Below are 72,089 nucleotides of genomic sequence, written 5' to 3'. Positions count from 1 at the left end.
GTGTATTTACTGCATCAAAGCATTCTTGGTCGACTGAGGCTTGTTTATTTGATAAGGTTGTGATTTATCTTACATATCTACATTGCCTATCATTTTGTTTTATTCTAAGATGGTCGGCTCTGTACACAAGTGTGGACAGCCATATTGCTTATTCCCCGTGGAAGAAGGGATGCAATGTGACGATTGTAAGAAGTGGTTTCATAAAATGTGCACCCGCTTAAGCCCTGCTGCCTATAAAAGGTGCTCGAAACCAAATTCTCATTGGCTCTGTATGTTTTGTTGCTCAAGTAAGACATTACTCATTCAGGAAGCCATCAGCCTTCTAGCGTTAGCTAAAAAGGTCGAAGTAGGCCGTGCAGGCAACATAGATACTGATAATGAAGATTGTATCAGTGTCGTAAATGCTGCCATGGCAGGTACCAGACACCCAATTTCGCAACATGAAGCAAAAATTTGTACTCCGATACAACCAATGAAAGCCATGCCATTAAGTACTGAGGGACCAGTCGCTTTAGCAGCGACTGAGGACCCGGCTAGAACCACTATCGTCCATAATAGTTCCAATCTGGATGCTGAGAATAGTGGCAAATGGATTACGCGGAAACGCAAAAGAGACGGAAAAACATCCAAAGAAAGCGCGCGTATAGTCGGTAAGTCATCGTTGGACTCACGTCCTGAGCATCAGGCAACTCCGCTCAAGTCCAAATGTAAGGAAATAATTAATACTGTTGTGGATGGAAATAGTCTAACTTCACCAAATGTTGTTGGGAGTAACTCGCTTGACCCACATGACACTGTCATAAAGAAAGCTAATAGCAAGAAGCCGGTAGCTAACCGGCAGGATCTGACATCACGGTCAAAGGCCGTGAACACGACGTTTAAGGCAGTTAAACAGGTGCCTAGTGTAATCATCTGGAACTTGGCAGAATCGAAAGACACTGATCCCGCTAAGAGACATGCCCACGACCTGCAGTTAGTGGGATCTCTCATCAGAAATATACTGCCAGAGGAGGTCCCAGGGGTACATATCTCGAAAGTCATCAGACTTGGTAAGTATGTTGGAGGTGAAACCCAACAGAGAAGGATCCTCAAATTAGTACTCGGTAATTTTGAGGAACGGGACGTATTACTAAATAACTCACGCAAAACTCGTGACTCAAACATTCGTATTCGACCTGACTGGCCACTTGAGGATCGGATCAAGTGGAAGAATGCCCTAACAGAGTTAAAAACTCGAAGGCTAAACGGTGAAGCGAACCTTACGATTAAGGGTTTTCGGGTAGTCAGGTCTTGGAAGCCAATGCTTCCGAGACCTGTGTGGGTAGAACGCATGTCTCCAAAAACACCCTAAATGTGTGTTATACGAATGCTCGTAGTCTTCGGAATAAGATGTCTGAACTAAGTTTGATGGTAGACGACTTAAATCCGGATATAATTGTTATCACCGAAACTTGGCTCACTGTAGATATAGATATATAAACTGGATAGAGCTCAGAGCTCCATGTGGGGGTTTCGATAGCGTCCTTCTGTCATCAATTATTCAATGTGCACTTGTACAATGTATCGTTAAGCCGACGCATATAGACTTGGAACATAATCCGTCATTGATAGACCTTGTCCTCACACACCACTGTGATGATATCGTTGACATTCAACATCTTCCCCCACTGGTGAATAGTGACCATGTCGTACTTTCCTTTAAGTTCCGGATACATGGTATAGAATTTGCATCAGCTCCACCCCGTCCTAATATCTGGAGAGCTAATATTCCGGCAATCAGGGACTATGCTATCTCAATTGACTGGTCGGTCGATGCTGATGGATCGATTGATGATGCATGGAATAGGTTTAAGTCTACGTTCGAATCCGTAACTCAACCGTTTATCCCATGGTCAGCACGTAAGTTATCATATTGCCCTCCATGGATTAATAAGGAAACCCGGAAGCTGTTAAAGCGTAGGAAACACTTCTGGGACTTATTCTTGTCAACAGGTCAGGCATCATTTAAGTGCGAATATAAAAAAATCCGGAATATATGTAAAAAGACCATAGCTAAATCCCGCACGGCTTACGAACGACAGTTGGCATACGATAGCCGTACCTGTCCGAAGCGACTGTTTTCGTACGTTAAAAGGCGGACGAAACGTAGTGATGGTATCCCCTCATTACTGTTAAGCGAAAATTCAGCTTTATTGGCTGAATCTGATCTGGCGAAAGCGGAGTTATTTGCTAACTATTTCAGTGAAGTCTACTCTACGTGTAATGTTACAACTACTTGTCCCGTTGACAATGAGATACCAGCCATAGGACCTTTACACGTGACAGAGGATATTGTTCTTCCTTTGATAACTAACCTAAAACCTTGTAAGATACCGGGCCCCGATGGGTTACACCCACGTTTGCTGTCGTCGCTTGCGGACATTATCTCAAGACCGCTCACGATGCTCTTCAACATGTCCCTTTCACAGGCTCAACTACCTAGAGACTGGAAAGACGCCATAGTTAGTCCTATATTTAAGGATGGTCAGAGACGGATAGTATCTAACTACCGGCCTGTTAGCCTGACCAGTATAGTAGTTAAGTTACTTGAAAAATTAATTCGGGCTAAGCTACTGAGCCACATAGATTCGTACAATCTGTTAACTCCCGAGCAACATGGGTTTCGTAACAAGCATTCATGCTTGACTAACTTACTCATTGCGAGAGAGGATTGGACAGCTGCACTAGACAACGGCCAGTCTGTGATATTTATAGATTTTAGCAAAGCGTTTGATAAGGTTTCACACTTAGGTCTTATGCAAAAGCTCTCGAGCTTTGGAATAACAGGTGCTATACAGGAATGGATAGGAAGCTTCTTATGTGACCGCAGACAGAGAGTGAGAATCAATGGAACTCTATCCGAATGGAAACCGGTCAAAAGTGGTGTACCCCAAGGCACCATCTTGGGCCCTTTACTTTTCCTTCTGTATATTAATGAACTACCTTTATTACTTAAGTCGTCGACGTTATTGTTTGCGGATGATGTTAAAATCTGGAGAACAATAAGAAATGAGACTGATCGTTGTTATCTACAAGCAGATTTAGACGAATTAGTTAGGTGGGCTCATGATTGGGGCCTGGAAGTTAATTCTAGGAAGAGCGTGTTCATGCACATCGGGCACGATATTAGTTACCACTATACCATTAATGGTACATCTCTGCCACGCGTTCATGCGCATAAAGACTTAGGAGTAATTATAAGTCACGACTTAAAAACTACAACGCACTGCAGTGCGGTTGCTTCCAAAGGCTATCGCGCGCTATGGTCGCTTCGCAGAGCATTTAAATGCTTTGACGAGGATATTTTTCGAATTTTATATCCCACCTATGTAAGGCCACACTTAGAATACTGTATCCAAGCAGCTAGCCCTTGTCTGATAAAGGATACTAAATCGCTTGAGCGTGTCCAGCGTGTAGGGACAAAATTAGTAAAGGGTCTTTCTAAACTCCCTTACGATGAGCGTTTAAAACGTCTAAATCTTTTCCCCTTATCTTATCGTAGGACGCGAGGTGACCTTATACTGGCATTTCGTATCTTTAATTATGATCTGGGTGTTAATATGTCTTACCTTTTTGCTCCCTCCAGCACTAATAATCTCCGGGGTCATAGCAAGAAGGTTCTGAAACCGCGATCTAATAAATTAAAGGTGGGGTCCCGTTTTTCTCATCGAGTGGTCAATGACTGGAACGCTTTACCAGAACAAGTGGTATCAGCACCATCAGTGAACATTTTCAAAAAGAAGCTGGACCTTCACTGGAAGGAAATCTGTCAGGATTAACACAGGTTCATCAACCTACTATCCTTATTACTGAAGACTGAAGACTGATGTAGTCCACTAGGCATGTATCACATGATCTGGACCTAAGAAATCCATGTTGGGAGACCGAGATGAGATTATTAGTAATTACATGTTGGACTAAAGCCGCCTTAACTACTTTCTCCATCACTCTAGACACCACTGAAGTTATCTTTATGGGTCGGTAATTTTCAACATTTGCTTCAGGTCCTGTTTTAATTTTGGAAATGATGTGTGTAGTTTTCCAGGCAGTAGGGTAATGCGCTGTAGAGAGTGATATCGCAAATAGTTTGAGTAATAAAACACACATATCATCGCCTCCACGTTTTAGCATGCTAGCCGGAATACCATCTGGTCCATCAGTGTAGGAGTGTTTCAGTGTACTAATTGCCTTAGAGATATTCTGTACATTGAAGTCTACGTTAGTAATCTCAGAGGCGGATGCTGTGATAAGTTCTGAATCATTAAGTGGTTTTTCATCGGTTAATGAGGAACAAAAGTGTTCATTAAATAGTTCCGTAACAAGTTTAGGATCTTCGTATACTTGTTTGTCTTTAATAAATATGTTTCCTCTCGACTTAGAACGTTTAAGTTTATTTTGAAAGAGTGTGGTGAGTGCTGAGGAGTTATTACTAAGTTCGACAGCACGTTTTTCCTGTTCGATTGCTTTTTGCGTACTTATTGCGTCTGTCTGGACAAGTATTTCTGTCATCGTTACTAAAGAGGAGAAGTCATTGGAGTTGTGGAAGCGAGTACAATGTCTCTGCAGACGTCTTCGTGTACCGACCGGTATAAACAGATCTTTAGAAAACTTAGGTCTCCAGTACTCTAAAGGTGCGATTTTGTTCATGATACTTTCGATGTTGTGATAAAATATATTGGTTAGTGTGTCGGTATTGTTTGCAGTAAAGAATGTTCCCCAGTCAGTACTTCTTATGTAATTGTGAAAATTATTCCAATCTATCTTGCGATAGTTTCTACGAAGGGTTACATTTTTACGTCTACCGTTTGTGTTTTTTATATTAAGGCTACATACGACAGTGTTATGATCACTACCTGGGAACTTTTTTCCAATATACACAGTATTGGGGGTGAGGCCACTGGTAAAGACTAAGTCCAAGATATTTTGATGTCTGGTAGGGCTACTAACATATTGAGTCCACTGTCCTAGTTCTAGACATTCAATAAATGATTCATAACGTTTCGGAGCTTTGACTGGAAACCAAGAAATTTCAGGCATGTTGAAGTCACCACAATTGAGCTTGCCTGTGAATGGAAGGGATGATGCTAGTGTGAATACCTCTGATAATACTGCTATTTCACCTATTGCCAAGTTAGGTTGCTGGTAGATACAGCCGAACAGTAAGGTAATGGAATTTGATGGCTTTAAAACAATCCACGCCGAGTCCTTCAGTTTGTTTAGTTCAGGTATATCGCATAGTAGTGAGTTTAAGCTAGAGTGAGCATAAATAAGGCATCCTCCGCCTCGTCCTTTCAATCTATCGCTTCTATATAGGAGGTGGTTATCAAGAGATATACTTAGATCGGAAATATTACTGTTAGTCCAAGCTTCAGATATCATTATAAGTGATGGTTGATATATGGAAGCAAACAGAGCTAAATCAGTCTTTTTATTGCAGATCGACCTAGCGTTGATAAGACACATATTAAACAAGTGGCCTACTAAGTTAAAGTGAGTGAGAGTATCTCGATTAAAGATGTCATGATCCTCGCGTGAGTGATGTATGTTTGAAGTAATGGATTGAGCGTTTTTCAATAGCTCTGTATTTTGATAGCTAGAGTTACTGGGGCATGTATCAAATGAGCTAGTGAAGTTGCTTGGGGAGTTTATCCAGGAGGAAGAGGTGGGAGTACTTTCTGATGCGAACTGTACGGGGGAAGCGAGTTTATGTTCCGCACTTGGTTTGAAATGACTAGGGCTATATACTTCAACAGGGGTGCAACTAGGGGCCTTATTCCAAAAAAATCTGGTACATGTTGACTGTAAAGTGTACTGTTATTTGCAAGACAGTTTTGATGGTTAAGCTCGTAGCCTCTGTTATAACTATTTGCGCTAGTGCGAGCATGAGGGGGGTCTGATGCTCGTAACTGGAAGTGGTTACGACTGTTGTTATATATGGAGGCCGTCTTCATGTGGTGGGTTGATACTGGAAAGTTCTCATTCTGAGAGTAATTACAATTGTGATTCTGGGGAATGTACATAGGGTGTGGGGTGAGGAACCTGTAATTACCATGCTTATTAACGGTTTTAGGCTTGAGAAGGTGAGTGGAGTGATCAGTATTCTGATAGTTTTTGTGAGTGTGCGTGTAAAAAGGTTTGTTACGCTCAAGCGTACTACCCATTGTGCGAGGTGCTGATGGCAAGTTACATGATATCAGCGGGTATAACCTATTCACTGTTGTTGGGATACCCACAGAACAGTTGGCCTCAATCTTACGTGTCCCTCTATTTCGTATTTTGGATTTTATCTCCCCAGTCTTTTTTGTCAGAGATGAAGGGTTTCTTTGTCTCTGTGAGATGAGCTTAGGTTCATTCGAATCCTCTTGTGGAGTATCTCTTGGGGAACCAATTTTTACATGAATATGTTTAGTTGGGTGTGTTTCGTTACACGGCCCACATTTTGGTATTATACTGAGCGAACACCCGGGATCAGAGATGCCGTCACGCCTTTTAGTGACAGATGGGGACCGTATCTTATTCAAAGATTTCAGATCTGCAGACTCATCTAGATCTACGGATGGACCAGTCGTTTGTGGTATAACATCATGCTTGTTATCCATGCGCTTTATATCAATCATTTTGTTGCATACTGTCTTTAGCTGGTTTTTTACTATAACTCTGTCATACGATTCTATTGCTTCACGTCTTCTTATACGACGTTGACACGGTGTTAGGTCAGGAGTGACTTTAATGCTTTTGTATGGAACTAAAGAGCTTATTTTTTGCTCAAATCAATAAACTGTTTAGCATCGTTACAACAGCCAAACTTAAATAGTAGAGGGCAAGTAAATCTATCCGACTTTTTTCTAAGGCGGATGACTTGGCAGTTGACCTTCAGCATATCGCATGCTTTAAGGCAGATGTCCCTCAACTTATTTGGGTGTATGCGATCAGGGAGATTGTAAACTACTGCATTGTGGGAAGACATCATTCTTTTCGTCACTTCTTCAGCCACAAAATCTAAAATACACTCAGCTTTAGTGAGTTGTTCGAGATTTTTATCGGTATTAATACCCCATATGTGTGTGAGGGGTGCTAGTTCGTTAAGTCTACTGTAAATTTCGGCTAGGGAGTTTTGTAACTGACGAATGTCAGTACTATATCGATCAGCATTCTCGTATACGTGAGATACACTGTTAGACTCCTTGGTTTTTGGTATATTGGACCTAGGCCTAAGCAAAGCATGCGGTTTGGTGGACTGTGTTGACCTTTTGATGCACGTGGGCATTTCGCTTTTTATGTCAACTAGTCTTACTGTTGGCATACTGCACGAAGAAATAGAGGGGTTGTTACTTGGAGAATCAGGTAGTGTTAGTGATACTTGTGGGTAGGTAGAATGGGGTTCAAAGGATAAATGCTTATCATTTTCAGGTACTGAGTCATCAGTCTTAGGAGTTACGGACTTTGACCTTTTAGTAGACTTGAAAGCTGGTGAAATCTCTCTTTTACCCGAGTTACTTGACATATTTTGAAGCTGTATGAGTTAAAAACCTGTCTAACAGATATATATGAGTATATAAATATTTCTACGTATTAACCGGGTTAATACTAGGATCAGAGACTATTGGTATATAACGTGTAGTGGATGTCGAGTCGTGGACGGACTATGATCACCACTACTATTCGATTACGCGTCCAAAAACGACTTGGTTCCCTTGATAGCCCGTAAATCAGAAGGCTTTACTAGTCCAGATCAAGTATATTTATTGGCGATCTCGTGGTATCGAAATAATACCGAGACGTGCCAAAGAGTACAAGCGAACAAGCAGTGCGTGAGCAAGCTCGAACCAAACAAGGCGGATAGCGGAACAAGAAGTGAAACTGATACAGTTAAACAAATACAGTAAAACAATCTCTGGTACAATTGGTTACAATAATAATAATTGTTTCCGTTATTCCAATCGTGTTCTTATCGAGACTGGCCGGTCACTACAGGAGCCCCCCGCTAGAAAGGGTTTACACTTTCGATACGTAGCGGTTTCGTTCGTGGGACTGATCGCGAAACGTGCAATTGTAGGACGAAGGCGTTGGCAGAACAGGAAGTGATCGTTGATCCTCGAGTTGCCACCAAAAGTCTTTGACGTAGAACGGTACCAGAAGGAACGTACTGTGTTGATTGTTTGGATTAGCATGCTACACCAGAGTGGTTTGTATCCAGAATCTGAAGGTTGCGTTCGTAGAGGTCCGGACCAGAAACGCTGCAGACGTAGGACGAAACCAGATTGAGCCAAGGAACCAGATGCGACCAGGATAACCATGTTCGGGACCAAATGTATATCATACGTATTTGGAGTCAGAGAGATCGACTGAGTGCGTTGACTATAGCGTGGGTGATCAGGCCAGCTTTCGCCAAGATTGACTAAAGTCGACGATACCAGAACAGCGATGGTCAGAGGCGTAGGCTCGGGGTAAACAAAAAAATGAAAGAAAAAGAGAAAAGTGTAGCTTTCGTGTAGTATGGTGGTAGATTCCTATGCTGTATCCGTAGTTGGTTATGAAGTTAGTCGAGAAAGCGTACGGGTAAGCGTACTCGGCGACCAGAACGTGAGACGGTAGTCTCGTTCGAACCTCGTGAGCCTGCAATCTCATCCGCAGTCAAGGGCGGTGTGGTCTGCAGGTCTGGACGTGAGACGGAAGTCTCGTCCGTAGACGGGGCAGATGACACGTGCTGTTGACTGGGACGTGAGAATGAGGTCTCAGGTGCATCTAGCGTGGGATCCGAAGTAGATGTAGAGATCCCGCTAGAAGCTCTGATGGGTCTAACATTGGGTCTCGGCCTATCAGGTATAGCACAGTCATCGACGTGTGCTGGCTTGAGACGATCAATGCTGACTGTTTCGATGCGGCCACGTCGATCAACCTTGAAGGTCTTTTCGTGACGGGAAATCACGTGAAAAGGTCCTTCGTAAGGCTGTTGTAGAGGTTTGCGTACCGAATCTACTCGTATGAAAACATGTGAACAGGTAGATAACTCTCGAGGGAGAGCGACCTGTCGATGTTGTATACGAGTTGACACCGGAGTCAGTGTTCGCATGAATGCAGACAGTCGTTGGACGTAGTCTGATTCGCCGAACGTAGTGCTGCTCCGTGGTGTGAAAAATTCCCCAGGCAGACGCAATGTCGTGCCGTAAACAAGTTTAGCGGCGGAACATTGAATATCTGCCTTTAGACTCGTTCTGATTCCCAGGAGGACGAGCGGAAGGGTTTCGTACCAATTGTTGTTTTCGTGTGCTCGAAGAGCACTTTTAAGTTGGCGATGAAACCGTTCAACTAAACCGTTTGATGCTGGATGGTAAGCGGTAGTGCGTATGCGTTCCGTACCAAGCAGCCGTGTTAGTGAGGAGAATAATGCGGACTCAAATTGCTGTCCTCGGTCAGTCGTGACAGTCGAGGGACAACCGTACATAGCTATCCATCGTTCTACGAAGCGGTGAGCGACTGTCTCCGCCGTAATAGACGTGATGGGAATAGCTTCGGGCCATCTTGTGAAACGATCAATGCATGTGAGTATGTGATCATACCCGTGCGATGGTGGTAATGGTCCTACAATGTCTATGTGAACGTGATCGAAGCGAGCATCAGGCGTAGCGAAAGTGCCAATAGGGGCAGCTACGTGCCTGTGCACTTTTGATCGTTGACATTGTAAACATTGTAAACATTACAGATAAAAAGTGCTCAGTTATAATATAGGGAAGTACTGATCAGTGAAATCTCTATTAACTGGGCAAGTGTCGGTTAAAATTTATTAACCTAGAGCAAAGTGTGAGCGATAAACGCGATAGGATGATAATCTAAGGACAATACAGCCTACAAAAGAACAAGTCTAAGAATTTCTAAACCACGTGAAAAAATGTTACCACTTTCAAATTTCGCGCTGGAAAGGCATACTAACAGTGTTAATTACGTTTTAGAAACGGATAAAATTTATCGAGCCGTCTTTAAAAAAATATATGATCTCCCTGTATGATCCAAACCTAAATTCCAATCGGTCTGGATGCGGTTGAATAGCTATAGTAAAAGTTTAATACTCGTTTCAATAGAAATCAGAACAAGGTGTTTTGGAGTAATAACGGTTCTAAATTTCATCATACATACAAATGTACAAATTCACCTAAACAAATATTACTACCCAGTTATTCAACCGACAATTGATACCAAAATATTCAATCTAAATTACAATGAATAGCAAAGTGGTAAGAAATATATGAAAATTACCGAAAACACCAAAAGGTGAGTGTTATTCTCTCCCTTCTGGATAGATCAAGGGAGATTCCGTTTGAGCGGCTGTTTTATAACACAAAGTGTTTCAATTTCTGGGAAAGTGCTCCAAATTACAACCAAAAATGCACGATCCCAGTCAAAATCAAACCGCACAATCAAAGAGCGAGCAGTCAATATGGCAGCCGCCAGAATAATAGCAATTAAAACAAACTAGGTACAGTTCAGTAAGGAGCATAGAGACTCAATAAAAAACAATAGTAAAACCAAGAAAATTAAACGTTACAGTCTTAATTAGCATCAAAAAAGTTAACAACATACGCAAATAAAGAAAACGTAAGGAAGAAATCACAAATGTATGCATGGAGGGATTTTCACTTTCAAAATGGATCCAACACTCCCTGATTAAACTAACTCGATAAAAAGAACGCTGATCTTGATGCTCATAGCATCTGCAAAAGATCTAACTCCATCACTTAGGCTACATAAACACGCCTACTATTCTGCATAGTGCGCTGATCTTTTCACTGCTTCATCAGAAATGCACCATGTGCTTGGTGAGGAAACCTCACTCCTATGTATCTCGCTCACAGATATAGATAAAACCAACCTAAAACTGTTTGAAGCGACATCATTTAGTACTTCTTTTAGTCTACCCAAAGGAGTTACTTCTTTTGAGCTACTTTTGGAAAGTGAGTCTGGCCTCAAACACACAGTAAACCCACAATCGGACGCCTTGTATAGCGACCTACAGATTGCGAATAAGCCTGCCTGCAATAAAGGGCTCACTGAAGTGGACCCAGACTACTCACCCAAACATATACTCCGCCCCTCAGCTGTGTATACATGGGTTGATCACCCGATTGACATTTGCAAAAAGGTGTGTACAACCATGTTGACCACAACAATTTCAATATTAACTCCAATACTGGTAATTGTGAGAGTAGTCAAATGGAACCTAACCTCACCCAAACTACTCACGATTTATTATCACATCAATATATAACCAGTGCCCCAAGAAACCCTGATCTCGAAATTATAGAACACACTGAAAAGTCAACTTGCCATATACACTCAGAAGTATTGAAAAGACTTCAGTGTATTCAGAATGTAATTGCGTATCATAAACTTGATAGTGTGAACTTTAAGTTCGGTAAAAGTGCTCTTGGTGTGTTACAGGAAGTTTACATTAAGCACAGACTGAGGTTTCTTATCTCGTCCTCTTTCATTAAGGTAGTATCTCAAAAGCCAATCACCTCCTTACCAATCAGTCATTGCTTAGGCGTTTTTCGAGACTAAAAAATCAAAATCACCGATGACAGGACTACTATCAAACGTCAAATCATCAATGAACTGCAAACTAATCAAACCAGTCTACTCACTCACAACAGTCACAAGGTTGGCGACTTCACAAACAACTAGGCATCATTTCCCATACTTCTGATAAACGATGGCACATCAAGCAACGCTTTTGGTCCTAATCCGACATAGGCATACTATTTTCTTTAATCATTCATTCTGACCCAAACACCTAACTGTTACTGAATCTCAAGTCAGTAGCACCTCTATGGTGTTCTAGGATTACCCATGTGGCTCCAATAAAAGCCTAGAACAGCGTAGATGTAACCTGTCTTAAAATTGCACTGGAAGCCATAACCTCTTGCCCATCTGAATACGAGATGTCACTAAACCCGCTAAAGAAACTCAAAATAATTCCAGCACCCTGTCACTCACAACATGCACCTTTGCAGAGAAATAGAAGACCCAACAACACACTGTGGACTGACAGTTCTTGAATCATCTGAACATGAGACTACGCCTGTATAACACCACACCTACTGACGACACCAATATGCTTTTTAGAATGAAGCTCTAAGACTGTCACCCTGCACTTCGTCTGCAGAATTATTTGTGGTGATTTCAACCTCCGAAGCATCAGCTGGAATACAAACGTTAGTCGCTGTACTTTGAAAGCGTATTTAGTTCCTTAAGCATACATAGTTGACAGTAACATGAACACCTGCCTACATGGAACCAGAACATTTTGGACTTGATATTCTGTCACAATATCTCTATAAGATCGGTAGCGGTCGGCGAAAGTTTTCACAACAACGATCACAAGACAGTCCTATATACTCTGCCACTTCTAGCCATATGCAAGAACTTCAGGACAAAAACTACGCGTTTTCAATAAAGAGATTATGCACACCCTATTTCCTCCCAAATGGCTGTTAAAACAACAACGCCTTATTTCGATCAAAAAACTGAGGCTAAGCTGAGAAAACTGAAAGGAATGTATTGTAAATGAGAAGACATCAGTGCCTCGCACCAAATATATTCTGTGTTCGAGGGAGTGTAAAGTTAGCGTTAGAAACAGAAGCAAGCAGAGAAACGTGGTGGACTTCATGAAGCGCGCCAGCCGTGATATTGACAATGCGTTTCTTACTAGAACCACCTACATTCATATCTTATAAAATATCAACCTATGTGAGTGACTTACTACGGTGAAAAATTGTAAGTTTTGTAACAATTTGATCTTGCCTGTAAACTGGCATGCCTCATGTAACAAACAGTTGTTTGAGAATAAATTATCATTATAATCACATTTAAATCCAGAAACCTATGTCGTCCCCTATAAAACGTACAAGAAACAGTGAAGATCACATCTTTCATTCCTTACTGTACGATGGGCGTAGGTAAGTAACTATTAACTTTGGTCATTGCTAAGTAAATGGCCTTTCCGCAGTGGGAATAAGTCTCATGGTTCAGACATAAACATCAAGTGCATCAGCAAAAATAATCTTAGTTCCATTAACCATGATGTTAGTGGTATACACGTAGCCATTAAAACAACTGATGCAAACTCAAGTCGTGAAGCCGATAGCATCCCATCGATCCCGTACGAATATTCATACCAAATTGAGTGCCTCTCATGAGACCTTAACATACCATCTCCTTGGAAACGCGAAACTCATCAACTCGGACAGCAATGAGATGAAAGCACACTTCTGAGTTAGAGAAGTCATTACAAAAGCAACCATGCTTAAACAATAGGATACGAAAGCAGCCAATAATATCACAGTAGCTTCGAAAACAACTTATCGGTTCGTTAAACATACGTAAGCGTTTGACTGTGGTCGGTTACGAATCAGCCAGAATGGCCACCGTTTTGCTTTTCAGGAGGTGAATACCTCGAGTGTTAACAGCATGCTCGAGAAAGTCAAGGGAGTCAGTTCCAATCTGAAATTTCCGAATGTTTGCAGTAATGCTATGTTTTTACAGTCTTTCGAAAACAAAGTCCAGATACTAGAGATGAGATTCTCAATCGAGACTTACTATCAAGCAGTCATCTACATACACGTAAACGTAACTAAACCCCTGAACACGTCATTGGTGAATTTCTGGGGGGTTGGTGCATAATATGTATTTCCGACGGGACAGGTACACGCCAGTCTTAGAGGCACGATCAATGTTATTCGACATTGGTTGGTAGATTAGATGCTTCCCAAGTGAAGTTTATGGTTGTTTCAATGTAAACTCTGAAGGCGTTTACTATCAGCTGTGACCTTGAAAAAAGCATACGTCAAGTTTATTTGAAGCGTCAAGAGCTTCATGGCTGTGCCTTGAGAGCGCGATGATGAAAAAAGGTGAAACTAGGTAGCAGCAAGGCTCTTCGATACATACGTTTAACAATGTTCAACATTTATTAGCTCACAGTATGTTTCCCAAGAAGGGTCGTTAAATGAATATCGTCGAGAAAAGTGAATAACCCTTCATTCGTGCAGATGCCTTTGAGCGTTAATGATAAGGTTTACGCTGAAAACAATCTTCAAAATATTTTCCACAGCGGCATTGCGTCAACGTTACACACCAGATCAAATATCGGCATAATTGTGTTATAATTTTGGTCGAGTAAAGTATTTATGCAATACAATTTTTTAAGTTTATATTTGTTATAAAGTAGACTTGTGGAGCGCTTGTTGCGAACTATGACTTTGGGAAAACGCGTACGTCGAGTTTGTCCCAGACGTCAGAAGTTCCAAAGCTGTGCTCTCAGAGAAAGATTCTGAATAAAGGAGAAACAGAGGACCAGCAAGAATAGGACTGCCGAACAATGCTTGACATTTTGTAGTGGAACAGATAGATGTACGACAAATTAGGTTAGATTTATATTAGCTCTTGTTTCTAGAATGAAATTTGATCAGAGACTCCAGTTATGAGAACGCAGTAACAAAGAACAATGAGTTGTGATATTTAACAAGATGGATTGGCTTCACATGATGGTAAGAAAGTCGAAGTTGGAATAAGGAAGATTGTTAATTAGAATAGAAGGTGCATCAAGAGAGTGAAGTGTTAAGAAACACTAATAACCGTGTCTTCTATTGTCTGCCATTTTTCAATTATTTTCATCTGACACCAGCCGCAAGGTTCTAATGTAAAAGTCCAAGTTAGCTTATTATAGGTTGTCTTAGTAGGACAGCTAATCCAGCATGAAATCGGAAACATGAATTTGAATGGTGAGCGTGGGAGAATAACCTCGATACCACCGACTGATTGACATTTTCTCAATCACGAGCCTGATACAAACAAAATGTTCTGCCCCACAAACATGAGTGAAATGAAGTCATCGCCCTCACCATCAACGCTTGCTGGTCAGTAACCTCATCCTTCCTCCTTTTGTGATGTTATGATCATTCAAGCTTATTTCTATATTACACCTCATACGGTACTCTGTGCATCACATGTGTTCGGAAGACACTATTTCTATAAGTACCATTTTGCAAGCTTATCAGGCAGTCACAAATCATGAACTATGGTTAAGGCACCAATGCAATTCTTTAAATGACTCTGATTATGAACACGATGTGGAATTTCAGAGCATGCCTATTCGGCGCTTATAAAGTTTCTGATGTATGTAAGAACCTTAGTTTCATGAGAATCACAAGAGCACTTTCATATAGTTAGCCGACAAGCTACAACTTTGTGAGCACTGTGTGGGAATTCGAGAAGCAACAAGTGTTCCTTATGTTCCTTCGCAAATCCTGACGCTCTTTTTGTTTTTGTTCATGTTCATTTGTTAGGAGCCTCTCAGATTTAAATGGAAACTTTCATCTTGACGTGTGTAGACCGTTTCATATGTTGGACAAAACACAAACCATTAAGAAAATTCTGGCTGAAACAATCGCCAACACCTTCGTCGTACCATAAGTAGAAAACTTTGAGTGGCATTCGACTGCTACTATAGACTGTGGATGCTAGTTGGAATCTGGACTTCACTGTTGTCCTAGTATATTACTAGAAATCACTTGTTTCTGAGCGACCGCCTAACATGTACAAGCTAACAAGTTAGCAAAACGATGGAATCAACATATGAAAGCTTCAGCTGATTTTATCGATCTTCCTTTCTTGCGACGTAGAGCACATGTTTTTGGACATCCTGAACGACTACGCCGACCCTTAAAACTTCATACAGAAGACTCTTCAAAGTCCCTCATTGTAGACGTGAATACTATTTCATCGATAAAACGGAACTACTGATGACGTCAACATTGACCGTCTTAAATCCTTCCAAATATATCTTCTAACTCACTCATTCCTGACTTTCGATTTGTCCGGGTTGATGTCGTTCTTTTAAAAAGATGTTACGGAAAAGGTCGTTGTTAAACTCCGAATATCTGTGGCATCTTTGTCAGAGAGCAACTTTGTATGGATGTGGGTTGACAACAATCCAGATAGGCTTTGACAAGATGTCTTGTTTTTAAGTCTTTGGAACGTCATACAAATGCGGTCGACTCAATCTCCGAGATCTTAGATAATTTTGTTCGGGGCTATCAAAAAGTCTCTTCAATGACTCGATAGGTGTGCTGACGACTTGTGTTTTTGTTGAATCGGTAAAGTTTTTGTTCCGCTTATCGTCTTTGAACCTTATACTGTGTTTTAGAATGAAATTTGTGTAATTCAACAGTATCAAAGAGATTAGATCTTTCAAACTGGTGATTCCCAGATATGATCAAAACCTAATAAATGATTGACAGTGAAACTGCACGTAGGATTAAGAAAACGTATCAAATATTCTAAAATACTTCTGTTCAAGAGTTAAGAAAAATTAGTTACCAGATAAAAAATCGGCCGCCTACTGCGTACTTTGTTTCAGATAACGTACTACAGGTCATTAGCACTTTAGACATGGAAAACTCAATAGAACCGGATTAGCTACAACTTAAAATCTTGAGACAAATTTCGCGGTGTATTGTTGTCCCATTGACTACGAAATTCAGTATATCATCTCGTCGAGGTGAGTTACCTACAGACCGGATGTACGTGATTAAAACCTCAACACATAAAACAGGATCAAAGCAAAACCTATCAGATTACAGACCTGTCAGCCTCATCAGCGCCGTAGTTGAAATAATGGCAAGTATATTCAACAAGGCCGTAATAACATCCGAAGAAACCAATAACTTGTTAAACAGCGAGCAATATTGTTTCAGGAATCGATTATCTTGCTTAAGAAACCTTCCTATAGAAAGAGACCAATGGACAGAGGCCCTAGATGATGTAAAATCAATTGATTCTTTCTACACAGTTTTTAGTAAAGCATCACGTGCTGTATAATAGACTCCTCCTTAAGCTGAAAGTTCTAAGAATTGCCGTACCTCTCCCAAAAATGGATCAGGCATTCCTTGGAAGATCGTTGATAGAAGGTTACGATAGATTCTAAGTGCTCTGCCTATGAACCAGTACTTTGTGGAGTACTGCAAGTCTCTGTCCTTGGTCCTCTACTTTTTATACCGTATGTAGGTGAACTCCTAAGTATTGTCGAGTCCCCAATGCTACTAACTGCACTCTGACGCTGTGAAAATCTGGTGAGAAATAACAGGAGACTCAGATGAATGCTCGCTTCAGGAGGACTTCTGGATGGCTAGTTTAAAAATAGGCTGATGCATATCAACTGAGCCAAGTGTTTCTAGATGCACATTGGGGATCCAAAAGTAAAGGGGTACAGCATATGAGAAGATTCAGTGCCCCTAGTTAGGTCTCACAGAGACCTTGAGGTAACAGTGGGTCATGATCTTAAAGCAACGGCTGACTCATGTGTGGTCACAGAGAAGAACTCCATGACCTTCAAGACGGATATTAACCGAGTTAGAAACCAATATGTTCATCACAATATACATAACATTAGTGAAGTCTAAGCTTAAAAACCAAGATCAAGCTGATAGACCCTGTATTAAGGGGTGATTCGGATATCTCGGTAAAAGTACAGAGGGCAGCTATTTGTACGATTCCAGAACTGTGGGATTTTAACACAGTCACCAAATCTTGGAACCAGTTACTCAAAAAAGTTGTATCCGCTCCTTCATTTGAACCTTTCCAGAGAAAACTAGCAATTCACGGAAGCTTAATAAAGAAGGACCAAGACAGGCCGAAGACCATCTATCTTTACTACACAAATCTCAATATGATGCCTGGAACATTCCTTTGTAAGCCTTCAAAGTCCATTGGGTTTAAGTTGATAAAGCAAAGAATCAGCTAGGTCTATTCAAGACAGCAGATTACACAAATTGCTAGTTAACTCTTGAGTCATCGTGTGCCAGTTTTTTCTAATTTATACCGATTCAAACCCCTATAAACTTTGACCTTGAGATAATTAAACTTATTCAAGAGTCGCACATGAGTTCGTGGTCAGTTGGCATTATCCTTCTCTTCTTATATTGTTTTGAATATATGAACGAACCAAAGGTCAAAGGTTAATTAAGACACATTTCATATTGTTGTTAATCCAAAATTTCCATTGAAATAAGTTATTTAAATAACTCATCAAATATTTATTTAATAAGTCAGCAACGACTGTCAATATGACGATTGTGAAGTGTAAGAAATATAAGAATCAATAACAGATGATCATGGAGAGATAATTTGCTCAACTAATAAGTCATTTTTAGCTTCTTTTCAGGATAGTGTTGTTTTCGATACTCAGATTTTAAATACTTCTTGATCAGTGGCGTTGTCTATCTTCGGCTCTTTTTTATTTCGGTTGAGGATGCCACAGGTATTTAGAGTTTGACAACGCCTTAACCAGTAACATCTACCATAAATCTTACCCACCTAGTAAAGTCAGAAGTCGAGGGGGTTCGGAGATATATTTGATAGGCTATCAATATATCGAGGATCGTCTGCTCTAGGCTGACTAGTGGTTGCAGGAGAAGTTGAACACGGCGTTCCCATCCGTGATCTGGTGCGGATGCATGACCGAGAGCCTTTAGCTAGGTGAGTCCATTAAAATTAATGTGGTCAGCATCCAATATCGAGACCTTACAGAGCTATTGATTTCGGGGATTTATTTACTATTACACGGTCTTTGAGTATACTGAAAAGTAAAACAGATTAGTGGTCTGTGTTAACACTTTTAGTTGGAGTGTCTAAGAAGGTAGTTTTCTTCAAATTAGATTCAATACTAGCCAAGTTTGTTCTTATTGATGGTTTGGTTTTCAAACTGTCTGTTGCAGCCTTCCAAACGTTCATACTTTGAGGTGATGAGAAGATAAGATGCAAGGCGTTTAGTACCTGATATGCATATTGTCTTGACCCATGAACACACTAGTCTGAAATTGTTACAGTAATTAGACACCATACACTCCTGATCAACCCATAGTTGGATTGTGTCAGGTGAAGGAACTAACACGATGTTCGGAAAATTTCATGTTGCGTTGTTGGTTATGATCTAAATGATCAAGGACATATAATTATACTTATATACTTAAGGGGCGACTCTTGAAATAGTTGAATGTATGTTAGTTACAATGCATCTGGTATTTTTGGAGCATAGATGCTACGCATCATATCTGTTTTCAAAAGCTGCAAATTGTTTGACAAATAAGCATTCACAACGTGCAGAATTCAAACAGTGTTTTTGCTTAAATCTGATCAAGGTGAACGAAAAGACGTTTAATCAGCAGAGCAAGCAAAAATGCATTTTATCGATTGCTATATCTGAAGTGAAATTCGCTGTATGGTTAAAATGCTCGGACGTAACCACAGAATAACTATCAAACGTTACTAGTTAAGAGGCAAGATTTTTTCAGGCTATCTTGGTCTAATATCGCCGATACAAAGCTCTCAAAACTTCTCATCCTTAAGATGACTGTGTACCCAATCATTTGATCGTATAAATTAAAGATAGTATTATTCAAGGTGATATAAGATACCTACCCACTAATTAAATTAAAAGAAGGCGATAATTCCTAAATGGACAAAGTCAGTGTGTGAAAAACCACTCATGTGGACAGGTGGTCACCAAAATTTCGTAAATCACTAACTATTTACCTCAGCTAGTTATGTTCTCCCCAATTAAGAGAGCCAGGATTATGTCTTGGATCAAGCTGTATTTTAAGGAGTACTAGAGATTACCATGTGATGTTAGCATAATTTCAAGATGTCAGACGTACAATAACATTTTGCATATCTTTTACAATTATTAATGATGCTTACTTGGTGCTGCTCAAACATTAGCTTTGCAGTCAAATTCCAGGGTTTACTTGTTATGTTGTTTGTATCTTAGAATTCCTCTTGTTGAACAGTTATTTTATTTCGCGTTTATGGATATTATTTACCAGCATCTAAGCATCCGAGTCCTGTTCAATTTCGTTATCATCAGTAAGGGATTTTTGAAATCCTAATGTATCTGTTTCTTCTTGAAGGTATTTGGCCTGGGTTACTAATAACGAGTGAAAGTGAATTGACTCTATGAAGACAGTTTCATGTTCCATGATAAATTCAGGCAGCCGATTGACTTACGTGTTCGGAAATTTTACAACACGTACTAATTTGTAGGCAAATACCTGTTGTAACTCATTGAAAAACCTAAGTTGTCGTACCTCCATATAGTTTTAATGTAAGTATTCATTGTAATTAATCGTGCAGTTGTTGTGAGTTTAAATATGATCTTTACCAAAAATAAATTTTTGAAAATGAGGGGTACTTGACTGACGGTCGTTTCTACTTTCCTACTATTCAGTGAATTTGAACGATGAAACCGTTCGGATGTATTGATAAATTCTGCAATACATGTTTACGTGTATAATGCTTGGCTAAAATCATAATTCATTTATTGCTAAGCTTCCTCAAATCATACACTTGAGGATTCCGGACACAGTTTGCTAAATGGTTAGTTTTTGAGGTCGTTTAACTGACAGATTTTGACACACACTATTTGCATGATATTAGTTTTCAAAAGACTAAACTGAAGCTTTACAGACAGGTTGGAACCAATCCAAAATTTATTTCCACGGCATTCTGAAGACTAGCTCTAACTCCATAGCATCATAACATATATTTAAGCCATTTGAACTGGTGAGTGGCTTGGTCTAAAGAAATTGACCATCACCGGTTACTAGCTTAATTAGTTACTCTTCACTGTTTAATCAGTGTTATAATCCATGTTATTAACCAAGATTAGCTAAAATAATACCGAGTAACCTCCGTAGCACCTATCTCACTTTAAAATCTATCATCAGGTGTACCGTCAAAACAGAAATTTTAAGTTGGGCGGAAAACGTTTGTTCTGTTTTGTCGTGGAAGTTACCGTTAAGTCGAATAACGGATTATTTTTAGTCCAGCTATATTAATGATAATGTGTGCAAAACTTTTGTTGTTAGTTTTGTGCCAATTTGGATCATAATGTTCCCCAATAAAAAATATAAATAGCATTACATATTTGTAAGTAAATACCAAGATACAGATTTTTGCAGCTATTCCAAGTCTTGACTTGTGATCATGATGGTGTAGTATTTATAAACTAGACCAACATTCATGCAACAATTATACGATATATATTATGTTAAGTAAACTTCATAAAATTAAGAAAACAATGTTCAATCGTTACCCTTGTATCGATCAAAATATTGTCATATGTGTATATAAAGACACTAGTATAAATACACATCCAATCAAACAAAGACATATACATACAAGTATGTACAATGAAGAAACAAACAAATACCTTTAATTGGACTATGAAATCACAAATATTGTTTTATTTCGACTGATTCACAGTTATCTTTACATTGGGTGCATATAGTTTGAAAAAAAACAAAATCTGGTTTCCCTGGAACATGCACACTTTTTTCATACATAGTTGACAAGGTGAATTATAGAAATGGTAAATATTTGGTTTTTCTATTCATATGACTGTCTCATAGTTTTATCGGTAAGAATTATTTATTACTTATTTCTAAAATTATCCAATCCCGGTTTTCATTTTCATTCTATAGTTGTTATGATATACAAACTAATGCTTTTTTGAAAGTAATAGTGATTTCAAGTTGACAATTTAAAACATCCTATTTTAGAATAACTAATTTTCGTTTGAATATCATTAGATAGTTCATAGATATGCCGAAGCTTTGTGGACATTGTTCAAGAGGAAGTTAGTTGACTGCACAAAAGCACTTCAAAAGAGGTTAAATCCTTGGAGTAATCGTTGGTTTTCACTGTTGAAAAGTCTTATAGTATTACGAATCACATTTAAACTACTTTGATTTTTTAATGTTGGATTAGTTTAAGTTAGTTAATGATATAACCTTACAGTGTGATTGAACATATTTAAAACAGTTAACATTATATGATGAGGAACATTAATCTGCTTTTACCGCATACTGAAACTTGTATTCGTGAACAAAACATGTTCATGATTTTTGGTTACATTTGAATTGTTTTATAGATGACTGTTTGTAACACGTTCTAGATTTACCTAAATATACTTTGAGATTTTCGGATATTATGAACCAGGGTTTTCAGCATTAAAGTGCTTCACGTTCATGTCTAAGGTAACTGAATTCCTTTAGGACTAAAATGAATATCCTTTCTGACTATCGAAAATTGCTCAACGTCATGTTTGTCCACTCCATGGTTCTGACAAATAAATGGCTTAACTGCTTAGTAGACTTCGATTATCTCTAACGGATAAAAGAATTTAACACTGTGTAAAGGTCAGCTATCACTCGCTGTAAGTAAAAAAAATACTGATCATTTCCTAGATATTGTAGAAAAAACTTTTCCTCATGGTAGATACTTACTTACTTACGCCTAGGCCGCCCACCAGCATTTTCCATCCAACTCTGTCCTGGGCCTTCCTTTCGAGTTCTTTCCACTTGTTATTCATCCTTTTCATATCTGCTTATATTTTCCGACGCAATGTGTTCCTTGACCTTCCGCTGGTCCGCTTCCCTCCCGGATTCCAAGTTAGGGATTGCCTTGTAATGCACATTGGTGATTTCCTCAATGTATGTCCGATCCAATTCCAACGTCTTTTCCTAATTTCCTCTTCAGCTGGAAGCTAATTTGTCCTCTCCCATAAAACTCTGTTGTCGATAGTATCCGGCCAGTGAATGTTGGGTATTTTGCGAAGACAACTATTTATAAATACTTGTACCTTCTTGACGATGGATGTAGTGGTTCTCCACGTTTCAGCTCCGTACGGTAGGACTGTTTTGACGTTCGTATCGAAGATTCTCACTTAGAATTTAGTTGACAGTTGTGTTTGAGTTCCATATGTTCTTCAATTGTAGAAATGCTGCCCTTGCTTAGCCAATCCTCGCCTTTACATCTGCATCAGATCCTCCTTGTTTATCAACGATGCTTCCCGGATACGTGAATGTCTCCACCTCTTCCAGAATTTCGCCATCAAGTGTGATTGGGTTGGTGTTCTCCGTGTTGTATTTGAGAATCTTGCTTTTTCCTTTGTGTATGTTGACGTCTATTGATGCAGAGGCTGCTGCTACATTTGTTATCTTCATCTGTATTTGTTCATGCGTATTTATCAGGTTCTACAAAGTATTTTCGTGAATCTATTCAGAAAGAAATGAGACGAAACCTTCATAAAAAGTGATTTTTAAGTCATTATAAACCCAATGATCAATTGATAATCTTCGTCATAGAGATTTGTATGTTTTATCTTCGTTTACAGTTAGTTATCTTTGGTTCATTCCCTTTCAGATTCATTAGTACAATCTATCCAATAAAAAAACAAAAAACCAAATATACATCTTTTCTTCATATGCATTAAATAACATGCTGGCAACAATGGATGAAGCTAACAAGGAATTAATTAATAATATACCACATTCAAGGGTAAAAACACGACCATCTGGAAAGTGTACATTAGCTAGGAAACGTTTAAAACAAGTGTTTAATATGAGAAAATATTATTTATCAGTTATTGGATTGACTGGTTTCGAAGCATTATTAGTATTATGTCGAGTAATACTGGAAACAGAATCATTACGTTTACCTGTAAGTATAAAATGTTTGTAGAAAAGGTAACATTATACAGTTTTTAAGACTGCTGTTGTCTCTTGTTGTAATACAGTTCAGAATAATGTTCTTACCTTGTGAGTATATAATCGATTTGTAATGGAATTCACGATGTATATTCCGTTTGTTTCCAGACTTGTCGAGATGTACCAACTTAATAGTGTTAGTTAGTGAACTATGGGTTGGATTATTTATCCAAGATTGTATGTATTAAGTAACCATTAAAGATTTTCATTTTTCCTGTATTGATAATCAAAAATGAATCAAATCAATATTTCTTGAGCCTCTTGGATTCTACATCATAGACCACATTTTACTATATAATTAACCCGTAAATGATGGCAATGCTGATTGGTATGTATTTGAAGTAAGTGTACCAACATAGTCTGGTCATATTCATTTATAAATATCAACATACAGAAGATTTAAACTCTCAGAGATTACGATGAGTTCACATTGAAGAAAGAATGCATTACTTCATGGATGACCGAATGATGTCAACTAATAAGATGATAAATATTGGTACAAAGAGGCACCAGATATATATGCGCCACACAAATCTCATTTGATTTGTGTGAGAGCTGTCATAACCTCCAGATGCCCAAACTGAAGCAAGTGGTTTTCTTAGGGGGCCACATCCGGAGCCTTTGACCTAAAGGTTTGATCCACAAGCCAGTGGAGCATCGTGAGGAGATGCAGTCCCATGGTAGCCGATGACCGACGATTGGTTCATACACCATTTTTCCCTTTAGGATACTGTAGCCCATGTGCACCATTGGTTCGGAATCAGGGTTTTTCAACTCCCCTTAGGTGAACTTTCCGTGTCCACCAACCCTGTTAGAGCGTTGGATATTTGTAAATAATTATACAGCTAATCAGCTATCTAATTACAATATAGCTATTCACTATATTTTCATATGTACCGTACCTAAATTACTAACGAGAATAGATTTATACTACATCTTTCTCTTTTCCTTACGTTGTTATAGTGATTATCTAAGAGTTTTTCAATCAGAAACCGATTTTACTTGAGTAATCATTGGAAATCAGAGATCACTTGTATACTGAGGTTTCAGCTAAACAAACAAACCTCATAAAATGTTTCAAAAGAATAAACCTAATATCAGAAGGGGTTTCTTTGTGAAGATTTAGTATTTTCAAAGCTGAAAGAGTGATTCAACTGAAGCTAGACCACCAAGGAAAACCTGGAAGCACTGGACGACCGTATCGGCGAGGTAGTGGATGCGCACTGCTGAGGAGTCCCACAACAGGACGAAACAGTCGTCCAGTGCTTTCAGATTTTCCCTGGTGGTCTAGCTTCAATTGACTCACGATTTCAGCTATGAGAATAAATTTAAGTAAAATAAGGACAACAAATGTAAAAAATGTTACGTGAATTAATTTATTCCTTGTACTTTAATAATACGCCAAGAATTTTATTGAACAAGGTTACCAATGATCTTAGTTCATCTATTTATCGAATATACAATGAATTATCTAAATATCTGACTTAGAAACACAAGATTAACGATACCTGTTATAATTCATACCACTACAATTACGATCCTGCGTATGTATTCGACATCAGAAGATTTTTAAATCCGAATCATGTTGAAATTGAAGTAAAAATTGTCAGTAGTTTGCCAATACTTTAGAAAAACAAACCATCTTTTAACAAAATTAATATTGTAGTGAACGAGAACACAAGTGGGGACAATCGAATGTATTTGAATACAAAATTATAAAACATCATAGTAAAATCTGAGAATCATACAGTAAATACTTTGTTTGAGAACTGTCAATCAATTATGTCAGATTTGATTGTTCTTTCGTTTCCATACCAACCATCCTCTGTCGTCATTCTCTTCTCTCAGATCTTCTTAAACTTCTACTGACGAGTATTTCACTTTTAATTGATGATACATACTGTGGTGTGAGCTACTGATATCAACATAAGTAGTATATATGGTGAGTAAGGAATAGAATATCTGACAGCAGAAGATTGAGAAGATCAAGAAGAGAAGAACAGAAATAAAAAGCAATTTGTGTGAAAATCCAGGAACAATGAAGCCTGAGGCAATTGAAGAACATTTTGCAAATAGTGTATCATAGCATGGTTTTTGTATTTTACCAAGTAACGTTGTAATTTGTGCTAAATACATAGTTGGTTGTCCTCACCTGTGTTCTCATTCACAACATTTGGTGTCGCTGCCTCCAAGGATGAAGATCCCATGGCCGAAGGAATTTGAGGACGGAGATGTGATGGGCTTCCTGAAGGAGTTCGAAGCCGTGGCGGAGCTGGTGGGAGTGAAGGAGCTGAAGGCGAAGACGGTGGTGCTGGGGACGCTGCTGAGAGGCAGAGCGAAAGCTGTATATGACAGCCTGGACGGTGCGGGCGGTAAGACGACATGGGAGGCAGTCACGGAGAGGTTGATCGTGGAGTTCGATAGCCCAGTGGACAGAGAAGACGCACTGCAGAAGTTCCGAGTGGCGAAGTTGCCGATCGATGGTGATCCGCTGGTGCTGGCCGTCGAGCTTACCAAGTTGCTGCGTCGCGCTCTGCCAAATCTGGATGAGGAGTCGGAGGCACAGTTGTTGGCGTCGCAGTTTATCGAGAGCGTGCCAGTTGCCGTTTCCCAGCAGCTGAGACTGGTACACGCCGCGCAACCTATGGATATCAGTGAGCTTGCAAAGGTGACGCGGCAGTTGATGACACGAACAGTAGCTCCGGTCGCGTGCGAAAGCCAGGAGATAAGCAGCATTGAGAAGAAGATTGAAGAACTGCAGCACGAGATTGCGGCATTACGAGTGATTCGTAAAAGGAATGATAAGTGTTTCGCATGTGGAGGGACAGGACACTGGAAGATAAACTGTCCAACACGACGAAAACGGAGATATTTTAGACGTTACGTGTTTCCTTCTTACTCTAGGGATCTGGGGGAAGTTGCATTAGTAGATAGAGGGGCAGTCTATGCAAGAGTGAACGTAAATGAACTAGATTTAGTGTGCCTAATCGATACAGGGGCAGCAGTTTCGTTAATAGGTAAAGAGCAATGTAAGAGATTCAAGCCGTGTAAAGTCGCAGTTCACACTATAGGAGGGCATATGTTAGAGGTATTAGGCGTGTCTAACAGTATCGTAAAAGTGGATGGTTCGGCGATAAGTTTCCCGTTCGTGGTAACCGCAAACCTGTCGAGACCAATATTAGGAGCAGATTTCCTAAGAGAAGTAAAAGCCATAGTTGACCTAAGAAGCGGTAAGGTGGTCACGAAGTACGGTTCATTCCCAATACATGAAAGTAGCGAGGTGGCTGAGGTTAGAGTGGCAACAGCCGTTCCGACGAAGAAACCAAACATCACCGAGTTGTGCAAAAAGTATGCGAAGCTGTTCACTGGAGAAGGAGAACCGTACGGATTTTGCGACAAAGTAAAGCACGAAATCCCGATAAAGAACGATGGAGGAAGTATATTCACAACACGTCGTGTCCCTGTGCACTTAGAGGCTGAAGTAAATCGACAGGTCCAAGAGATGCTGAAAGAAGGAATAATTGAGGAGGCGGACAGCCCATATAGCTCACCGGTACTCTTGGTAAAGAAACCGAATGGGAAATATAGATTTTGTGTTGATTTTAGAGAACTGAATAATATAACAGAACTAAAGCCGTGTGCAATGCCAACAGTAGTGGAAACATTAGATCGGCTGCAGAATGCCACAGTGTTTACAGTGTTGGATTTGCGGTCAGGTTATTGGCAGCTGCCTATAAAAGAGAGCGATCGAAGCAAAACAGCATTTACCATACGTGATAAACAATATCAATTTAGACGAATGCCGTTTGGATTGGCGGGTGCACCATTTACGTTCAGAAGATTAATGTCGCTACTGCTCAGGGATCTAGATAATGTCGAAGTGTATGGCGACGATGTAGTTGTATACAGCCAGACAGAAACAGATCATGTCAAGCATGTGGAAGCGGTCTTAAAGCGAATTGAAGAATTCGGACTTCGAATTAATAAGGACAAGTCACAGATGGCTAAAAGTAGCATCACGTTGTTGGGGCATAAAGTGGGAAATGGAGAAATAAAACCACTGCCGGAGAAAATTCTGACTATAAAGAACGTTGCAGTACCGAATTCGAAAAGGAAATTGAGACAGTTCCTGGGAAGGGCGGCGTTCTACAGTCGGTTCATCAAGAATTTCAACGAAATAGCAGCACCCCTTTATAAGTTGTTGAGTAACACTAAATTTTCGTGGACTGAAACCGCCCAACAAACGTTTAATCAAATCAAAAACGTGCTGGACGACCGCCAGATGACGCTAAGACTGCCCGAACTGGAGAAACCGTTTACAGTGACAACAGACGCAAGTGACCATGGTATAGGTGCCGTTTTAAGTCAGTCTAATAGAGTGGTGGAATACGCAAGTCGCGTTCTCACGCCTGCGGAACAGAAGTATTCAACGATCGAAAAGGAGTGTTTAGCGATTGTGTGGGCAGTAGACAAGTGGAGACCATATCTGTTAGGTAGACGATTTCACATCGAGACTGACCATAAACCTCTGCAGTGGCTACAAACAGCACGAGACCCACGTGGGAAGTTGGCGCGATGGATGATACGTCTGCAGGAGTATGACTTCAGTATCGGGCATGTTCCAGGGAAGGAAAATGTAATGGCGGACTACCTGTCAAGACCAGACATGGAAGCCGAGCTTCCATTGACAGCATACGCAGTGAACAGTATAGAGGGAGACCCACTAGAACTCGTCCGGCAACAGAAATCTGATCCTAAACTTCGAGAGGTAATCAGAGTGATAAGAGAGGGGGCAGATGTTGACAAACGAGCAATGGACAAGGAGGTAATAATGTTGCTTCGGCAAAAGGAAAGACTGAAAGTGAACACATATGGAGCTCTGGTCTGGCAGGATGATGACAAAAATTGGGTGGCTGTGATCCCGAAAGACTGGCGGCGTAAGATGATACACGAATGCCATCAGGTAGCGCACACAGGTATCGCAAGAACGACAGATTTACTACGGCAAAGTGCATACTGGCCAGGCATGAGAGACGATGTGGCCCAATATGTGTTGACGTGCCAGCAGTGCCAATTAATGAAAAGCGATAGATACATGCAACCGCCATTGCAGTCGGTCCCAGTAACCGCAGTCGGTGATCTATGGTCGGTAGATGTGATGGGACCATTTCCACAGACGGATAGCGGCAACCGATACTTACTAGTAATGACGGAACATGCTACACGATGGGTCGACGCTGTACCGATTGCCGACCAGCGGGCGAAAACAGTGACCGAAGTAATAATCCGGCACATTGTAGCGGGTCATGGAGTACCGAAGATGATACTAACCGACCAGGGTCCCTGTTTTGAAAGTGACGAGTTTAAGGCCCGTTTAAAGCAGTTCGGCATCAAGAGGATACGAACTACACCGTATCACCCTCAGACGAACGGGCTTACGGAAAGAAACAACCGGACATTAAAGGAATGGTTAGCATCTAAAGGAGGGAATTGGGAGAAAGAGTTACCACTAATTTTGCTGGCGCATCGTGCCTCCATCCAAGGAACAACCAAGAAATCACCTTTCCTACTTATGTATGGTAGACAGCCACGACTTCCAATGCATAGTAAAACGTGGCCACAGCAGCAGAAGTGGACAGCAACAAGATTAAGGAAAGAGAGGATGGAGGCAATAAAGAACGTGAAAAAGAAACAAATATCAGACATCAAGAAGGCGGAACAGCAGAGAAGAGCGTGGAAGCCTTTTAGAGTGGGGGACCTGGTAAAGTGTAGAGAACGGAGAGCTAACACTGAAGGAGGACCAGGGTCAGGAAAGCTGATCCCGAAATGGGAGGGACCGTACATTATCACGGAGAGACGCGGCCCAGTTTACACGATCCGGAGAGAAGACAAGCAGAAGCGTGTAAATGCCAGTCAACTACAGAGATGGTTTCAAGAACATCATGAGCACGAGTCACGAACAGCACCAAAGGAGACAATGGTACGCCGATCAGAAAGATTGCGAGAACAGCTTATTAAAAGGGGGGACGAGTGTGGTGTGAGCTACTGATATCAACATAAGTAGTATATATGGTGAGTAAGGAATAGAATATCTGACAGCAGAAGATTGAGAAGATCAAGAAGAGAAGAACAGAAATAAAAAGCAATTTGTGTGAAAATCCAGGAACAATGAAGCCTGAGGCAATTGAAGAACATTTTGCAAATAGTGTATCATAGCATGGTTTTTGTATTTTACCAAGTAACGTTGTAATTTGTGCTAAATACATAGTTGGTTGTCCTCACCTGTGTTCTCATTCACAACAATACTACTTATATCTGTCGGCATCAGTAGCAAACATCACAATATTACAGATTATTATAGTCATGATACGTAACGTAAGCAGAGATGGATAGTGGCTAGCAGTGGAATCCAGTTGGACGCGCGTCTCGTCTTGTTTGGGACTCGTCAGATGGATGCACCTGCATCACAGAGTTGTTGATGCTCACTCTGGGACTCGAACTCAGTACCTTTCGCTTCAAACGCCATCGCGTTATCCACTCGACCACTGAGTCCTGATAACCACTGCTAGCCACTGTCCATCTTTGCTTGTCATGCTTGTGAATTAAGGCTATATCGAGGCAATACGCACAGTATACATATATGCCAATTAGAGACTGATCAATTGCAGTCCTAACACATCAATGGGAAGATTTAAACAAACAATACTAAGTGATACGTAACACCTTATCACTTAGATACTAATCATGAGATAGTTCGTAAGTTATTTGAGTTAAATTTTAACCCCTATATATACATATTATAAAACATTATAAGACTGTAAAGTACTAGCGATAAGGCGTACTAGACATGAGTAATCGGTTGTTCTTATGGTCAATTCAACACTACATATGTCATTGATTATTGTGTCCAACTACTATGTTTCCCCATTTGTATAATAACCCAGTGATTATTGTCTTACTTTATGTCTCTTTTTTTTTATAAATTTTTCCACAGCCTGGAAATAGTCAACGATTAATTTTAGAAGGTCAATTAGCTTTAGAATGTTTAAGTTTATTTATATTATCATTATTTGTTGTGGAAATTCCATTTAAAATATGGGCTATGGGTATTCGTCAATGGGGTCATCAATTATTATTCATTATAGATGGTCTTATATGTTCTGTATGTTTTTCATTAGATATATATAATATATATCGACATTCTAATCGACCATCAAGAATGATGAATTCATCGAAAGTATTAGAATTATGTAATTATTTACACATTACATTACAAGCAGATACAGCTTCAACATTTGCTGAAATCTTTGGTCTTATGATTGTTTATAGATTATGGTATATTAGAAGATTTATAAGAAGTAAGTATTCAGTTTTTTTTGTGGGTCCATTGTCTTCTCAATCAAACTGTATGATTTCATTATGTAATTTTGCCCCCAAATGCCCTGGTACGACCGAGAGTAGGGAGAGTTAGCTCTCACATGATCACGCGTATATGGCCTCTGTCAGGGAAGTGCTACTCACTGCCTTCTCGTGGCATTACTGTTGTTTACGAAATTGAGAGGACGAAAAGTGAATGTCCGGAGCTTTAACCGGGTTGGTGGACATGGAAAGTCCACCTAGAGGAGTTGGAAAACCTTGATTCCAAACCAATGGTGCACATTGGCTCCAGGATCCTGAGGGAACAAATGGCATATGAATCAATTGTTGGTCACCGGCTACCATGTGACCGTATCTCCTCAAGATGCTCCACTGCCTTGTGGGTTAGATCTTTAGGTCAAAGGCTCTGAGTGTGGCTCCCTAAGAAAACCACGTGCTTCAGTTTGGGGACCTGGTCAGTATCACAACCCTTACACAAAGATTTGTGCGTCGCGTATGTATCTGGTGCTTCCTTGTATCAATACTTATGTGTTTAATTAAATTAAATTATTATGTAATTTATCTTTTCAGAAATTAGTGTTATTCTCTTTCAAATTTTTACTCTATATGATGATTAGAACAGTCACAATAAAATCAGAAGGGGGTTTTGTGGAGATTTTAGTAATTTTATATAATTGAGATCATGAGTCAATTGAAGTTAGACCACCATGAAAAACCTGGAAGCACTGGACGACCGTTTCTTCGTATTGTGGGACTCCTCAGCAATGCGCATCCGCACTAACATTAACACCGTTGGATGTTGACTCAGGGGTCTATCAGTTAAGTGCTCTGGCGCGAGACTGGTAGGTCTTGGGTTCGGATCTCGCGAGGCGGGATCGTGGATGTGCACTGCTGACGAGTCCCACGATAGGACGAAACGGCCGTCCAGCGCTTCCAGGTTTTTCATGGTGATCTAACTCCAATTGACTCATGATCTCAATTATATAAAATAATAACAAGAGTTATAAAAATAACTTTAGGAAAACAATGAAATCAGTCTATTTCAGGTTTTAGAATATTTGGATTCTAGCTGGCAGGGATATCAGAGATGCTTGTTTTTACCAATATGAGACTCAAAAGCTAGATATTTTTGTATCTAAGTGTTGTTATTCATACTGAAAAAACGAACCAACTACTTATCGTTTAAGTTTCCAGCAGCGGGGCAACGCATTGACATTTGGAGTAATAAATAATATTTAGGTAAAGACACTGTTATATCACAAATCGATTAACAAACCCCTGGATTATAATTTCGTATTATATTTCAATTTTTTATGCTTCATAGAATTCAATTAGGGTTTTTCATGTTTGATCATGTTTCACACCGTGTGATTTAATCAAATCTCTTCAATAAATTAAAGTTGTAAGCTAAAAATCTCAATAATTGTTGTCGATAATATTACACTTACTTACTTATTTACGCCAGTTACTACTTCTGGAGGAGAATAGACCTCCCATCAGCATTCTCTATTCAATCCTGCCCTGGATAATCATTTCCAGTTAGTTCCAGTTGTTCTTCATCCTTTTCATGTCTGTTTACAACTCCCTACATAGTTTGTTCTTCGGTCTTCCACTTTACCGTTTCCCTTCAGGATCTCAAGTTAGCGCTTACCTTGTGATACAGTTTAATGATTATCGTAAAGTATGTCTTATCCGTCTCTAGAGTCTTCTTCAGTTAGAAGTTGTTTTGTTCTCTCCCATAGTGGGCTGTTGCTGATGGTATTCAGCCAACAACGGATATTGAGTATCTTGCGTAGACAACTCTTTATAAATACTTGTACCATTTTGATGATAGTTGTGGTAGTTCGTTAGACTATGATTAATATTAACATTCATTTTAACATTGATTGATTCACTCTATCACTATACAAATGTATTATGAGTATTACACTATTTGACTATCTACTGACATTGATTAGGTTAACATGAAGTACATTTCGAGAATTAAGTTCAGTTTACTGTATTTTCCTTTCTATGATAAATAGATGATATAATAAACATAAAGTTGAATCAAATGTCTATTTTGTCATATTGTTATACACTACTTAGCCAAGATGGATAGTGGCTAGCAGTGGGATCACGTATGAGCGTTTCGTTATATTTAAGACACGTCAGCCGGATGTACCTGCATCTGGGACTCGAACCCAGTACCTTTCACTTCAAACGCCATCTCGTTATCTACTCAGTTACTGAGTCCTGATAACCACTTACTTGTGCAATGGGGTGAACTTTAAATTCACTTGGGTATTGTTTGTTTGAATCTTCCCTTTGATGTCTAGGACTGCAATTGATCAGTCACTTATTGGTATATGTGCGTCCTGTGTGGACTGCCTCGATATAGCCTTAATTCACAAGCATTATAAGCATAGATGGATAGTGGCTAGCAGTGAAATCCAAGACACATGTTTCGTCCTATTTGTGACTCATCAGCTGAATTTACCTGCGATACGCACAATATTCACATATACCAATAAGAGACTGATCAATTACAGTTCTAAACATCAATCAAAAGATTCAAACAAACAATACCAAGTGAATTTATACACTGCTACTTCTAAATTTACCGGTTTATATGAAAATTAGTAGTAGAAAAAGAAACTAAAAACATTTCTTTCTAATTAAAATGAGGGTAGTTGTTAATGATAAGAAAGAAGAATAGTATATAATAGAATGAATAGTTTATAATTGATGGAATCATTGTAAACATTAAAGAATTGATGGTATAGACCTTAGTTAAACTTTGATTGATTGATTCATCATATAAGAATCATATAGACATATAGATGTAGTTGATAGAAATTCAATTATAATTACACTAGTTGTTGGCTTGTTAATTGTTAAAATCAAACTATTTAGGCATTAATTATAGTGGCTATTAAGACTCAGTAGCTGAGTGGATAATGCGATGGTGTTTGAAGCAAAAGGTACTAGGTTCGAGTCTCAGAGTGAACATCAACTCTGAGATACAGGTGCATCCAGCTGACGAGTCCCAAATAGGACGAAACGCGCGTCAAACTGGATTCCACTGTTAGACACTATCCATCTTTGCTTATAATGCTTGTGAATTAAAGGCTATATCGAGGCAATACGCACAGTATGCATATATGCCAATAAGAAAATGACCAGTTGCAGTGCTAAAAACATCGATGGGAAGATTCAAACAAACAATACCAAGTGAATTTATATTCGGATTTGTTTAATCAAATTGTGATATGATCATTAGATTAAAAGTAATTCAATATCATAATCCGTAAATGATTTCAGACCATAGTTAAGAAAAAATTAACCCAAGATTCATGTTAGTTTGATAGTAATAGATGTTTATGACCTCGAAAAAAATTAAGGGTCCGATCCCCATCGCCAGTTGTTATATCGAGTGATTGTCTATTAGAGAGCAATGAATTTATTGATCGCCCAATGACACACAAAAGCCGTATGAGCAGTCTTGAGTACTTATCAGCCAGTTAAGTTCAGAACACCAATAACTGCCTCCGCATTATGAATCATTACTCTCAAGCAAACTGGGTTTATATACCAAACAAACTGAGCACATCGTACCAATAAAATAGGAAATAACATTTGTACATGATTCAGCCAACTGTGGCTGTGAATAGGGGGAACAGTAATCAATAGACTAGGAATAACTCAAGGATGGTAAATCGTATAATAATAGTCCATAGGTCAAAATGAAGCTTATAATAAAAGGGACACGAATATGAATAGTTTAGTTACCTAACAATTATACAATAGGAAATATACATATCATATTGGTCAATAAATAGTCCTCAAAGTCACTATTCATAACATAACCCTTGTCATGTTTAGTGACATTGACATTAAGTTGATCGAAAGTTGACTGATATCATTTCGAACTGATATGTTGTATTCAGCTAGTCAGGAAATAGGTATTTCTATCTATAGACTATTTGTTTATTTATTGTTTACAATATGTATGAATGTTTAAAGCACAGAGTCCAAGATATTGTATTTAGAATTGCTGGAACGCAATAAGATAGAGTCTATAATATTTAACATTGATATTGTTGGGGTGATCCAGAAAATTTCTCGCAATAGACAAGAAAGACTCAGGAAAACATTAAGAAGCATTTTGTCCAATCAGCGTTGACTAGAAGTTTTGTTAGAAACATCACAAAAGTGAAAAGTCACATTTAGAGTTTCTGATTGACTGATTACTATGCTGTTACTATGTTTAGTAGCATTTTAGAATTTTCAGGAAAACCTAAGGTCTTCTAAAATACTATAAAAACTCTATATTTTCTGTACATAAATGAACCTATAGAGTAAAGTGTTTCTCGCATATTTTGTACCTTTTCTCTTATGTTGAAGTCGCTGTTTAGTTCTAGTTTGGTGTTTACAAGACTAGCTTTGGATCCGAATATAGCGTTCAATTAACAAGACTTATCAGATATTGCCAGTGGTGGTAACCCTATATGATACTTTTAAACAGATTTCAAATTAAATGGACATTTAATTATAAACATACTAATTCATTGAGTATTTAGTACAACAGAAGGATTTTCTCAAAGAATATATAAAAGTCTTTAATGAATTTTGAATCTCAATCAGAGACTATTGACTAGTTGGATAGTACTGTGTATACTATTTTGCTTCCGATAGTGAAAGGAATTCAGAAGTTAGAATTAGAGAAAATATAATCAAATTGAACAGAATTTGTTGTTTAAATAAACTATTAAATAGGATATATTAAGTTGCTGGGTAACAAATTTTGTAATCGATTTCTAGACTACTGGAAATTAACCAAACGTGAACTCTAAACAAATTTGATGGGTAGAAATAACTTGGTATGTCTAATGAATTGTTTAGTTTAGTTACAAACAGAGTTAACTCAAAGATCTGTATGCTCTTCGAAAGAAATCCGCTAAAACTAACGGTGAATTACGCGTTTTACCGAAGAAATGAGATGGAAGTGTAAACTGATAGACTTATTGACTTTACTCAAAATCTTGAAGTAATTTGAGGCTTTGCTTGGCTTATAATTGTCTTCTGTGTAATAATCCTTATGTCGCTTGTGGAATTCTATATTTTTCTGGTTTTCTTCTTATAACTGACATGCTTGGAGCACAGTGGAATAAGTTAACTTTTCCTGTTATTGCATTAATGATTTTTGTTCTGTTCTCCAGTATAAAGGAATATCATTATAATCTCTTGGACATAGGATCAATTTACAAAATGTTTTAGCTCATATTTACTTTGTGGGGAATAATAATCTTAAACTATTCAATGTTCTGCAGGACAATCGAAATAGTTAGTCAATAGTTAAACTAGTCGTAGAAGTCACTTTTAAAATGGTGGAGAAGATTTGTAGCTGAGGTGGGTGATTTTGATGTAGGTTTGTTCTCTGAGCTGGATGGTTTGGTCGTGGAGCTTTCATCGTCCTTCTGAACACGACATCATCAGCACAAACTTTGGGTAAAAGTGAACTTTTTGAATTTCTCCACATGTGATTCACAGCTTGTTCTATGCACCTCGATGTTGATTGGTTCTTTGATGTAAGTAGGTTGGTACATTGTCTTGTATTGACTTAATAAGCATAAAAAGGAAATATCTTAATTATGTCCACTTGTAAAATATGTTAGTCAATATAAATGGGATGATCCAAGTTTAGTGTCTAATAACACCGTTAGATTTATAACCGAATTTGTTTAACTATTACAAAACCAGTACTGGTTAGTTACTTACTTCCATTTCCGCACTTCTCTACAGTACAAACAATGTGACACCAGTTTCAAAATAAGAATCTCAATTTTTTATAGCGAGGGCAACTTCATCCAGCAAATGAGTTGAAAATGAGTTGATCATTATTCTCGAATTCAGTCATTCTTATGCATGTTGTTGTTGTTTATCCATAAATAACAGATGTATTACACAGTTAACAACTATCGTGAGTATATATATATATATATCATTATCAGTAGGGGGTTGTGGAGAATGTGAAGTTTTTGATTCAGACCATGAATCAATCGATGTTAAACCACCATTGAGAATCTGAGATTACTGGACAACCATTTCTTCCTAGTATGAGACTTCTCAGCAGTGCTCATACACTAGATTCAAACCTAGGATCTTCGGTTTCGCACGTGAACGCGTGACCTTTAAACCACTGAATTGGCATCCAACAAAATTGACCGACCATCTTCCATTGTCTAAGATAGATATCTTTTCTTAACTTGATACGGATTAGCCTCACTGTTCATAATTATAATATATTAGAATATATTTTGACATAAATCTCTCGATTCCAACATTTTCATTCTTGTTTTATCATTACACAATATACTTATATTTTATAGTTGAAATCATGAGTCAATTGATGCTAAACCACCATGGAAAACCTAAAAGCACTGGGCGGCCGTTTCATCTATTGTTAGATATCAACTCACTGAAGACAATGATGAACGGTTGTTCAATTTCGTGGATTGGTTGAAGTTAGACATTACCACAGTTGGATGCCAGCTCAGTGGTCTAGATGTCGAGCGCTCGCGCGCGAGACTGATAGGCCCTACACTCGAATCTCGCGAGGTGGGATGATGTATACGCACTGCTGACAAGTCCCACAATAGGATGAAACGGTCGTCCAACACTTCCAGGTTTTTCATGTTGGTCTAGCTTCAATTGACTCGTGATTTCTGCTGAAAATAACTTTACACTTTCATACATATACATATGTATATTATTTAAGTAATTTATTCAATGTTTATAGATTTTGTTCAAACAAATGATTGTATAGATGTGCTGCTTTTTGTTTGTTTGTTTTGATATGCTTATCTATAAAATAGATGAATTTGTCAAAGAAAATTTATACATTGTGTTATAAAATAGGTCAACTAGAAACACCCCCTCCCCCCAAAAAATGAAAGTTAGATACACCTATTCAAATATGAAATGAATATAGGTGTATATGAATTCTAAATATGTTTTGTATCCATGTAAAAATTTCTGTATATTGGTGAACAGATTTAAAAGATGATGAATGTATATATGTATATCATTTGTCAGCTGGATGGACCTTCATCTCAGAGTTGATGTTCACTTTGGGACTCGAACCTAGTATCGTTTGCTTCAAACGTCATCGCGTTATCCACTCATCTACTGAGTCCTGATAGCCACTTTCTTATGCAACGGGTTGAAGTTTAAATTCACTTGATATAGTCTTCTAGAATCTTGAACTCAGTGGCTGAGTGCATAACGCGATGGCGTTTGAAGCAAACGGTAGTGGGTTCAAGTCTCAGAGTCCCGAATAGAACGAAACGCTCGTCCTGGATTCCACTACTAGCCACTATCCATCTATGCTTATAATTCATATATTAGATCGAGACAGTTGCCACGTTTTCATACGTTGCTTACCTACACTCAGTCAGTAATGTGAACAATTTCTATAAAAGTTGTATCTTAATCATAATGATTATCTGTCAATTACTATTTACTGAGAAACATTCTTGAAGTCTCTATGATTAACAGAGTTCAACCGCATCACTCATGAGTCAAGTATCACAGTTGGTAATTAGTGACTGTCTCTCATTATTTCGAAATGAGAGTTGTAAAAGTGTACCATTGTATTTGAGGTCAATGATCTATGGTAGTTCGAATGGAACTGCATAAAACAGACCGTTTGATGAACTTTGATCTCTGTAGACGTTGAACCTATCTTGGTAATATTGATTTTCTTTCAAAATGGATCAGATTATTCTAAATGTATTACACTATAGTTTCCTATACTACTGATAATACTTATCTCATAGCATTATCTCAATCCTTTAACTCAATCTGAAAAAAGTTGTCATGACAACTTAATCAATCAACAAACATAAATGATACAAACGCATTTTTACCGCCTACAGACTTGTCGCAGTATTCAGTCTTTTATCAATGTTTTATTTATTTATTCAGCCAACTTTTTCTAAATAAATGAAAGGTTGAAACGATTTTCTTCAGAAATCAATTTTCGACTGTAAAGCAAGATAACTTCTTCATGGAATTACAGGACTCTCAATCAGTGAGCCAACATGACTATACTAAAGATCAAAGTCAGGCCACTTGTGTTCTGCATTGAGCGCATTACTTTAGAACTATAATTCTATCTTCAATTATTAATTTGTAGAATAGCATGAAAATCATACAGTGTGACTGATGATAGTTATCTTATTACGTAGGTGGTTAAACCCGATTAATCACCATTTCAGAGTAAATGTGTAATAGTTTTTTAATTGTTTAATCTTAGAGATTTGTTCTATTCTAAATTGACGCCCTAATGCCCTGGTACGACCGAGAGTGGGGAGAGTCCGCGCTCCATCTCGAAATGCTTTCACATGACCACGCGTATATAGCCTCTGTCAGGGAAGTCCTACTCACTGCCTTCTCGTAACATTGCTGTTGTTTACGAAATTGAGAGGACGAAAAGTGAATGTCCGGCACTTTAACCGGGTTAGTGGACACCCTGATTTCAAACCAATGGTGCACATGGGCTCCAGGATCCTGATGGAACAAATGGCGTATGAATCATTCGTTGATCACCGACTACCTTGGAACTGCATCTCCTTACGATGCTCCACTGCTTTGTGGAGCAGACCTTTAGGTGGAAGGCTCCAGGTGTGGCCCCCTAAGAAAACCACTTGCTTCAGCTTGGGCACCTGAGCAGTATCACAGCCCTCACACAAATCTCATTTGATTTGTGTGGCCATATGTATCTGGTGCCTCGTTGTACCAATATTTATGATTTAAAGCCAACTTTTACTAGATTAATATTTCATCCGGAAGTTATAACCTTCAGTAGTTTATTTTAACAAAGCATCTAATGACTTGTTCATTACAGTGGTCTAGAGATATGGAATGCTTCACAGGATCCAAATAAGATGGGTTAGACCCATGACCAACTCATGAATGTGACGTCTAGCACTAAAACGAAACAAATGTCACATACTTCTTTATTTTCAAAGATTTCCACTTTGAAATTGATGGGTGACGAAAATAATCTCGGGTTCAAGTCAATATCTTTGACTAAACCAAATAAGATCTTACAGTAATAATCAATAATCAATATCACTTCAATACTTTAAAGTGAACCACTACTGTTCTCTTTCTAATTCCAGAAACTGTATTCATTAAAAGTAAACAATCAATGAAACAAATTCAAGAACTTCAACAAGTTTGTAATGAATCTGATCAACGTATTAATCAATTAGAAACTATATTACATGAACAAATAGATCGTAAAGATAATCTACGACCTATATCTAATGTAACCTCAGATAATAAACAAGGACAACAACAAACAAGACCAATGTCAAAAGTCAATTATTCAAATCGTCCTATACCACGTCAGTTTTCCAGTACAGAACGTTAACCATTATATCTATGCATGTTTTAGGCTTTCAATGGGATACTTACCAAACTAATGATTACACTAATTTTTTTGCATCACATCTGTACTACTTCATTTCAGTAGTATAAATAAGCTCTACTAAAATAAAACGATATAGAATTAAATCTTCATTTAGAAAGCTTATAGAAAACTATATATTGTATTAGTTCTAACCTTATGATTTATGATGGCTTGTATAATATGTCTACAACAATTGAAGTCTATTCTTATGTAATAATTTGCTAGTATTTGTATTCTAATATATATAATAACTGAACTAGTGAATTAGATTTATACTATAAGAGGTTGTATTTGAAGGGTTGAATAATGATGTTGTCTATCATGGGAATTTCGTCTCAATTTAGACTTGTAAAACAAGTATATACATAGGTGTAACAAAGGATTGGGAGTTTTTTCTAGGAATCGAACCTGAGAGTAGTGAATTTATTTTTGAGTCAGAACATTATTATTATTAGTAATGACGTTATTCAATATTATATTTCTGGTATAATCTAGAATTCTCAGTACAATGTATTTCAACAAGTTTCCATTTCTTACTTCTTCCTGACGATTAATATTGAGTGATCATCAGTTAGAAGTTAGCAGTTCAGTCAATCGACATCTAAATAATGTACATTCTTTTTGATGCATATTGCCAACAACCACGATATATCTTATTGGGTGTTTTGGTATTTATTTAAACACATAGATATTAGTACAAAAAGACACCAGATATATATGCGCCACACAATTCTCATTTGATTTTTGTGAGGGCTGTGATACTGCCCGGGTGCTCAAACTGAAGCAGGTGGTTTTCTTAGGGGAACACACCTGAAGCCTTCGACCTAAAGGTCTGTTCCACAAGGCAATGGAGCATCGTGAAGAGATGCAGTCCCATGGTAGTCGGTGACCAATGATTGGTTCATACGCCATTTGTTCCCTCAGGATACTGGAGCTTATGTGCAAGATTGGTTTGTAATCAGGGTTTTCCAACTTCCCTAGGTGGACTCTCCGTGTCCACCAACCCGGTTAAAGCGTCGGACATTCGCTATTCGTCCTCTCAATTTCGTAAACAACATTAATGCCACGAGAAGTCAGTGAGTAGGACTTCCCTGACAGAGGCTATACACACGTGGCCATGTGATGATTTGCTTATCTTAAAAAAGGAAGTTCATGGGGAGATTAGGTACAGAATTTAAATTTGTGTATCATTTTGCTTAATGTTTGAAATACATTTCTGTAATATAACATAAAGTCATATCTTTATTACGAATGAATGTTTTGCTGCTTAAATTTCATTCAATATTCCAAACATCACTGTATAATATCATTAATGCTGATAATAGTACAGCTGAAGAGGTCAACACAAGTAGCAGTTCATATCTTACTTCTATGCAGACGACGTTTTGTCAAACCAGCTAATGTGTCGTTCTAATAAGGTCAAGTATTTGGTGAGCATCTAAGTGAACGTATATATCTTTAGGATTATCACTAGAGACCCATTGCACTTAGTTTCGTGAGAGTAAGTACGTAGTACTACTCCAGTTGTGTAAGTTTGTCATTTTTGTAACGAATACATCCCTACAATACTCATACCACTGAACAGCCGAGACTTCAGTGACATCTACTATTATTGCAACCAATGTTACTGGTGCTTTTATCATAAAGTTGGCGGCAATTATTATAATATGCCTTAGTCTCAATCTGGATCGAGCGATAAAGCTTCCTTTTCTAGCAAATGTCTTCCTTCAACATATATTACATCGAAGGACAACATCACGGTAGTCTGCACAAGGTCTACAAGTCATTCAATACTCGTAATTACAATTACAGGAACTTCTTAGTAGTTTCATTTGTTGTAGCCGCTTAATTGTCAAGTCTTCTCTAAAATTCTCTGTGAACCGATCGTACATAAGCATCAGGTACTGAAATTGGCGCCGTGACCTTGAAATCCCTCAGACGCTTCTGATTGGCTCGTCCATAAATTATAGTCTCGCCGTAACAGCTGAATCATTTGTTATTCAGCGACCTTGGACAAAGGTCAAGTTCCATTTACACACACATACTATACTCTTCGTTTTTCTGCTCATATATGTAAATACTTGAAATCTGTATGACCTGTAAGCATTTTGTATTTTCATGTTTTTTGAATTTGCATTGTAATAAATGACATAAAGTTAATGAATATATTGATGAAATTAAATGTGAGCTATGTATTTTAACTAAAATCAACAAAGGGTTGAACACGAGTGTGCCCAATCCACTTCCAGTGCTTCTTCCTGATTTCTTCCTCAGCTGAAATCTGGTTTGTTCTGTCCCACAGTAGGTTGTTACTGATAGTGACTGGCCACTGGATCCGAAGTATTTTGCGTAGACAACTGTTGATAAACACTTGTATCTTCATGCAGGACATATGGTAGAATAATAATTCAAAATGTAGTATGATTCCTTTTATCTTAAAAGATTTTAACTGTTGTTATTGAAAAATACCCTCTCAAACTGTGGTACTCAATGATATAGGTTTTTAATCTTCAAACGCTAAACTAGTAACACAACAGAACTCTCATCCAAGATCCCTCGACCTTATCCCTTCATATTTTTGGCTAAGAAGAAATAAACAACTGATTCAATTTTCGTCTCATTCTCTAGATTTTGTTCTATTACATACTACTTAATATTCATAGATAGTAGCCTGAGTCATGTGTTGAAGACATTTTCGTGATATGTGTGAGTGACTTTCTAACAATCTACTAACATTCCTTTCATATGAAAGTTGTCAGTATGGTATGGATCTATTCAGAGAATATTTCATAATTACGTCTCCTCTCAGTGGGTTGTGTTAGTTAAAAACCTATCGAAATTTAATATGTACTGGGAATTTATATCGTTTCAGATTAGTGGATAACGCTATGGCGTTTGAAGCAAAAGGTACTGGGTTCCAGTCCCAGAGTGAACATCAACTCTGAGATGCAGGTACATCCAGCTGATGAGTCCCAAATAGGACGAAACGCGCGTCCTGAATTCCATTGCTAGCCACCTTCCATCTTTGCTTACAATTTCAGATTATCGTTTACTTGGGAACATATATCCATAATCTTCGGATTTCGCGGTTCACATAATCCATTACTTGATTTCACTTCAATCAATAAGACCAAAGCGAAGGTTGAAGATTTGGTTTGAATAATTACTTTGTTGCGTATATAGGTGATTTCTTTGTTTAGTCACTGGTAAATGCAACGATACATTTCAACTAGTTAATAGTTTGGATTATTATTTTAGAGATAATGTATATACTACTTAAACAATTCAAGTACACAAAAGACATAAAGAGATGTTTTCATATATTACTGAAATTAAGAGAAATGTTAGCCTCATCAGTGAGGTTTCAGTAACCAATTAGAATCTTTGATTTCCTAAAGTGGGTAATAATTTGAAAATACAATCAGAAGGTCGATGAAACTAATCTCAATAAACCCTGTGGGCAAATGTCAATTAATAACGAAATGAGAGGAATCATTGTAGAGAAAATAAAAGACTGACCTGGTGGAACCTCAATTAGGATACAGTCAGTCCGAAACAATAATGGTGTACCTAACGTCAGTGATGATTACAGGATCAAATGATTGAGGATTGAGCATAGGTACTGACGAACTAAAAGTACCAGGTACACATAATACGTTACAAACTTCACTTTCAGAAATTGAGGCTACTAGTAACCTTCATATAAATGTTTTCAGTAATAATACTGTGACAGAAAAATATTATGAACCAATTACAATATCCCTGGATGTCCAAACAGATTTTTCGTCAAATATATCAGACATTATCTGTAGGGATGGCTCGTTAGTAAACTCAAGGAAGCCTCAAGAAGCCTAGAAGGAGCCGGAGACACTCCATCCGAGCACCGCTAGAGGAATATTCTAGAGTGTTGACGTGCAGCTTCCCTATTGTATGAATAACAAGGGTCCCCTACGTGCCTATTGGCTGTCTGAAATGATGATTTACTTTCAGCCAATAACTATAAATACATGAGATTTTTGTACTATGTTTTGACACTATTTGGAGAATAAAATTCCTACTTACTAGTCTTCTGTCTTCTCTCTTGCGACGTAGCGGGTTCGATCGCTCAAGTAGTTTAGTAGTACGCGGCATAGCAAGAATCAAGCTCTAGATGTAACATTATCGTATTATTGCCATTGTTTTCAGAAAAGCAAAGTTTCTTCAAATAAAAGATGTCATCTGTTTAATGGATGCTTTCAGCTTGTTTGATAATTTGACTAGTATTGAGTGATATTTCAATTAATCTAAGCTTTCAACTAAGACGAGAACCACGCAGCACTACATTGTCTGTACTGGTTATACTTCATTATCCCTACAAGGTAGAATATTTCATCTAAAATGTTAGAAAACATTTCAGTTTCGCAATAATTATTTGAAAACGTCCTAAGACTGTCCTCAGCTGAAGTTCCATTGGATCCTTAAACGTATCGCTTTCTCCGGTTTGAAATTTATCATCTGTCTTAAATCCTAATTCTTACAATTAGTTCAAACGAAGAAAAAAATCATCATACGATATCTGAACTGACCGTAGTATTAAATTCTAAGAAAAACTGTTATGAAATAATATAAGTATTCTGGTGCTGAAATTGTTTCAGCTATCTTTTGAGGAGAGGGCATTTTGCATACAACACTTACATGCATTTGATCGTGCTGTTAAGTCTGTTTTACATTTTGTTCTTATTCGCTTCTCTTCAACTTTTTCGCGTACTGTTTTATACTACTTATATACATTCAGTAGATAGTTTTATTTTCAGCAATTTTTAAGCTCATGTTGTAAAGCAAGTTAGTCATGTAATATTCTGAAATATTTATCTTTACATATAACATTTATTGTATTTATCACCCTAATTATTATATCTCAATCACTGTGGCAGTTAATCACAATCTCGTACATTTGTTTAACTCTTGTTTAAACACAACGGTTTCCATTTTGTTTGCTCTTGGTTCGGTTTTTACCTGTTGATAAACTGTAACCAAGTTTCAACACAGCTATCAGCTGTCCTTCGCACTATTGAAACTTTTCTATCTCATACAAAAGGAAGCGTTAAGCGCTACAGACGCCCTAGAAGTTGAGGTTTGTAACTAAATTTTGCTCATTATTCAATAAAGAATCGCTATTTTAGACAAATCGTTGTTTTGTGAACTTCGATTTTGAGCGTATCTCAGTTGGGTGATTTGGACACTTCGATAGACCCAACAGGCGCATTGATGTTATTTTTAAATCTATGGCATTATGAACGTGGGAAACAGAAATCCAACTAGAACGTCTTCGTAGTGTTCCCTAGTCAGAATTCTTCTATGGAACAACGTAAGCGGTCAACTGAGATTACCCTGATGCATCACTTCGTCGTAAATCTGGGGTTTAAAAACCTCGTTAGAAAATTCAGAAATGCTGTGAGTGTTGAAATTTTATAGTGAGGCGATAATAATGCTTACTGCATTTATGGCTCTGTGTATACTATACAGTGGATAAACCTTGGACTTGTGTATTTAAATATTGATGTAACATATATTTAATAAGGGTTTAAGACCAAACTCAACTTTTTGAAATATGCACACTCTGTGCATCCGACATTTACTCACTTGGGGGGGGGCAAAAGTGGACTATTTATTCGACTAAGTCAATTACATATGGTGTTGTAGCACAGCAGTGACAGTAGACCGTAATTCAAACATTGGGAAACGGAGGTCTGCAGGAAATGTCGTTATGTTTTGAGCGTGAGAATACTCAACAATCAATAGACAACCACCCATCATATTATCAAGATGAAAATGTTCGAGCGAAATATCTAACTGCGAAACACTGCATACTATCGCTGATTAGTGAAATGATTTGTCAACTTGATTCTCATTCATTTTTTGTATTCTGATGTACTATGATAAGACAATAATCCTCTAATGCTTTTAAGCTTTTAACATTAGCTTCTTGTTCTGATAAGCCAGTCGTTTTCTCGACGTAGTTGGCAGTAGTTTTTCCTTGTTATTATGAACCTAGATTTTTCAATGAATGAAAACTAAATGTAGTATTGTGTATATTCTGTCAAACGTGTTGAGATGAAAAATGATTTCGCCTCCGCTTATGCATTTTATGTTGACGATTATCATTTGATTTGTTGTAAATGTCTAGTCCAAAGTAATCCAGAGATAATGTCAGTTGGTAAAGTGTCGTCACCACAGAGAATATCTGGACTACCTGTTCCTCCCATCTAGATATTTCAACAAGTTAACTGTTTTCGTTTGCTTTAATACATCATTGTATCTATTATTCGTATAACCTACTCAAGTGCGTTTATGAAAAGTTTACGACTATTCGCTGTAAAAGTTACAAAACAATACAATCATAGACATCATGATGGCTGTCAGTATGTTATGAAAAGAATGAACATTATTTAGATCTCGACTCCTGAACTTCTAAGATATAATTGGCAATCAATAACTAGCGAGGTGGACTGTCTTCGATTCCTAATAAGCCTGAATAAGAATCGTAATTGTGGTGTAATCACAATTTAACAATTCTGGTTGAATGATTTACGTGACGATTGTTCAGTATCACTACAAGATTTATGTGTGTCGTCAGGATGAATCAAGAAATAAGAAAAGGAAAGTTTGCGGAGTTCAACCAAGTCTGTTGTAGAGATATCAACTCACTGAAGACAATTGGTGAACGGTTGCTCAACTTCATGGATCAGTAGAAGTTAGACATTAACACCGTCGGATGCCGGCTCAGGGGCCTATCGGTTAAGTGCTCCGGTGCGAAGCTGATAGGTCCTGGGTTCGAATCTCGCGGGTGCGGGATCGTGGATGCGCACTGCTGAGGAGTTCCATAATAGGACGAAACGGCCGTCCAATGCTTCCATGTTTTTCATGGTGGTCTAGCTTCAATTGACTCATGATTTCAACTATGAAAATACTGAAATATCCACAAAAACCCCTTATGGAAAGGAAAGTTGTTGAAATACTTCGTGCTGAGAATTCTATATTGTACCAAGAATATAATATTGGGTAAAGCCATTAATAATGATAATAAAGTGAACATTGAAGAATAAATAAAATTCAATGTGTCAATTTCATAGTGATGTTTTGATCTGATGATTTGTGAATTGCCAGTCAATTCATTGATTATTATATGAATAAATTCTTAATGCCAGGCATTATCGCTTGATTAACCACAGTTCAGAGTGATATGATTTATTAGGGGGTTTGTGATCATATTTATTGTGAATTGATGTATTTAATAGTTGAATTCATGAATCAATTAAAGGTAGAACACCATGAGAAATCAAGTAAGGGATTGCCTCGTGATACACATTGGTGATTTCCTTAATGTATGTCCGATCCACTTCTAATGTCTTTTCCTAATTTCCTATTCAGCTGGAATCTGGTTTGTCCTTTCCGATAAAACGCTGTTGCTGATAGTATCCGGCCAGTGAATGCTGAGTATTTTACGTAAACAACTACTTATAAATACTTGTACCTTCTTGATGATGGATGTAGTATTTCTCCATGTTTCAGCTCCGTACAGTAGAACTGACTGTCTTGACATTCGTATTGAAGATTCTTACTTTAAAGTGAGTTGACAGTTGTTTTGGGTTCTATATGTTCTACAATTGTAGAAATGCTGTCCTTGCTTTGCTAATCCTCGTTTTTACATCTAAATCCGATCCTCCTTGTTTATCAATGATGTTTCCCAGGTACGTGAATGTTTCCATCTCTTCCAGAGTTTTACCATCAAGTGTGATTGGATTGGTTGGTGTTCTCCATGTTGTATTTGAGAACCTTGAAGCACTAGACGGTTATTTCATCCTAGTATGAGACTCCTCAACAGTGCTCATCCAGTATTTCCATAGTAGTCTAATTTCAATTCACTCATGATCTCAACTATTACAATAATATTTCTACCCTACATACTGTACAACTTAGTAGTATTATGTTACGTATTTAGTTTGTTTTTGTTTTTTTTTCTCAAGTCAGGAGTTTTATTATTGATCACCTCTAACTAATTCATCATCTTCACTCATATTCCTTTAGAAATAGTAAAAGTAACAATTTCGTTAAAATGTCAACATTTAAAATTATGAATAGCACTAGAATAGTTTTAAGAATAAAGTTTCCAGTAAATAAGTAGTATCATTTATTGAATAAAAAAATTTTGAAAGGAATAACAGTAAAACAAAGTTATAATAAGAAACTTAATGGATACAATTTAATGGTTTAATAAGAAAAGTAGATTCTATATAAAACACATTATACTTTTGTGATACTGTTTCAAATGAAATGAAAGCTTTCTATAGTTAGATTACCAAAGACAAGGGAAGATGGTCGAGAGACATCATGAACTGATTGACGTTAGACATTGACACCGATCGATACTGGTTCACTGTTCTAAAGATTAAGAGTTCACGTGCAAGATCAAAGTTCGTGAGTTTGAGTCACCCCATGGAGGATCGTTGATCTATACTGACGAAGAATTTCATAATAGGCTGAAATGAGCGTTCAGTGCTATTAGGTTTACAATAATGATCTGACATTGATTGGTTCACGATTTTATTGAAACAGTAAAATCACATAACTAAATGTTGAGTAAATGTTTACACTATTTCAAATCAACTTTATACGGATTTTTATTTTAAATGTTTGATGTTTTATGGATTTCTCTTTGTTGACTTACCTTTGGTGAATGGTTGCTCAAACATCGTGGATTGGTTGAAGTTAGATATTAACACCGTTGGATGCCGGCCAGCTCAGTGGTCTATCGATTAATTGCTCTGGCGCGAGACTGGCAGGTCCTGGATTCGAATATCGCGAGGTGGGATCGTGGATGCGCACTGCTGAGGAGTCCCACAACAGAACGAAACAGTCATCCAGTGCTTCCAGGTCCTTCTTGGTGGTCTAGCTTCAATTGACTCATGATTTCAACTATGAAAATACTGAGATCTCCACAAAAAATACCTTCTTTCTAACTTTGACTATGAATATTTTATACGTGTTATATCCGTGTCACGTATTACTAATACATGAATGACGATCAACTAAAAATCCCATGATGTGAATTAAGAATATCAAAGGCTGGTAAAAGTAAAGATTTATCCACCTCAGGACAAACACAACGACCATAGACGAGAATACACTTATTTCTGTATTGACTTGTACACGCATTGATAATTAACTGGGAAAAAGTCACATATATGAGGTTACAAGAAGATTTCATGCTCTATATCATGTTTAACATAGTTCATGTGAACTTAATACAAAGAATACCATATCTTCTTGAATAAGCATCTACTTACTTACTTATGCCTGTTACCCCTCGTGGAGGAGCATAGGTCACTCACCAGCATTCTCCATCCAACTCTGTACTGGGACTTCCTTTCCAGTTCTTTCCAGTTAACATTCATCCTTTTCATATCTGCTTCAATCTCCCGACGTAATGTGTTATTTGGCCTTCCTCTCTTCGGCTTCCCTTCCGGATTCCAAGTTAGAGATTGCTTTGTAATGCACATTGGTGATTTCCTTAATGTATGTCTTATCCACTTCCAACATCTTTTCCTAATTTCCTCTTCAGCTGGATGGAATAAGCATCACAATGAAGTAAATCACTGTTGAACTGAATGAGATAGTACACTTAAAACAAGGAACATATATTACATTGAATAATTATCATATTGGATTCAAAATGGAAGTAAATGTTGAATGAGAATGGCAATTATTGAAAATGTAATTTTACATTTTCAGCTCATCATGTCAATAAGGATTATTTTCTTTGATTAAACCTGTTACAGTTACACTTACTACTATTATAACCAATACAAGGATTGTTAGATTAGATCGATTTATCGGATTTATCGTCCATTTTAAATAGGAGTTGTTCACTTGATAAATCTATATTCTAGTATTGATGTTCACATTATGACTTGAGCTCAATACTTTTCTCTATAAACGTCTATGCATTCTTTCCAGTTGCTATTGATTTTTTTTCATGTCTGCTTACAATTCTCAACTCAGTATAATGTATTATTTGGCCTTCCTCTTTTCCGTTTCCATTCAGGATTGCAGGTTAACGCTTGCCTCGTAATATTTATTTATTTTTATTTATTTAAATACATAAATATTAGTACATAGAGGCACTAGATATATATGCGCCACAAAAATCAAATGAGATTTGTGTGAGGGCTGTGATACTGCTCAGGTGCCAAACTGAAGCAATTGGTTTTCTTGGAGGGCTACATCCGGAGCCTTTTATATAAAGGTCTGATGCACAAGGCAGTGGAGCATCGTGAGGAGATGCAGTTCCATGGTATCTGGTGACCAACGATTGATTCATACGCCATTTGTTCCCTCAGGATACTGGAGCCCATGTGCACCATTGGTTTGGAATCAGGGTTTTCCAACTCCCCTAGATGGACTTTCCGTGTCCACCAACCCGGTTAAAGTGCCGGACATTCGCTTTTGATCCTCTCAATTTTGTAAACAACACCCCTGGCATGAGAAGGTGGTGATTATGACTTCCCTGGCAGTGGTTATATACGCGTGGCCGTGTGAGGGTATTTGGAGAGGGAGAACGTACGATCCCCACTCTTGGGGGGTTGTCTCGCAGTGCAGTTTCATGATTTTCTTAATTTGTTTCCCATCCGCTTCTAACATCTTTTCCTAATTTCCTCTTTTGATGAAGGTTGGTTTATTCTGTCGACTATTCAATCTAATTCTTATACTATGTTTTATAGCTATTCTCAGTTTTGTACTAATTTACCTTGTGATTATATATTGATAATTTTAGTCAAAATCTATGATGAAAAACTTTGATGGAGTTTTGTTCTCTGAGCTGGCTGGTTTGGTTGTGGAGATTTCATAGTCTTTCTGAACAACATCATCAGAACAAACTTTCGGTGAAAGTGAAGTGTTTGAAATTCTCCACATGTGATTCAAAGCTTGTACTGTGTATCTCGATGTTGATTGATTCTTGTTGCCCTTAAATCTGTCATTGTTTATTTCCTTGTTTTGATTGTATCTTCCGTTGGTTTGATTTTTGTTCCTATGTTTCTGCATAATTTTCCTGATTACTTGATAAATTAGATTGATTGCAATGTGCTTGTTTATTTCTGATTGACCTGAGTGCCAAGCTTCTTAAAATTGTCTAGTGTTTTTGGAGTTGCCACTGTCAGAAATCTCCACATTTTTCCAGTCAAATGTGTGTCCGTAGTTGTACACGTGTATTGATATGAGTGGAGACATGTCATGGCGTATGACTGCTAATTGGTATTCATGCAAGCGGATATGAAGAAGGCGGCCGCTTTATCTAATTTAGTGTTTGTCACAGTTGGCACAATTTATTTTGTAGATGATGTTTGGTTTGTCTTCATTTGTCATTTCATCCTTTGGTTTTCATAAGATTGAATGGAAGGATTTTGTTAGTTTGTGGGCAACACCTATTCCGAAGGTTTTCAGCAACCTCGTTGTCGTTTCTCCGCTATTTCATAATGAAAAGCATTTATTCAAGTATATCTTAATATTAAATAGATCATATTTTATTGATTCTCTATTCTGTTCCATTCTTTTCAAAAAAAGAAAGAAAAAACGTGATCTTTCCTGATTCCATTTCATTTTGTTAGTTTTATACTTAAAAGAATATATCTTTATTAAATAGTTCTTATTTGGTTGTGTATTTTCTGAAGAAGTCTCCTACATTAAGTTACGAAACATCAGAAAAAAATCTAATTTTTCTACTCATTGAGATATCTACATATATATATATATATATTACTTTTATTTTATTTATAATAATAATACTACTACTGTGGTATGGTCTACTTATATCCACATAAGTAGTATATGGTGATGGTCAGACATAGAATGTATTTTGGCAGAAGATCGATGAGGAAAGAACTGAAATGAAGCGCAATCGATATGAAAATGCATGAACAATGAAATCAGAGAAGATGGATTGATATTTACAGAAGAGACAGTAAAGATTGAGACAATTGATGATTATTTTATAAATTAACTGTTCATATTTTAGTGAGATTGTCTGTAATGTTTGCTTAAATACATTCAATTGTCCCCACAAGTGATTTGTTCACTACACTACTACTACTACTACTAATAATAATAATAATAATAATAATAATCTATTCAATACCCAATTGATTTGAAATGATCCAATCCAATCATGGTAATAATGATACTTACAGTTTTCATTTAAGTAGTATATAGTCTATGCAATGCTCAATTGATTTAAAATGATTAAGTCCACCTTTTGTTGTAATGTTACTTACAGTGTTCATTTAAGTAGTATAATGCATATTCATATATATATATGTTTATATTAGTAACCAATTTGTCACGGGATAAAATCATTTATCATTATTTTTTATTTCCAAGGAAATAATTTCTTATTTTTATATTAATTGAATTGTGTGTTCAATATCAATTACCCTCCAGTTAAGTTTATAGTTTTATAATCCCATGATAGAATTAATCATTTCTGGCAAATATATGATTATGAAAACATTAATCTGATTAAATAACTGAAGAAAAAAGGTGGATATGTAGTGAATAAGAATACTAATGGGGACAATCGAAAGTAGCTAGGCACAATATTATAGAACGTGTCAGTAAAATCTGACGACTATAAAGTAAATATTATATAGTTGAAATCATGAGTCAATTGAAGCTAGACTACCATGGAAAACCTGGAAGCACTGCACAGCAGTTTCGTCCTATTGTGGGGCTCTTCAGCAGTGCGCATCCACGATCTCGACTCGCAAGATTCGAACCCAGGTACTATCAGTCTCTCTTGCGAGTGCTTAACCACCAGACCACTAAGCCGGCATCCACCGACGTTGATGTCTAACTTCAACCAATCCATGAAATTGAGCAACCATTCACCATTGTCTTCAGTGAGTTCCTATCTCACAACAGACGTGGTTGAAATCCAATGGTCACTACTTCTTACTAGAACTCTAGGAAATACCTCATGGAGCCAGTCACTAGTAAGCATATGATCATTACTGGAAGGGGGTTTTGTGAAGGATAATGATCATGGACAACAAGCGATTCCTTGACGCAAAACAACAAGATTAAGAAGATGAGAATTTCATTAATGTACATAAACCTAAATTTGAATTTTCAGTCCTATACTGAGAAGCAGTTATTAAAGGAGTTCATCTATAATGAGTGAATAAATTTCAAACCATTAGTAACAAGAGGCATTCACATAATATCATGAACTGATGAAAATTAAAAACATTGATTATAAAATTTTACTTTATCAATCTAAATTTAGCAAACTAGTTTATCTTCACTTGGCGTTGTTTACTTGTATCTTCCCATTGTTATTTAAAACTGCAATTGATCAGTCTCTTGTTGGCATATGTGCATCCTGTGCGGATTGCCTCGATATTGCTTGAACTCACAAGCCTTATAAGGAATGATGGATAGTGGCTAGCAGTGAAATCCACGAAGGTACAAGCAGGTGACTATCACGACTCAGAAGCTGAGTGGATAACGCGATAGCGTTTGAAGCGAAAGGTACTGGGTTCGAGTCTCAGAGTGGATATCAACTCTTTGATCTAGGTGCATCCAGCGGACGAGTCCCAAATAGAACAAAACGCGCATCCTGGGTTTAACTGATAACCACTATCCCTCTTTGATTATAGTCAATCTTCAGTTTATAACGTCTTTGAAATTCAACGACTTAATAGAAAACTATTCAATGTGACAATAACTGTTTCTATTTATTCACCTTCTAAATCATTTTAGCTATGGGAGATATTGAACTTCACCTCTAAATTATAATGGATTATATGTATACTAATAGGTTCAACATTAGCGATTGTTTAGCAAGTTTGTTTTCTACAGGATGAGATGCTAACGTCACTCCCAACCCTCCTTCTTTACTCTGGCCTGGAACCAGCAGTAGCCTCAGAAGAGCTATAGACGCTAACTTGGAATCCTGAATGGAAACAGAAAAGAGAAAAACCAAAGAACACACTGTGTTGAGAATTGAAAGCAAACATGAATATGATGAATAGCAAGTGGGAACAACAAGTAGAAAGGATTGTTCAAGACAGAGATGGATTAGAGTATACTGATAGTCAATCTATCCTTCAAAATTGCCCTTTATTTGATTTCCATCTTCAAAACTATAAATTATTTCCGCTGGAATTCATTCTAATCTTTTTTTGAAGAACTGATTCCGTATTATTACCTATAAGCAATGATTATCTTAATGACGTAATAACTGCTGTTTTTTGTTTCTGGTTGTTATATATCACGGAAATTCTCTTTTAGATTTCGCTTAACTGCACCACCCTATTCTTGAGACTTATCACTATATCCATTTTTTTCCTTATGAAAAATGAGTATTCCTTGGAATGTATCATTTGAAATATGAATTTCCGGTTTATTATTTTAGTAGAAAATTATTACCATTGACAAGACGTAAGTTAGTTTTCTACGTGATGGGGTCGCTACTACCCATGCCCGATCCTCCTCGTTTATCCGGGTTTGAGACGGGTAGAAGCTCCAGAGTGGCTTCAAATAGAGTTAGAACATGATATAATGTATACATTTTATTGTAGAAGACAATTACCTATGGTGAAATGTAATGGAATGTATTTATCTTATTAAGTGTCTAATCATTGAATCTATGTTAAGTGGTTTATATTTCGGATAATGATAAAGTTTGTTGTTTGATTATAAACAAGAATTATAAGTGGAATCCAGGACACGCGTTTCGTCCTAATTGGGTCTCGTCAGCTGGATTTACCTGCATCTCAGAGTTGATGTTCACTCTGGGATTCGAACCCAATAACTTTGGCTTCAAACGCCATCACATTATGCACTCAGCTACTGAGTTCTCCACAAGATGATCAGTATGTTTTATTGATTAATCCAGACTAATATGAATTTTGATCGATTCCAATCATGTATTATTTAAAATACCCTCTTTTAATCATATTGTCACTCGACTTTTCTTAAGAAGAGACAATATTTAACTTTGAGCTTTCTGGAATGGAGGTTCGTACAGTACTTTTTTAAATTTGAGTAACTTGATAGTATTGTCAGATTTCCTACTTATATTGTTGCATAATATCTAGCGATGAAGATTTAGAGCTCTGATGGATATTTTTATCAGTATAGTGTCCTCTGATATAGAGGATTTTATTGAAGAGTTCTTATTACAGTTCCAGGTAATGACAGTGAAAGCTTCATCATTTCTAACAAAGGCAATGAAATTCATCATCTTGCTAATGTATACCCTTTTTCAAAAAGATGGATTGTAACTAGGAAAAATTAGCGATAAACAGTTTGTATTTGGTAGTGCTATTCAAAGTTCGTATTTCATCTTATTTGGAATATGTTACCTAAAGTTATCTGGACCTCAGCTGAAGTAAAATTTGAGACTCGAACCTAGTATCATCCTCTCCAAACGCCAAGCCCGTTTTCACCAGTGTGCTAAGTTCAGATAAACAAAAACTCGTCTAACATCTATAATACTTATTTCCTTTGCCGAAGAAAAGATGTGAATTATCCTGTTTTCGTAATATTCTTGGCCGAATTTCGATCATTTTTATTCGGTAAATGTATATCCCGTTTCGCTTGCCTCGATATTGCTGTTATGTCGCACATTAGTTTGAATAGATAGATTCTATTTTATATAGTTGAAATCATTAGTCGATTGAAGCTAGACCACCAAGGGAAACCTGGAAGCACTGGAAGGCCGTTTCGTCTTACTGTGGGACTCCTCAGCAGTGCGCATCCACGATCCCACCTCGCAAGATTCGAACCCAGAACATATCAGTCTCGCGCCAGAGCACTTAACTGATAGACCACTAAGCCGGCCGGCATCCAACGGTGTTAATATCTAATTGAGCAACCATTCACCAATGTCATCGGTAAGTTGATATCTCCCAACAGACCTGGTTGAACTACACTGGTTACTGCTTCTATTGTTAACAACAATCTATAACTAATAAACAACCTGTAACCAAATGGTTATCATGAAACAATTGACATAGAAAATCTAGAAACTAACCATGATTAATGAAAATTCGATTTTGAATATTGTCGACAGGATAATTCAATTCGTTACTAATATCAGAAGGGGGTTTTGTGGAGATTTCACTAATTTTATAGTTGAAATCATGAGTCCATTGAAGCTTGAACATCATGGAAAACCTGGAAGCACTGGACGACTGTTTCGTCCTATTGTAGGACTAATAGTTGCCGCATGGTTTATTTAAATTTATTCTATAACATTGTCCTATTCATTGATTATCCAAGAAAATTATTCAATTTAAATCTATTTTAATTAAATTAGAATAAAGGTAACTTTTTCAATTGAATTAGTTAAGAAAAATGCGAATTTTTCATTGTAAACAACCTCTTTTTTTAGAAAAGAAAAAATATAATACTGGTTTACTGACATTACTTAAAGTTACTTACTTAGTTACGACTGTTACCCTTCCCGAAGGAGCATAGGCCGAACACTAGCATTCTCCATCCAACTCTATTCTGGACAATCCTTTTCAGTTGCTATTCATTCTTTTGATGTCCGCTCCCAATTTCCTACGCGGTGTGTTTATTGATCATCGTCTATTCTGTTACCCTTTAGGATTTTAAGTTAAAGTTTGCTTCGTGATGCTGTCTGGTGATTTCCGTGTATGTATGTCCTATCCACTTCCAACACCTTTTCTCTAATTTCCTCTTCAGTTGGAAGTTGGTTTGTTCTCTCAATTCGAACATTTTCACTATGATTTTATCATTACACAATATAATTATATTTTATAGTTGAAATCATGAGTAAGTTGAAGCTAGACCACCATGGAAAACCAGGAAGCACTGGACGACCGTTTCGTCCTATTATGAGATATCAACTCACTGAAGACAATAGTGAACGGTTTCTCAATTTCATGGATTGGTTGAAGTTAGACATTAACACCATTGGATGCCAACCGACTCAGTGATCTAGAGGTTAAGCACTCGCGCGTGAAAGTGATAGGTCCTGAGTTCGAACCTTGTGAGGCGGGATCGTGGATGCGCACTACTGACGAGTCCCACAATTGGACGGAACGTCCGTCCAGTGCTTTCAAGTTTTCCATAATGGTCTAGCTTCAATTGACTCATGATTTCAACTATATAACAGAAAGAGTTGAATTGTTTTTCTAAATCTGATGACATAAATAAAAAAATAATCTCTTAGTAACTGGACAGATTTTTTGTTTCCATCTATTCTATCTACGACTAGTAAACAATAAGAAAACAAAATAGGGGATATAACCAAAAACAAAAATATTATTCAATAGTGAATAATTGATTCAATGATTTACATTAGTCGGTTTACAATGAAATTCGATTGATTTGCCTGTGTTACATTTGATTTCACATGGAAACAAAACAAAGTAAACAGATTGGATGCAATAAACGTTTATACCAATATAACAGTAATAGTAATAATAATAGTAATAGTAGGCAAATATAGATAGTGGCTGGCAGTGGAATACAGGACGCGCGTTTCGTCCTATTTGAGACTCGTCAGCTGGATGTACCTGCATCTCAGACTTGTTGATGTTCACTCTGAAACACAAACCCAGTACCTTTTGCTTCAAACGCCATAGCGTTTTCCACTCGGCCACTGAATCCATCTCTATTTACCATGCTTGTGAATTAAGGCTATATCGAGGCAATACGCATAGTATGCATATATGGCCAATAAGAGATTGACCAGTTGCAGACCTAACAGATCGATGGGAAGATTCAAACAAACAATACTAAGTGAATCTAATTTAATCACTTGGCTTATTTAACAATGAATAAACTAGGTAAATCAAAATAATATCCTAAAGAGATTTATGACTAATAACTTTTGAGAACTATTTATGGATCAATATGAGACATATATGTTTATTGTACGATTGTTAAGTAACTAAACTATGCATATTCATATTGCTCTTATCACAAGCTATGTTTTGACCTATGAACTATTATTATACGATGGCCCACAAATGCCCTGGTACGGTCGAGAGTGGAGAGAGTCCACTCTCTCTCTCTCTCCAAATGTTCTCACATGGCCACACGTATATAGCCTCTGACAGGGAAGTCCTACTCACTGCCTTCTGATGGCATTAATGTTGTTTACGAAATTGAGAGGACGAATAGCGAATCTACGGCGCTTTAACCGGGTTGGTGGACACAGAATGTTCATCCAGGGGAATTAGAAAACCCTGATTCATAACTAATGATCCACATGGTCTCCTAAATCCTGATGGAACAAATGGCGTAAGAACCAATTGTTGGTCACCGGCTACCATGGGACTGCATCTCCTCACGATGCTCCACTGCCATGTGGATCAGAACTGTAGGTCAGAGGCTCGGGCTGTGGTCCCCTAAGAAAACCACCTGCTTCAGTTTGAGCATCTGGGCAGTATCACAGCCCTCACACAAATCAAATAAGATTTGTGTGGCGCATATGTGTCTGATGCCTCTATGTACCAATATTTATGTGTTTTAATAAATAAATAAACTATACGATTTGACATTCTTGTATTATACCCAGTCTATTAATTACTCTTTCCCCTATTCACAGCCACATTTAGCTGAATCCTGTACAAATGTTATTTTCTATTTTATGTTATGATGTGGTCTGTTTGGTTTGTATGTAAATCCATTATGTTTATAATAAATGATTTATATCATCGAGGCTGTTATTGATGTTGTGGACTTAATAGACTGAACTAGACGAGAAGCAAAGACTGATACGCTTTCTAGACTGCTCGTACGGGTTTCGTGTGTCCTTGATTCAATCGATAAGTTACTGTACTCTAATTGGCAGCATCACCACGTCATATAACAATTGGGGATTAAACCCATAAGAAATAGCACAATTCAATGTAGAACAAATCTAAATCTGCTTTTTAATTAACATTCGAAAGAGGAACTTAATTCACTGTTTATCCTCTAGGATGAAACGAATATGTTCCAATGACACAATAAATGAAGAACTACTTCATCTTTGACAGACTCTTATCAAAAACGGTTATCCACATAGCTTCGCCGATTGCAGCTTAACACCTAGACTTCATCAAGAAAAAGCTTTGACAGTGCAAAAGAAAACTTTGTTTATGAATATGGAATTCAAAGGAGATACGTCTGCTGGAATAATGAATAAACGGAATTCGCAATGGTTGAATAAAACTTTCTACACAACCAAGCTTCGAATCGTTTTCTCTAGCCGGCCTACCATTCGGTGGGGGGTTGTTATGGATAAACTTTCGCTTTGGGCCACATCGATGTGTATTTATAAATTTACTTGCTTATGTGGAGCACGTTACATAGGCCGCACAAAGCGATCGCTTTCCAAACGCATCTCTTAACACTATCCAGCTTGGCTCCAAAATGGTGAATGTAAAAAGATAACTAGTTCGATACAAGAGCATTTGATCAATTATGGACACATTGCTCCAAAAGACTCTTCTTTTAAAATAATCTATAGAGCTATAGGAATCGGATCAAAGGGAGGTCAAATCAATATTTTATGCACTGCTGAGGCATTGGCAATCCATGAATTCAAGCCTGAACTTTGCGTGCAGAAACGATTTGTCCAACCTCTCACCCTTCCTTGATGCTAATTCCTTTAATTGGTATGTTTCTGGTTAATTTTTTTTCTTTTCTGCACTTTTATTAGAGTATTATCGGTTTTTTGTTGTTTTTAAATTACTATTTTATATTTTAAACTCTAATCAGTTATTATTATTATTCAAAGTTGAAATTATGAGTCAATTGAAGCCAGACTACCATGGAAAACCTGGATGCGCTGGACGGCTGTCCCATCCTATTATGGGACTCCTCAGCAGTACGCATCCACTATCCCGCACTCGCGAGATTCGAACCCAGGACCAACCAGTCTTGAGCTAGAGCCCTTAACCGACAGACCACTGAGACGGCCGGAATTCAATGGTGTTAATGTCTAACTTCAACTCATTGTCTTCAGTGAGTTGTTATCTCACAACAGACGTGGTTATTATTATTATTACCTTATACAAGTTTTCTTGATTATTACTCAGATTATTATTATTGTGACCTTTGTGTTTGTCGCTTTTCTTCATATCTATCAATTGGACTATTATCTGATCCATAAATTATTTTCTTCCTTACCCCTTTGATTAGTACGTCACCTCATTTGTTATTTATTGTCGAATCAATTAATAATGCAATCTTTTCTAGCCTCCTATAGACATATATTTTCCATATTTTTATTCTTAAGGAGTGTCAACTATACATATACATTCATATTATAAGCAAAGATAGATGGTACCGAACGGTGGAATCAAAGATGTACGTTATGTTAGATGGATGTATCTTCATTCACATTTATATTGCTTATCGACTTACTATTATCTTAGATATTGAGTAAGTGGAATTAGATGATAGAAAGTAATTAAGATTTATATTTCTATTCATCATCAGTCCAAAAAAAAATGTCTAAGAATCTTAATGGAAGGTATTATCAACAATATGCATGAGCACAGATATTATCACTCAAAATGTATAAAACAACAATATATAGAGTTTTGTATCTATCCCTAACAAGTTTCTATCTTAACAGAGTGAATAACACTGTTTTAAGGTACAACGAAGATTTTATTATTTGTATTGGGGCAGTTAAATCATTTACCTTAACAGATCATTGATGTTCAGTCTTACTTACATACTTTCTCCTGTTACTCCCAACGGAGCATAGGCCGCTGACCAGCATTCTCCAATCCATTCTGTCCTCGGCCTTCCTTTCTAGTTCTATCTAATTTTTGTTCATTCTTCTCATATCTGTCTCCATTGCTCGGCGCAATGAGTTCTTTGGTCTTCCTCTCCTCCTTTGGCATTCAGGATTCCATGTGAGGGCTTGTCTTGTGACGCAGTTGGGTGATTTCCTCAAGGTGTGCCCTATCCACTTCCAGCATTTCTTCCTGATTTCTTCCTCCACTAGATGGAATCTGGTTTGTTCTCTCACACATAAGGTTGTTTCTGATAGTGTCTGGCCAACGGATCCGAAGTATCTTGAGTAGACATGTGTTAATAAACACCTGTATTTTCTGGATGATGGCTTTTGTAGTTATCCACGTCTCCGCCTCATACAGTAGAGCTGTCTTGATATTTGTATTGAAAATTCTGATCTTGGTGTTGGTTGACATTTGTTTTGAGTTCCAGATGTTCTTCAGTTGTAAATATGCTGCTTTTGCTTTGCCAATCATCGCCCTCACTTCTGCATCAGATCCACCTTGTTCATCAATGATGCTCTACGAACTCTACGAACAACTAATTCGTTTCACTGTCATCAGTATTCAGTTCCTTGTTTGGTATAAAATGAAAAATCTTACTCTTAATACTGCAATCAAAATGACAGAAACCAGTCAACTCATTACTATAATGATATTATTGTGTGTTACTGTTGTCAATAAATATAAGTAGTATGTATCACTAATCGAAAGTGAAATATCTAATGTTAGACTATTGAGATAATCGAAGAGAAGAGAACATGAATAGAGGATAATTGGTATGGAAATGAAGGATTGATAAAGTCTAAGATGGATATCTTACAGATGAAGTCATTACTGTATAGTTCTCAGATTTTCCCAGGAGATTCTTTAATTTTGTATTCAAATACATTTGGTTGTCCCCGCCTATGTTCTTGTTCACTACAATATCAAGATCTACTAACAATATATAATATTATACGAAAATACGCTAGAATTATAAATGACTTGTTTGTTCTACATTGGGAGGTAGCTTAGAGTATTACGTGAAAGTTGTTAATGCTTTAATAAGATTTCTATCGTTACTGACTTACTTACTCCTGTTACCCCTTGTGGAGGAAGCATAGGTCGAACACCAGTTTTCTCCATCAAACTCTGTTCTGGGCAATCCTTTCCACTTGTTTCCAGTAGCTACCTATCCTTTTCTTATCTGCTTCTATTCCCCATTCCCAACCCTCCTCCTTTATCTGGGCTTGGGACCGACAGTAACTCTAGAAGAGCTACAGGCAAAGTTGATTTCTATCGTTATTATACAATTATTAGTCTATTTCAGTATCTATTTATATACTGATTAGTATAAATTGTTGATTTATTGAATCCCGTAACGGTTATTGCTTAATTAAATCTAATTGTTCTACGATATGAATAGTTATCTTTTTACTGTCTAATATAGATGTTAAGTATTCTCCATGGAAACAAAGTACTTTTATGAAACTTTGAAATATCTAGTTTCATATCAGCCAGGATTGATTTCTTGATGATATTTTTAGTTGTTAAGTATTATTTATCCAGGGATCTAGATAAGGTAGGGATATTTTTTAATTACTGAAAACTGTATAATACTTCCTCATCCTTTGAAGTATATCGTTTAAACAGTTCATCATAGAAATCTTAGCACATTATCCTTTATTGATCATCGAATGTAAAGATAAAGTGAAATTATTAAATACTAGAAATGTGATGAAAGAGAACAGAGATGGGGACACTTATTAACTTACTTACTTACTTACTTGAGCCTGTTATGCTCGTGGAGGAGCATAGGCCGCTCACCAGCATTCTCCATCCAAACATGTCCTGGGCAGTCCTTTCCAGTTAGTTCCATTTGCAATTCATCCTTTTCATATCTTCTCCTATTTTCCGGTGTAATATGTTCTTTGACATTCTTCTTTTCCGTTTCTATTCAGGTTCCCAAGTTAGGGCTTGCCTCGTGATGCAGTTTGATGATTTCCTTAATGCATGTCCTATCCATTTCCAACGTCTTTTCCTAATTTCCTCTTCAGTTGGAAGCTGGTTTGTCCTCTTCCATAAAATGCTGTTGCTGATAGTATCCAGCCAGTGAATGTTGAGTATTTTGCGTGGACAACTGTTTATAAATGCTTGTACTTTCTTGACGATGAATGTAGTAGTTCTCCTCGTTTCAGCTCCGTACAGTAGTACAGTCTTGACATTCGTATTGAAGATTCTCACTTTGAAGTTAGTTGACAGTTGTTAAGGACAACTTATTTATTATTTCATATAAAATATGAGGATCATGCATTAAATACCTCAGTTGCAAATCTTCAAATTCACAATTCCCTTCTGTTACCCTTTCTGTTTTCTTTAATTCAATCTTCTTAGCTTTCTACTATCAGCCATAAAACTTTTGATTGATGTTATATACTAATTATATTGACAGACATAAGTACCATACATCATAGAAGCTGGTAGACTGTTAGCTATTTGATCATAAGTTAAAACACCATTTTTCTTGCTCGATATTCAAAATAATATTGACAGTTTTCATACAACTTTCCTAGTTGAAAGTCGTTAATCTACAATGGTATTTCAATTCATATACACGTTCTTAATAATTGTATCAAATCTCATCACATTAGATTGATCACTAGGTGGTGATCAATGTCATGTGTGTCAAATCCTTCCTGTTGACTACCTCCAACCATCATCTTATCTCAACATAGTGCACCCAGTGTCAAGCCACCTAGACTAGTGGCCACAGTGAAACTTGATCGATAGCATTCGATCTGCACTAAGAGGGGGCTTGACACAAGTGACCCGGATAGCTTAATGGTAACCTCTCTGACTGTGAAACTAAGTGACACGGGATCGAATCCGTCAGGGAGCATCAGTTCTATCAAGAGTACAAGTACACCTTGTTGACGTGTGCCAAGTATCACGAAACCCAAGTCCAGGGTTTCCTGTTGGACCACCTCCAACCACCATCTTATAAAATATCATTCTGGCTTTATCTTTTTTATAACTCTCATTAAGAAACATATCCTATTTGTGGTTATAGGTTCAGATTTAATCTAGCCCTAAAATATGGACATTGTCATTTCAATACTTAAAAAAAGATAATCATAGCAACAAATCATTTAACCAAGAAAATAAAATTTAAAAAGGATACGGTCAATTTGATCTTGATCGGTTGTTGTTTTTCCCGCTTTTTTTTTTGTGTGTGTACATTCTATATCTGTATTATTCAATAAACAATTAATTAAATAATTATCTATTCATTGAACATTGAACAGCTGTTATATATTTGGGGGTTTTCTTAAAATCATTCATCCATATTATTGAATGTAGTTAGAAATAGGGTAATAGGGTGGAGCACGTTATATAGGCCGCACAAAGCGATCGCTTTCCAAACGTATCTCTTAACACTATCCAGCTTGGCTCCTAAAAGGTGAATGTAAAAAAATAACCAGTTCGATACAAGAGCACTTGATCAATTGTGGACACATTGCTCCAAAAGAGACATCTTTTAAAATAGTCTATAGAGTTAAAGGAACCGGATCAAAGGGAGGTCGAATCAATATTTTATGCACTGCTGAGGCATTGGCAATCCATGAATTCAAGCCTGAACTTTGCGTGCAGAAACGATTTGTCCAACCTCTTACCCTTCCTTGGACCTAATTCCCTCATTGGGTACGTTTTTTGGTGTTTTTTGTTTTTTCTGTACTTTTATCTGATTATTATCGGTTTTTTGTTGTTTTTAAATTACTATTTAACATTTAAACTCTAATCAGTTATTATTATTATTACCTTATACAAGTTTTCTTGATTATTACTCAGATTATTATTATTATTATGACCTTTGTGTTTGTCGCTTTTCTTCCTATCTGTCAATTGAACTATTATCTGACCCATAAATTATTTTCTCCCTTACCCCTTGATTAGTACGTCACCTCATTTGTTATTTATTGTCGAATCCATTTATAATGCAATCTTTTCTAGCCTCCTATAGACATATATTTTCCATATCACTATATATACGAATGTACAGCTTAAGTAAATGATTTCATCGAAAAGAAAATTTTCTTCGCTGAATTCTCTTTTTCTTATTCAATGACATTATGAGTTATTTTAGTTATCTAAATAGGGTAACATTGAAATGGGAAAGAAAGATGTATGTTTCGATGAGGATTAGTCAAATGGTTTCAAACTTCATTGTTCCTTTGTTTCCACACTAATTATTCTCTGTTTTCATTCCCTTCAATGATCTCAATCGTCTACCAGATCCAGATATTCCATTTTCGATTGATGATATATACTACTTAGATCTATCGACATCAGTAGTTCACAGATTACAATTTTAGTAAGTAAGAACAATATTCTACAAATGTACAATTGAAATGATAACCTAGTAGGTTTAGACTTGACTAGGAGTATTTAGGATGGATATGTTGAGATATCGATTCCAGTTATGAACTATTCAATTTGTGCTTCACCGATTGACTTTAACAAAAAGCAATAAAGAGAACGAGATTTTTATCAGAAGAGGGGTTTGTGGAGATTTTAGTAGTTTTATATAGTTGAGATCATGAGTCAATTGAAGCTAGACGCGAAGCGTGATCGTGGATGTGCACTGCTGAGGAATCCCACAATAGGACAGAACGGCCGTTCAGTGCTTCCAGGTTTTCCATAGTGATGTAGCTTCAATTGACTCATGATCTCAACTATATAAAAGAACCAGATTTTGTTTATATCTATTTTTGGTGTATTATTGTCATTTAAAACTATACAATTGAAAATGAAATAGTCAACTTCTTCACAGTAGCACTGATTTAATCATACTGATGATTATTAGATCCAGTTATAAGCATACATACGTCTTTTTATCACTCGTGGAGTGACGTAGGCCGACCACCAACATTCTCAATCCAACTACATCCTGAACAATACTTTCCAGTTAGTTCCAGTTGATATTCATTATTTTCATGTCTTCTTTCGAATCCCAGAGTGATGTACGTTTTAGTCTTCCTCTTTTCCGTTTCCCATTAGGATTCCAAGTTAGTACCTGCGTCATGATTCAGTTTAATGTCATACCCAGTTCAAAAATCTTTTCCTAATTTCCTCTCCAGTTATAAAACTGTATTTATTATTTTGTACATGGGCTGTTATCTGTTCATTAGTTTTATAAAAAAACCATACCATTGAAAAGCGAAAACAGGAATATAGATTTAATATAAAGAATGTGTAGGAAATGCATTATGAATCTCATCATTAGTTTCGAATTTATTCTAGAACTTACTCGATTTTAATGAATATGATGAAAAGAATGAATGGGATTGTTCAATAAGGAAGGTTAGAAAGTGTTTAGATAATAAAAAGGTTATCATCATACTGGAATGCCCTAACTTGATATAAGTGCACTGATAGAATAAAGAAATATGCTCCCTTCATTTTGCGTTTATTTAACAAAATAAAAGAGGATAAACATACTGAATAAATGAAAAAAAAGTTGTTTTAAGAGTGATGCACATTAAACGTCGAATAAGTTGATTTGATACCGAATTACACTTGATGGAGAAACTCTGGTAGAGGTGAAAACATTCACGTACCTGGGAAGCATAGTTGATAAAGAAGGAGGATCGGATGCAGATAAAAAGGAGAGGATTGGCCAAGGAAGGGCAGCATTTCTACAATTGAAGAACATATGGAACTCTAAACAATTGTCAACTAGTCTCAAAGTAAGAATCTTCAATACGAACGTCAAGACAGTCAGTTCTACTGTACGAAGCTGAGACGTGGAGAACTATCACATCCATTGTCAAGAAAGTACAAGCATTTATAAACAGTTGTCCACACAAAATACTCAACATTCACTGGCTGGATACTATCAGCAACAGCATTTTATGGAAGAGGACAAACCAGCTTCTAGATGAAGAGAAAATTAGGAAAAGACGTTGGAAGCGGATGAGACATACATTAAGGAAATCACTAATGTGCATCACAAGGCAATCGCTAACATGTAATCCGGAAGGAAAGCGGAAAAGAGGAAGGCAAAAGAACACATTACGTCGGGAAATAGAAGCAGATATGAAAAGGATGAATGTTAACTGGAAAGAACTGGAAAGGAAGGCTCAGGGCAGAGTTGGACGGAGAGTGCTGGTGAGTGGCCTATGCTCCTCCACGAGGTGTAACAGGCGTAAGTTAGTAAGTAAACTGATTTGATGTCTTCTTAAGAAAAGCAGATCAAAATTTAATTTAATCTTCATTCACAATGGAATCTTCTCAGACCTCGATGAATGGTTCGATTCATTTGATAAGATCTGATTTTAAGAAGTTATCTCTAAAATCAATCAACAGTATTTCCTTAACGTTTAAACCCGACTATCTCTGGGATCCTATTTGTTTGGTATATTTTTTGGACCACTGATATACATTAAGTTTATTTCGAATGCAGCTATATTGAAGTATTCAGGGTATTTATAATAATCTTGAGTATGTGATTCTAGTTTAATTGATCGCATAATTTTTTTATTTAAGCTATTACATACCCAAAATTCCAAAGATATAGGTCATTTAGTTATCGAATGATTTCAGCTGAAGGTCACTATTCATGCCTAAATACTTGTTTTAGTTTACTCACCTTTGTCTTTATGTGTAACCGACATTTTACAGTTGTCATTGATCAAAAGTTATTGTGTTTTTGCTCCCCTATTATCGACACTTCATGTGAATGAGAATCAACTTTTTGAATCACAGTCAAATTGATGGTATCCAACTTATCTGCTATAATGTATCAGGATATGATAAGGCTCTTCCCTGATAAAATGTTGAATGTATAAAACTATGTTCGAGGGATTAAGATGTTACCTAGGAGTGGCAAACGTAACGAAAGTCAACAACACAACAACAGGACAAGCTTAGCTACTCCACTTCTCCTAGTCTGCTAACTAGTGGAGGGAGACCAGAATCAACCGGAAAAATATACAATTCCACAAGAGACTCAGGGGAAAAAACAACAAGCACACAACTCGTGCATCCATATACATCACAAAAATGTCCTTGAGAAACATCACAAAATAGCTTCTTAAAAAAGGAAACGAACCAATGACATTTATGGTCCTTCCAAATGGGAAAAACAAACTTAAGGTAAAATGAGTACACTTCAAATTTCTATAATAAGATTTCATGAAGGAGACACTTGCTAGGTGATTTCTGGGAATCTAGCATCCCCAACATATACATTAGTCAATGACTTTGAAACAGTTATCGCGTATTCATGTTAAAATATGTTCCATTGTCATAAATTTATATCAACATAAGGGAGACCCTGAATTGTTTGTGCACTACAATGATATACGTCTTTTGCACGTATTTGCTCTAAATGAAGTATAAAATAAAGCCTTAATTGACCAATGTATTTTTAATATTTTTAGATTGTGAATAGTAGTGGAATCTAAGATGCACTTTTTATCCTATTTGGAACTTGCCAGGTAAACGTATCTCCATTCTAGGGTTGATGTTCATTTTGAGATTCAAAGAAAACATCTATTGCTGAAAGTATGAGGGGTTTTTAAATAAAGCTACAGAGTCCAAAAACCACTAATTTCAGCATTTATTTAACTTCGCATCATCATATCACCGGTGTGTATGGTCGAAGAATATATTGCGGTGAGTTAATACTGCAGTGTGTGCTACTGATGTCAATAGATATAAGTAGTATGTTTTGTCAATCGAAAGTGAAATACCTGCTGGCAGAACGGTAAGAAGATCGAAGAAAAGATAATGAGAACAGAGAATGATTGGTGTGGAAATAAAGGGACAATTAAGTCTGAGACGATTGATTGACGTTTCGCAAATGAAGTATTTACTATATAGTTCTCAGAGTTTACCAAGTGATTGTGTACGTGGGTATACAAATGCGTTTAACTGTCTCCACTTGTGTTCTTGTTCATTACAATACATTATTATTAGCTTAATCGTCATCTGTTGCACGATCTTATCAGGTCTATCACTAATTAAAGGCATGAAGGGTAAGAGGAGGCAAGAATAATAAAGAAAATAAAGTGAGAACAAATTGAAACTCTAGAAAATCAACTAGTTAACCAGGATAGATATAAGATAGATATTAGAACATTCAGACCATTATAACATCATGAATCGATTAAAGAACGTTATTGATCGTTCAGAGTTAAAAGAATACTTAATACTCATTTATTTATTTAAACACATGAATATTGATACAAGGAGGCACCAGATATATATGCGCCACACAAATCTCATTTGATTTGTGTGAGGGCTGTGATACTGCCCAGGTGCCCAAACTGAAGCAGATGGCTTCCTTAAGGGGCCACACCCCTAGCCTTCAACTTAAACGTCTAACCCACAAGGCAGTGGAGCATCATAAAGAGATGCAATCCCATGGTAGTCGGTGACCAACGATTGATTCATTTGCCTTTTGCTCCCTCAGGATACTGGAGCCCATGTGCACCATTGGTTTGGAATCAGGGTTTTCCTACTATCCTATGTGGACTTTCCGTGTCCATCAACCCGGTTAAAGTGCCGTAAATTCGCTATTCGTCCTCTCAATTTCGTAAACAACAGTAATGCCACTGTGAGAAGGCAGTGAGTAGGACTTACCTGTCAGAGGCTATTTACGCGTGGTCATGTGAGAGCATTTGGAGAGGGAGAGCTGACTTTCCTCACTCTCTGCCGTACCAGGGCATTTGGGGGTAATGTGATCAATGTGAATAAAGTATCTGTATAGAGAAAGCAAAAAAGACTTAAAATGAATGTACATATATGAGTAAATAGACCAAAATCATACTAAATGAAAATGATGTCTTCTCTTAAAAAAAAAGAAATTCATAGTTAACTGTTGAAAGTCAATTATCGTATTGAATAAAATATCCTAAACACTTTGAAGAAATTTCTATCCAACTACCAAGTCGTAAGTTCGAATCCCACGTTGAACTACTTTCGCTGTTTAAAGTAAAAATTAAAGATCATTTGGCCAAGAAGTTCTTTTGAATAATAGTGTTGTGAACAGAACATGGGTGAGGACAATCGAATGTGTTTAATCTCAAATTACAGACCATCTCACTAAATTCAGTTGACCGTACAGCAAACAGTTAATTTGCGAATTAACAATCAATTGTCTCAATCTTCACTGTCCCTTCTGTAAATATCAATCCATCTTCTCTAATTTTATTGTTCATGCATTTTCATACCGATTGCGCTTCATTCCTGTTCGTTCTTTATCGATCTTCGGCCAATATACATTCTATGTTTGACCACCATCACATACTACTTATGTGGATATAAGTAGATCACACTACAATAGTAATTACCACTGTTGTACTTTTTTCTTCAACTACAGTAATCATTATCATTAGTTCATAATAAGATTATTTGACTGAATTAAGAAGTACATAAACGGGTACTGATTACATGAATCATTTGATTCATAAGTTAATTATTCTACTAATATCAACCACTCATTATAACATCACGTATTTGATCATACGATAGTTTCACGTATCTTAATATTTGTATCAATTCACAATTGATTGTTCGATGATAAGTAGTGACCGATTTTCTTATTCACCTAGTTTATCAGAAGGGGGTTTTGTGTAGATTTCAGTAATTTTGTATAGTTGAGATCATGAGTCAATTGAAGCTAGACCACCAAGGGAAACCTGGAAGCACTGGAAGACCGTTTCGTCTTACTGTGGGACTCCTCAGCAGTGCGCATCCACGATCCCACCTCGCAAGATTCGAACCCAGAACATATCAGTCTCGCGCCAGAGCACTTAACTGATAGACCACTAAGCCGGCCGGCATCCAACGGTGTTAATATCTAATTGAGCAACCATTCACCAATGTCATCGGTAAGTTGATATCTCCCAACAGACCTGGTTGAACTCCACTGGTTACTGCTTCTCACTAGAACTCCAAAGAAATACCTCATGGAGGTAGTCAAACTTATTTTTTATATCTAATTTATAACACATTCTGTTTTAACGCCAAATAGTCTTTGTTTGCCGAAATAAAACTGAAGCGACGTTTTAACAGTGAGTTAATTACATGTTATCAAAACAAAGTGTTTACCATAATAATCGAATGATCGAACAAGTGTAACGAGTATTTAGGTGTGGGTTACTTATGTCCACATAATTAGTATATGATGATGGTGGGGCATTGAATGTATTTCAGTATGAGATCGATAACGAAAGAATGGAAACGGAACGCAGGCAAGACTTCACATAGAATCCTGAAGGTCAAATGAGAAGAGGAACACCAAAGAACACCTTACCTCTGGAAATGAAGACAGACATGAGAAGAATGAACAACAACTGGATAGAACTAGTAAGGAAGATGGAGTACAAAGTGGGTTGGAGAATGCTGGTAGGCGGCCTATACTCCATAGGCAGTAACAGCGTAAGTAACTAAGTAAGTCATTATATTTTCGTGAAAACACATTATCACAACTATTATGAAACATGTGAACTTTAAAATTTCTAAACATTCAAAAGTATAACTATTCATAATCCGATTTTTTACGTAGAAACTAATACATAAAATATGAAAATACATGTATTAAATTGAGATTATACTTTTCAAAAAGAGTAATCACGTTATATGTCAGTTACATTTAAATGATCATTATCTTTTTAAATTCACTTAGTATTACTTGTTTGAATCTTCCCTTTGATGTTTTAGGACTGCAACTGGTCAGTCTCTTATTGGCATATGTGCATACTGTGCGTATTGCCTCGACAGGACGAAACGCGCATTCTGGATTCCATTGCTATCCACTAT

The 72,089-nt window shown here is 37.2% G+C and overlaps 1 protein-coding gene across 1 annotated transcript; it reads left to right on the top strand.

Annotated features, from left to right (window-relative positions):
* Positions 1-23,367: 23,367 nt before the first annotated feature.
* Smp_017420 (hypothetical protein) lies at positions 23,368-40,727 on the top strand (the record flags this gene model as incomplete). Its single annotated transcript, XM_018791210.1, has 3 exons — positions 23,368-23,589; positions 30,631-30,994; positions 40,181-40,727. 3 exons carry the CDS (start codon positions 23,368-23,370, stop codon positions 40,432-40,434), a joined length of 840 nt encoding a protein of 279 aa, XP_018645591.1. The 3' UTR covers positions 40,435-40,727.
* Between the last annotated feature and the right edge of the window lie 31,362 nt (positions 40,728-72,089).

Source organism: Schistosoma mansoni, assembly GCF_000237925.1.
Source record: "Schistosoma mansoni, WGS project CABG00000000 data, chromosome 3 unplaced supercontig 0174, strain Puerto Rico, whole genome shotgun sequence".
NCBI lineage: Eukaryota > Metazoa > Platyhelminthes > Trematoda > Strigeidida > Schistosomatidae > Schistosoma > Schistosoma mansoni.
Note: the sequence above shows the minus strand (reverse complement) of the source record. Positions and strands in the feature narration are given on the sequence as shown.